Raw genomic sequence first — 60903 nt, forward strand, 5'->3', positions numbered from 1 at the left:
AGACTTTTGTGGGACAGGCAAGGGAATCAAAACACTTTTTGGCCTCAAATCAGTGATCTCCACAGCTGCGCTCTCCATGAACTGCTTCCTGCAGATTTTTATTAAATCAAACCATGTTTTTGATACTATTTATGCTCTGCATTCAGCAACAGCCATTCAATATATTTACATTCTATAATTATCTCTGTATATAGTGTGCTTATTGTTAGTGACGGAGTGAGCCATTGCCGTGCTGGATTCAGATTGCCTACCTATGCATGAGGTATTCATAGGAAACAATCTAGCATTAGTGTTTTCAATTTCACTTCATTAATATCATTGTTTACTGTTCACTTTCCCACAGCCATATCAGAGCTGTATTAAGTTATTGCTAATGCAAACACAAGATTTCCTGCTGCTGCTGGTTCACATTCAGAGCAACTGAAGAAACACAGGGTGGTTTTTATTGTGAAGTAGCTGCAGGAAACACAGTGAATCTGTCACTGCAGTTAGCGCTAACCCGTGATTGGTCGTTAAAAAGTATCCAAAACAATATAACAGTTATTTTCAGCATTTTTTTTTTTGGGTCAGCGGATCATTTTTAATCTTTGCGAGGAAGAGTCATCGGCTTATCAGCGAGGTTACCAGCTCCTTACCTTCTCCTTGCTGCTGTGTGGAAAACTACTTGCAGCAGAAAATCAGATCACGGGTAGGATTATTCTTGGCGTACTCCTTTTATTAAAACAACGTGAGTTTGTTTTGCAGCTCTGTAAACACATACATCTGTTGTTTTCCTGACAAAGTAGCTGCTCAATGACTTTTTGCCGTAGTATTAAACCGCACATGCTGTTATCACCAGTTACCATGAGTGCTGCCAAATCAACCAGGACTAAAATAAAACCATGCTGATCAATTCTTGGCCTCTAATTTTGAAGTGTTTTCAAAGTTTCCCTTTCAGAGTTACATGTGTCTTAGATTATATGATACTATAGACAACAGTAATAGGGTCGCTGGAAGGGATCAGGAGTGATTTTTATCTATAAAACACACTGCATAGTTCTCTGTTGTTTCCTTTTTGAGGGACATTTTGGTGACAGGTAACAGGGCAAACAAGGACATGGGTTTTTTAAGAGGAATAATTCACAACCAAGGCTTTTTTTTTTTACAAGGTCAACTGGAGAACTGTTGGCTTGCTTCTTCTCATATCCAAAGGGGAGTGCTGCTCTGCTGTTGCTTTTGGCATCTCAGTCAGTGGAAACCTACTGTCTGCATGCTGACTGAATATTTGCCCTTTGAGGAATCAACCCCCCTTCAAGTTCAAAAGGCCTGCTTCATTCCTTCCCCAGGTTTTGGTTGGCAAGCTAAGAATCAAAGCCACTCCTTTCTAATGGGTGGCTGCTTTGAGTAAAGCAATTCATATACGTTTGTGTCTGGTTCCCTCTGTGCAGTACCATGTAAGCCAAGATGAGATTACGTACGATATAATATGATAGTATCATTCACAGGAGGGGGCGTAGCTTACTGTAAATTGATTTTATTACGTTTTTGATGGGATTCCACATAACTGTCCATAATAATAAATTATTCTACTGCATTTTACTGGAAAGTTGGAGAGTCACAAACGCAAAACGCTCTTTCAGAGTCTTGTCCACCTTGCCAAAAGTACAATTCAGAGGGGAAATTTTTCAAATATAAAAAAAGAAATCAGAACAGAAGATTGGCTTATTGCAAAGGCCATCTAATAAAGAGCTTTATTATGATTACTGGTCTTCAAGAACTCACACTCTCATTATCCCGTGAGTGTCCTTGAGTAAAACTTTGGGTTCTTTGTTCTCTTATTCACTTTGCTTTCTTGCCAAGAGTTGGATGAGAAGGTTGACACCACTCTAACATCTGAATGCTAAATATTCCACACAAAAAAAAAAAGTTGAACTATTCCTTTTAATGAGGCATCTTGAACCAGATTGTCCACACTGCAAATGATAAATGTTTTGGTATTGACACGTTAGAGCAATATACATTTATATTTGCCTTCCCTTCAGGAGGATGTTTCATGACTGGGTTCTCTATCTCCATGTAAGGTTTGCATCGTAACGATTAATGTACTGTTCAGCAGGTTACATTATGAGCAGAGCTATAACATGTTTTCATGAAAATATGAAAACTTTCCACGTTTCTACGTTCCACTGCATGTGATCTCCATCATTTCAACTGTCCTCCCACCACTTCTCATGCTAGTGCTTTCATAGCGCTCCTAAAAGTCCAAATAAAATTTTACTTTGCAGCCACTTATGATGACTTTTCAGTAAAAGGCTGATTTGTCTCATGTACTGCCCAGTGCCCATGCATAGTGTCATTCTCTTGTGGCCTTAAATGCTTATAAAATGCTATGCAAGAATTCACCGTAAATCACCCTGCCCGATTAACAATATGTAATGAATTGTAAATTATTAAACAAAGATACAAGAAAAATGTTCTTTTAAACTTTTACTTATATAGGCAGCTCTTTAGTAAATCAAAAACAGGTGAATTGCAGAGGTTGAGTTTTGCTTTCTTTGAACCTCAGGCGGCATTTTAATGTGCCAATGCTGATATCACGTCACACGGCTGATATGAATCTGCAGCAGTTTAGAGAGGCTGAGAATCCCTGACTTTCTATAACAGTACATCAAAGAATAACAAGCAAAACATGAGCTGATGTAATTTAATGTTCAATCATCCTGTTCCACATTCATGTCATTTATTGACCATATGGTAAGAGTCTGACATTGTTCTCACTCCTGGCTTCTTGACTGGTGACCAACTTTATCTTCCATTTGCAAACTGTATTAATACCCTTCTCATATCAGCAGCCAGTTAGCTTAGCTTAGCATAAAGACTGTAAACAGAGGGAAACAACTAGCCTAGCTCTGTCAGCACCTCTAATGCTAATTGTTACCAGTTATGACGAAACACATAAAACCACTTTTTATTTTTGTACAGATTAAACAAATGAGATACACCATGGTACTTAATGACCTTTTAGAGGTGCTGATAGGTGGATTTTGGTACCTTTGTACTAAGCTAAGCTAGCAGTTTTATAATAAGCCAAACATTTTACATTTACATTAAGACTAGCTATAAGTTTCCCCTTTTTCCAGTTGTTATGCTAAGCTAAGATAACCGTCTGCTAGCTTTATTGTACAGACATGACAGTGGTATTGATCTTCTAATCTAACTCTCAGGAGGAAAGCACATAATGTTCACTTTTCCTTAAAGTCTTAATATGGGAATTAAATTCTAGATAAGACCACAAATCGTCCTACCCACTGCTGCGGAAGAGACACTGTCTGATGTTTGCACTGGAGATATAAAACAGGAGTTATTTAAAATCTGTAATAACCACAGACTCCGGAGCAGCCCACTTGAAACTCTTGCCACAAAGTGAACACAGATGCACGCTGGATTGTCAACAAACTCAAAGAAATCAGCAGACAGAATGCAGACAGGGTTACATTGAGGATGGTATCAGGCATCACTGAAGACAGTTTTCTATGAGTTTGGAGGGAAACCGGGTTTGATTGGTTGTTGTGGAAAAAAAGGGGGACTTAAAGGCTTCAGTGTTGTCTTGGACAATGTCACAGAATGACATCAAAACAAAAATTAGAGCCTGATGTTGAGATATAGTATGAACAGCGTATCACTTATAACAGGTATGAACATATTTCAACAAGGCCAGTATGTCTCAGCGAATGTTCTGCTCTGAGGTACATATTGTAAATGAAAAGAAGCTTTATAGAAAAGCCACACTGTAAAATGTGCACGGGGACCAAAGCTGTGGGTGTTGTTACGTTCTACTATATATGACAATGCGCTGTTAAAAGGAGATTTACATGGCAGCATTTGTTCTCGTGTAAGCTCTTTTCTGTGAAGTGCTTTCACAGACTTGCCTCCGCTTCCTTTATGATTAACATCAACCAGCTGTTCAGACACTCATACTGTACTTCACCTGTACGAATTCCCAGCTCTCATGAAATATAAACATCTATAAACTCTATTAAAGCTCCCCTGGCTTTCCAAAAGTGCCTCATAGTTCGCTTGCACACATCAGTAAATAAGAATAAGAAATTAAAGGGTTTTCCCCACCCCCTCAAGTTGATCTCTGGCATTTGTGCAGAGCTTCTCAGACATGCTTTCATTATATCATGATAAAGAGAAATGGCGTCATTTGTTCCTTACCTCATACATCTCTTATTTCATCATTAGATATGTTTAATGGGTGGAAAGCTGTGAATTTTTCCAGGTCTGCTATCTGCCCAGTCACATTTGCATTGTTTCCTCACGGAAATCCAAGTATATTCATTACAACCTGATAGGATTAGAGCCAAATGGGTGCATATAAAACACTGCAAAGTGGTTCCCAAGTTGGGAAAAGTTAGGTATTGTGGGCTGTTTGTTTTCACACTCCCTCCTCTTCTTGTTGCCCTGACACGAACAGACATTCTGGACGGCTCAAAATATCTTTAGCTGTCAAAATAAATAAAGGCTCAAACTTCAAAGTGTACTCCTCAAGGCCTAATGTTGGGAAGAAGAAGGTTTAGAGAAAATGAGATCTCTTCCGTCTAGAGGAATTTGGTAGAAAAATGCAGATGCTGCATTAGACAACAGCCTTAGATCTAACCTTTGTTTTTTTTTTTTAAGGTAATGATTCTGCAAAAAGTGGTTTTGGCTGTAGACACAATGTTCTGTTCAGATATTGTGATTAGCAAAAGACAAAAATAAGTGAAAACAACTGCAACATTTTCAGTAGTTTTATTGAAAAATGCCTCTTCTGTTTCAGAAATAAATAAGAAAATAAGGCTGTGTGGAATTCACAAAATGTGCAGTTAAAACATGAGAAAAGCAATTCTATGTCCATAGTCTTGCAACCAATTCCAAACTGCATTGATAGAAAACAACAACTATATTCTGACTTAGAAATCCTCAGTAAATATACAACACAAACATGCAATTCCACCTTTGGTAACAAAAAACCCAAAACAAAAAACAAACAAAAAAAAAAGTTTGGTTTGTTACAATAAGTCAGATTATCATTCGGTTTACAGGCCGTACAAGACATCACAATGCACAAATCTTTGGGGATCAAATTCATCATCTTTTTTTTTTTTTCTTTTTTTTTTTTACCAATGGAGTATCTGAAACAGCTTTACATACTGAAACTGGACAAAAACAACATGGGTAGCGTGAAAGTGTTCAGAAACACACATATTGTACTTCCTTCGACAAACTTTCTGCTGGTTTTCACATGATTAGTTCATTACACATTGGAGTCCAATAAACACTTGCAGTTATTTTACAAGCAGACACTTAAAGGGAAACACTTAGCAAGCACACAGGTTTGTAATGAGCGAACATGTAGGTTTGTAGTCATCTTGCTAAACTTTCTCATGTCAAAAAAATATATGTTCAATATAACCAGGGGTATCAAACCCATATAAGTACTAGTTTTGTTCTGAATAGCACTTCATCCTCACATTACGTGATCATGGAAGTCATTTCAATATTACACTTTCTGAGAACTCTTGATCATAGCTATGATGTGTCTGTATTCCCTCTTGGTAGTGATCTCTTTTCTCGTTGGTTTCGTGAGTAACCGGGTGACTGTATTGTCTCAAACTCTCCAGCTGGCTCCACAGGTATAGACACTACATCAGGTTCAGGCTGGTAGCGGTTGTCTAGAAAAGTATTTGGGACGGCCAATCAAAAAAAAGGTTGTTTTTTTTTTTTCTACAACTTTTTACATGCACAATTTAAATTATATTGCACTATGGACTTCCAGAAAATGCCCTGTGTCAAACTATTGCTTCCTAAAGTACCAAAAAAAAAAGCTAAACAAAAAACTGTTGTGATGACATTTACAATAAAATCCATCAAGCTATTGGATAATAAGATGTAGTAAAATAACCAGCTCATACTACAAAAGACTCATGGAAATGGCAGGGGAGCAACATTTAGCACTGATATGGCCAACGTACACAAAGGACATGATGATTAAACGTACAAATGAAACATGCTTCAGTCTGGACCAGAGCTGGTGAAGTCACTTAAGGCATTGTAAACAGAGGTTATGCTGGTGGTAAGTAAGCAGAGGGTTATGAGGCACAAGCTCAATACAGATGTTAACTTGATTTTTAGTGAAATGTCCGGGTTCATACAATCATTTACAAGGCAAAAAAATTAGTTTTATTTACACATATCACCTCCACATTAACGTTGCTTTCAGTTATGAAATCCTCTTTGTTAGTAGTTGTTTTGGGTGGTATTTGTACATGCTCCTTCCTTCGTAGAAATGCTCAGGCTCTGTTTTTTTATTTCCCAACGGTTTGTGGTTCATGATGCAAACAGGCCAGCAGGTTGCCATCACTGTAGCTTGTAGCTGTGAGATGATGTTAGTGCCAGTCCGCTTCGTTCTGTTTTTCTTTTTTTTTTATTTCTTTTTTGGCTTTTGTAATGTTTGTTTTAATGTTCAATAATTATGTCCATGGTGATTATCCTTACATGCCCCATAGCAAATGGGCAAACATCTCAGAAACAGGGCTTCAAAGTGTAAGCGGCACAGGTGACTTAACGTTTACTATGCCAAACCTGAAAATAGTTCAAAGAGGGTGTGAGTTTTCACTGTGGAACAAAGTTATTAGCATATTATTTGATTTAATGTAAGTAATCATACACAACTAGCTAGAATGCTTTACATGCCAGTTTTAAAATTGTACATCAAATGTATGGAGGTATTGGAATATGGTAGCTCCGAATTGACCGTTCACTAACCCCCTCCTCGTTTCTGACTGGTGACTATTAAAACCCCTTTAGCAACTTTTTTTCTTTGTTTTTTTTTTTGTTTTTGTTTTTTTTTTAATAAAACTGTGACAAATCTAGCTACTTTTTGGGTGGACTTTAACTCCTTTCCCTGGAGGAGAGATGCCAATATCTCTCAGTGAATGTGCTGTTATGAGGCTGTGGCTCTCTGGACTGACCTTGTTCATCAAGTAGGGAGTCACTAATTTGCCTGATCACCATTGTTTGTGCGGGTAAATGACTTCTTTGTTTTTATTAAAGTTAAACTAAAGTGGAATTTAAATTGGCTATTTAAGTTTTATGTTTTTCCTTTAGCTATGTTCCACTGAACATTTTAAAACAGGTCAGCTAGAAACAGTAAAAGGCCGGCTTCCAAGCAGTTTCCAAACAACTCATGGAGCTAATGTTAGCTCAATTCACGAGCTAGCTACAGCTGATAAAATCTGCCAGTGACAGTTGTTATTTGTTGTTGGCTAGAAATGAGAAACCTTGTCTACCTCTGCATGAAATCTGTCTGAATTTAGATGATAAATCTGCCAGATTATCATTTTCAACTGCATTATGTGCCATGTGAGAATGAAAAGCATGAGGGGCATGGCAATTGTAACTAAGGAGGCGGGGCTTAGTGAACAAAACTTTTATGGAAATAAGTTATAACAGCTTTCTGTACAATATCACGACTGCGGAACACTTACATCCATACCTCCATACATTATCAAAGAAAGAGGTAGTGCACCATCTTGCAAATGTCATTAGTACATACACCTACTGCATACACATCTTTTATCTAATGTAGTACCATGCAGGACCTAGACAGTTCTGAGTGTACCTGTGTATCCTTGTCCATTGTAAGGAATGCCAACACACTGAGAGGAGTCGCAGTATCCAGTGGGTCCTGGAGGTCCCCTCACCCCAGGAGTACCCTGGCGACCTGGAGGGCCACGAGGCCCAGCGGAACCAGAAGGACCTGGGGGTCCCGTTCGTGACTCGCCTGGTGGCCCTGCAAAGGGAAGAGAGAAGGTGAGTGGGGCCAGTTTTGAAAAGGGAGTTTCTGAAGCTCAACGCAGAAACCCACTGACATCACCCGTAAATCTTCACTGGAAATGGTGGGGGTAACACAGGGCTGTAATTTAAATTTTTCAATGGCTCAATTAAAAAGCCGGACCCAAAAAAAAAAAGAAAAGTGTGGGGCTGTGTGGAGTTACCCCCTGGCCCCGTGTGTCTAGACGGTAAAAACTCAGGATGGAATTTTCCCCCTCTCTCTTTTTCTCTTCCTTAAGTGAGCCCATGTGTTGTCAATGAAGCCACCAAAGAAAGCTCATTGTACAACAATCCAATTCTCTCTCCAACCCCCCGCCCCCCTTCCACGCACATGCACACACGCACGTACACACACACACAAACACACACACAAAAGTGAGTCATCAGTGTGGACTTCCTCCCTCTGGTCCTCAGTTTGTTTCTCACTTCATTCACAGAAACAGACATGTCAGTGTTTTGGTGTTGTGGGGTTGACATCAATAGAAGGTTTCTGTTGTTTTTCAATAGCTTCCCTTGGGAAAGGAAATCTTGTGAAGTGGTGAGCGTTTTATATTGGATATCAATTGCAACTGAGGAGAGGCTATGACCTATTTCAAACTGACAAATCACTCCAATAACATTTTTTAACAATTGTTTCTGAAACTGCATCATGGCTTTCACTGAAGACTAAATTCTAGACACAGAAATTCTCTCCTCAGTGATGAATGTAAATACCTTCCATTTAACGTATAATATTTCAAATGAGCACAGTGTTTGGAGAAGCTCAATATACACAGACAAGATCCTCAAGAAAGGAAAGAATTAGGAATATGTTTGGGGTCTCTCCAAAGAATTTATGTGGTGCAGCTGCCAAAACAAAGATGCCCAAGTCACATATAGGTAAATTTCATCCTCTGGTTGGAGTGTATCATTTTAATTGGACTAACGGGAGTACTCTGTGTCCTAGAATGGGCCACAGAGGTGTGAAGATAAAGTTGTAAGAGAACAGTGGGACACCAGCAAACTGTCTGCAGCTGCTGAGAACAATGTTCAACACAACATTTGGTCACTTGTGGGTTCCTGGCTCATTTGGTGGCAGATTCAATTAAAAACAGGCTAAAAAGGCAAACTGTGTTACCTGGTGGCCCATTTGCACCTCTTTGTCCTCTGATACCAGTTCCTGGAGATCCTCTCTCTCCCTTCTCTCCTGGCAAACCTACATAAACAGGAGAAAAGAGGAAACATCACTTTCACACCAAAAAAGTTTTCCCAAAAATCACAAGTATCCTGAAACGGGTATGAAGCTACACAACGTGTATGAAACACAGGAGCAGAAATCCATGATTCAATAATATTGAATCATGTGTAGACACAAGGGTAATGCAGTTATGTTGTTTTTGCTTTCATGTTGAACTGACACTACAGTCTACAGAGTCAGTGTCTCCATGACCCTAATTATTTAGTTGCTCACCAGTTGCTTATTATTTCTCTGCCTGCTGCTTTGTAGCATGACCTAACCTTCAGAAAAAGAGGAGAGATAAAGTACCTCTTTCTCCTTGATTTCCAGGTAAACCTGGGCTTCCAGGGAAACCAGCTCGGCCCTGCTGCCCAGGCTCTCCGCGGGATCCCTGGTTGCCAGGAGGGCCAGGAGGACCAGCTGGCCCGGGACTGTTGCTACGATATCCAGAAGGAATCTGGTTGAGCATCATATCAATTCTGCTCATTTGACCTGTAAAAGAAGAATGAAATTAGTTGGATTTGGACAAGATACACATTTTAACAACTGTAAAATTCCCGTAGGATTAAGAAAAGCTTTGCTCACTGTTCACAAGCTGCTCACAAACTTGTCTGGCAATGGAGCGCATCATGTTCTGGGATGCAAAGTCTCCCTGGAAAACAAAGACATTTTCATGCAGAGACGGCATTGCTATCCGGACTGATGATGGATGACAACAGGTGGATGAGGTGTTCAATAAAAAGGATACATACCCTCTCTCCTTTCTCTCCTTTAAGGCCAACAGGTCCCTGATGACAAAAAGAACAACGTTAGACCAAGCGATGACAATGTCCTCAATCTTAATCTCCTTCCCTAAACTCTGTCATGTGACCATCAGTTCGTGCCTTGTATAATTAATACATACTGGGTTTCCTGTGTCTCCTGGTTTCCCTGGTTTCCCAGTAATTCCTGGTACACCTGGATTTCCAGGGGTTCCCTGAAAAAAAGAAAAAAAACACAAAGTGTCGTGTTTATTTTAAATTACTGCACAGTAAACATAATTGCATCGTTTAACTCCTGCTCCCTATTAATGGTTGTGTAACAAGCTTTAAGTTGGGACCTATGCTTTGACATCTGCAGTGGGGTTTGGGGGCGGGGGTGTGTGTGGCACAAGCTGCCAAGAACACTAAAGAGGAGATGGAAATACACACATCTTGCTAATGGCCCTTAGAGCACTCAGGATGGTATAGTGCATGTGAATTCTATGCTGGCATGTTGCCTGTTGGCATGATGGCTGGATTAAGTAGATTCAGACCTCCACCAAACCACAGAAGAAGAAAATGAGATGCGTGCACCCACCATCCTCGTAACAGTGGAGGGGCCTAGAGACTACTGTCTGCTTTTTTTATGTGCTGTTCCAGCAGAGTGCAACTGTGGAGCCAGAGGAGTAATTGTTGTAGATATGTCAGGAAGTAAAGCACGCTCTAAGGAATATTTATTTGGCTCTCTTCTGCACAACATAAAGACACAAACACATGCACGCACGCACTCACCATGGGCCCCGGTGGGCCTCTAGGTCCAGATGGTCCCTCCTTTCCTGGTGGCCCCTATGTAGAAACAACACACAGTCACTCGTGGGTTACAACACACTGGGGACCCTGTTCATGCAATACATCAGTGTCATGACTTTATATTGGTTTCGGCCTCGAGTCTGTCATTTGAAATTACATTTATAAGTATTATTTTGGCTGACGCAAGTGAGAACATGCAGTGTGACAACAGTAATTCTGTACACGCCGAGCTAAGTGGGTGATCACATGCAGAACATGAGCTTAAGTAAGTGTTGGATCCATTTAGTACGCTTTGAACACAAGTGTGTTCACTCAGCAGGCCTGGAGGTGGATCTTACCCGTGCTCCGCTTGGTCCAACGGGGCCCAGAGGACCACGTGGCCCAGGAGAACCCTGGGAAAAAAGCAGACACACTTAATCAAATGCTAATCATCAGGAACAACATATTTATACAGCTCTCTAATGCCTCTGTTTGACTTGAATTTACAGAAAAAAATCCTGCAGTTTCCTAGTCATTTAGCCAAAGATAATATATCAGCCCGATACTCGAAACTGGAACAATCTCTCTCTTGTCAGTTGACACATGTCTACTTGAATTGTGTGTAGACAGTGTTGTTCTTGTTAGCTCTATTGTGTGAAGTAACCAACACAATGCTGCCAATAGGCTCTCAAGATCATAGAGTGGGACTTTTTTTTACCAAGTCTGAATTCGCTTATTCAGAGGCCAGAATATCCAGTGCTGATGTTCCCTCCAGTTGAATGGTGGGAGTTGGCTGGATGACCTTAGCTGAATGAATGAGCGGCTCCTTGGCTAAGAGATGGCTATGTCATGCCAGCCCACTCCAAAATGCACTCCCACCAAAAAGTTCCCATGTAATGTAAAATGGGTTTGAGATTGAATTTAAATCTGTCTCCGACTTGATGGAGCAGTGATGTCAATTATCCGAAGGAGCTAAAAGTTAAAGACTTTGAACTGTAAACCAAGTCCCCAAAATGACATCTACTGTGAGTCAAAGATGTTCAAACTTCAGACCGACTTCAAGTCTTCACAAAGTCACAGTCATCTTCAATTATGAGGCTGGAGAAGAACATGTTCCATTCCCTATTTCCCCTTCGGTAACATGAGTCTACACTTCATAATAATTTAACTGCATCACTGGCCTTCTACTGTTTGTCAATCAATGGGCTGATTTGAGAGTGTGGGTCTCCCTGAGGATGGCATGGTAAACCTCCCACTCCGAGTGTGGTTTCAATCTCGCCATGTGGCCTGAATCCAGGCTCCAGTAGCAGCACTGCTCTCTATGGATAGTCTCCTGTTTCCTGTTCATAAACCACAAAATGAGAGGGGAGTACTTACTTGCAGACCAGCCAGGCCCGGGTCTCCAGGATCTCCCTTTGGTCCAGGGCGACCCTGAAGGCGGAGGAGGAGGAGGAGGAGGAGGAGGAAGAAGAGGAGGAGGAGGAGGCGGAGGAGGAGGAAGAAGAAAAAAAAAAGAGGTTTTCAAGATGCTTTAGTCTTTGTTTTATCCTTTTTTAGCCTGTGATTGTGATTGATTTCATGTTTTGAAAAGAACATCTGTAGGTAAGAAAATAAAGAAGCAGTCTGAGCTGCCTGGGGAGAAGAAGGGATGAGTGTGGTGTGTTTTGACTGTAGCTGTGAATCCCACTCGCTGGTGGATCTGAGACAGAGAATATTTCATCTGTTCTTTCACACTTTCACACAAACTGCTCATTCACATCAGCACGTATGAGCCATGATCATACATGATAGTGTCTGTCATATACGTTAAAATCTTTCACTTTTCCTTCTCTTCGTAGTGTATTCATAATGTCATATATGAACGCTTTGTAGAGTAGATAAACTTACAGGTTCTCCAGGTAGAGACAGTCCGTTAGGGCCTTGTGGACCCGGTGGTCCCATTGCGCCTGGGAGTCCTGACTCACCACGAGGACCCATGGAACCCTACAGCATTACCCAGACATAAAACAATGCTGTTAAATAGCCACGGTAAGAGAAAAGAACCCCCAAGACAACCCTAATCAGTTTTTTAATTGCATAGATACAGAAAATTAATGTTAACAGTGTTGGGAAGTGGCCCTTTAAGGTACTTGACATAGGCTCCCTTTAAATCAAGTTGAGGAAAAATATACAACAGTGTTCGATAACTGGATTCAGATGTGCGCAATTTCCTTGCAGAGCAGTAATAGCTTCTGAAATACCATGGCAATGAGAAGGTGACGTTTATTATGTGTGAATTTAGCATTACTGATAATGTCGGCAAGCTTCATTGGCTATGAACAGAGTCGGGTTATTTGCTTAACACTTAACTTACAGTAAAAAAAAAAAAAAGCCTGTAAAAAAACACCCACTGATAATAATTTATAACATGCTTTAAGGGATGTAAAGTTTAACTCACAGCGTTGCCGGGTTCTCCTCTATCTCCTCGTGGTCCCTTAGAACCTGGGCTGCCCTGGAAAGGCAAAGAGCCAGAAACACAGGGTGAGTGTAACAACAGGAGCAGATTCCAAAAGCCTTAAAACCCCAAACCCTACGAAACCCTCACTGGGGCTTAGTGAGGTTATCAAGCACACATATTCCAGACTTCTCCTCAGGACGTTTTTACTGTTGTTTTTCCCAACAGGCATTTATCTTATGACACTTCTCTCTACGACCATATTTCTTTGCATGCCACTGTCTCATCATCTACTGGTTGTACCAGAAGTAAAAGAAAATACCACTCCTGATTCGGGGGACATCCTCAGTCTACTGAAGGTCAAACTATATAGCAGGCAAATATCAAGGAGGTCTTTATAGCTGTACGGTTCTAACACTATGACAACCACTATGACTTCCTCTGTGCATCAGCAGAGGAAATAGGTTGTAACATCATCATCGTTATCAAAACATATATGACTTCCACATTTGATCAGGTGAAGACAGACAGAAGAAGAAGAGGTGAAGATAGACAAGAAAGTAGTGGAATGTGTCTGGATAGAGTCTTTACCGAGGGTCCAGGGGGCCCCTGAGGGCCGATGCTGTCCTGTGTGCATGTGCATGAGTGGGGAAGGGCTGGGCACTTGGCCTCATCTCTCTGAAAATGGAAGACAGAAGATACAGAAATTAGAAAAAAAACATAAATGTGCACTTAAGAGGAGTATTGTAACTTTCCCTTTCACAGCCATTAATAATTGAGACCATGTCTTGGCAATCTGCACAATACAAGGGGGTAAAACTGAAAGTAGTTGTTGTAATTTTGTGGCAGTCTCCTGGCTGCGGCTTTGACTTTGTTTTTAATTTAAAAAGAAGAGACAGTTTAGAAACCAAGCAAAGGTCATGGTGGAACAGTGGCTCAGGCCTAAATGTGACTGGAATCAGCAAAGTCAGTGAGGGGGGGGGCTTTAAGACCAAATACTCAGAGACAGCTGCAAACCTTGTCCACATTTTTGGAAATGAGTCTCTGACATAATGAGTTATATAACACTGCAATCATTGATGTGATGTATTAATATCTGATGTAAATTACAGAGGAATTACTTATAATTGGATAAATGTTCCTGCATCCGGTGTTTAACATAGTGTATCCAAATAAATATGATTTACTGTCTTGCTCTGTGATCTAAAGGACTGCTTGTTTTCGTGTAACTAGGAGGTTATGCTGGCAGCAGTCCAATTAGCACAATTACACAGGATACAAGGATCTATTCAGTTCAGCTGAGGGACTTTTCTTTTGAAAGAGCAATCTAGTTATCAGCAATGCATCAACCCCAATCACCAAACACCAGTTTAAAGATAACCTAGATTGTAAGCCCCCGAGACGGCATAACATGCACGCAGCATATACAATCATAATGGTCCTCTTACTATGAATTTTTAACAGCTAACTCAATATTAATGGTGGTAGTGCACCTGTAAATGACCTTTTGACTCGTATGATCCTACAATGACACTTGTTCTTACCATGCTGGGCAGGTCGCAGCATCTGTCTCGGCTGATCCAGCTCAAGCTGCAGATAATATCGAACATCTGGAGCTGGAACTACACAACAGAAGAGGTCGGGGAAAACATCGAGGGGTGTTACAAATGGCTCCCATTCACAATGAAAATGCACATTGTTGAAAACAGACAAACAATGAGCCCCTCAGAGAAACAGAGAGATGGAGGGTTTCATCCTTCCAGCAGTCACTGGGAGCAGTTAAAACTTAATTGTGCATCTACGCACAAGAGGTTTTGGATATTCATTCTTTGGAAAGTTGTGAGATGCTCTTCCAAACGTGTTTTTCCGAGCCCTTTTTTTGCTTTTTTTTTTTTTTTAAGAAGTTTGAGTTTTTTTTTTTTTTTTTTTTTTTGCTTACTGTTGCAGACTGCCTCCTTCCACCTCCAGACTTGACCAACTTGCCAAGCACTTCATAGCCGTCCAGTGTGATGTTGTTGGCCTCCTTGATGGGCTTCTCTGCCACCTCTTGGCAGTCCACGTTGAGCTTGACTTTCTCGGGAGAGATGCTGATGTGGAGCTGCAGGAGCGAGAGAGAGGATGGAGAGAGGGCATTATTACCAAAACATTCTTGTTTTCTCAATACTGCATAGTTGCCAACTTTGATGCAACACAATTACTTGGCAAAGACTACTAAGAACATTGGAGCTTTTGAAAAGCTGGGTTTGGCATTTGTTTCTATTTGGAAGGGTCATGATTGCCCTTTAAAAGAGCAGAGGAATTCTTTAAGAAAGTGCAACCATCAGGCTAGAGGCAGCCTCACTGAACCTTTTTAAACCAAGTTGTCTGTAGCTCATAAAGATGCTGATAATGTATTCCGCATAATTGCAAGATTTCAAGTGTTTAGTCTGTGCAGAACCATGTTAATTATAGATTCTGATATTACCCCAGAATGGTTACTGATTTGGCATACGACTGCTGTTTGATCCCTCTACAGATGAATGGACCATAAAAAAAGGAAATATACAACAGTTGGCATTTTGGTGTCACATTAAAGCTGCAGTCAGTGATTGTATAACAACACAGAATGACAAAGTGCCAGATTTTGTAGTTTCCTGTCCAGAGAACCCGGCTCCACATCTTGAAACGATATCATTTGCGGTGTGCCATCAAAAGTCCTACACTTTCCATACTTTTCCCTTCACAGTTGCAAATTTTCCCCTGCTCACAAGCTTTCTTTACGTCAGGAAAAGCAAGCTAAGCTACCATCTCTTTCTACAAAGCCATACCAACCACAGACGAGGCCATACTTCTCGGCAGCCGATCAGAAAATTACAGTTGACTTCCTTGGCAACAGAACAAACTATCTGGTGGACCGCAAAGAGAGAGGGGTGTCGTTTATCCAAGGGTCCATACATGGCGTGTATACATTACCTCACTGACCAATAAGTAAACACAATAAAAACACTTCAGTCAGTGGAAAATAAGACTTCAGGAAAACTAGCTTTTGAGTGACCACTGCTCCCTCAGGTTATGGTACTCGCTGCGAAGTGATCTGATCCCTCAGCAGTGAAGTGTGAAGATTTCCCCGTGCTGCGCTGTGTCAACACTCCACATACAGTACATATGGTAAGATTTCAGGCTGACACATTTCCATGATTTCTATCAGATTAGATTTTATTATTCTTGCCTCTGTCATGACTGTTCCTCCATTTTCATAATCCTGAACCTTGAACGTCTCACTGCCTTAATTTCATGCATGCACTCACAAACTGGGGTGAGTCCTCGCTATAAAAACATGCAGCTAAGATTGAGTTAGCTTTTGTTGAGAATAAAAAGAAATAAATGTTCAGTGTAGAATCTCCATTACATTGGTGTTTTAACGCAAACAGTTCCAAGACATGGGTAGCTCCCATGTCAGATCTGGCTCATGCAAACAGACAAGGCAACTTCCTGTTCATTTGTTTAGAGAAGTTAATTCATAATTTCCTGTATTTCAAGTGTCAGTAATTCTACTTGTCCAGGTCACAGAGAGAAGACGTCTTCCTGTCTAAAAGAGAGTTGTGACACATGAAGAGCACAAAGAGTGCAGTCAGAGGGCATTTTGGCAAACTATCCATCAGGTCAACAAAGACATGAGAGCCAGCATCAAGTAGTGCTTTGGCTTTGTGGAGATCTCCACTCACCCCCACCATCCGTCTTAATTAGTGTATGCATATATTGGCACCGCTTTCCCAGCAGAGCCCCTGAAGGGAAAGTTTGAAAGACTGAGTTCAAGACTTCTCACGGAACAGCGAGGGTGGAAGCAAACTACAGTGCACTGATCAGTGACTACAACAACCTACACTCTCAAACTTCCACCATTGTAACTCTGAACACATGACTAGTCACTATGACTTATGGAAAATATCTTCTTCACGCCAGTTAACAGGAAAGTTCCCAATACAGACACCCACCCTTCCAGTGTAGGAGGGGATTCCCCAGTGGGGTAGTGAGTGGCTAGCATCTGCTTAAGTCATCTCTGAGAGCTTTCCCACATGTTCATTTAGCGGTAGACCACGACCTCTCCAGCCTCAGTTACTCTTTATTAACTAGCCTGAGGAAAGAAGCCAAATCTGCCACAGTAGTGGCCAACACTGTTAATGAGACTCCTTATCTTAAAATTACAAGTTGACATTGAGCAAGCATCAGAAAAATGTTGTTGATGTTAGTATAAAAAAGCTGACCTGTATATTGATCAGTTGAGGCGACTGATGGCAACAATTCTGATTAATTCTTGAAGTAATATTTTGAGGAAAATGGCAAAATATCACTTATCACTCAAATGTCAATATTTTCTAGTTTTCTTCAACTTCTGTGATAATCTCCTTTTGATTTTGGACTGTTGGTTGGACAAAACATGACTTTTTTATAGACTATAGTTAATCGAGTTATTTGAGAAAATAATTTGTAGATTATTCAGTAATGAAAATAATCCTTTTCTTGGTTAACCTAAAAACTAAAGGTCAACATGTGTTTTATGGCGTTTTATTTTGTTTTTCTTCACACATAGAGAAAAAGCCCAACTGCCATTTATGACAAGCCTCGTCATTGGTCACTCTGGTTTCAGCAGAGACCCACACACACACACACACACACACACACACACACACATACTGAGGTCACTCTGTAATAGTCACGGACAAAGTGTTGGGAAACCTCTGACAACATGTAAACACACACCACCACAGCAGTCATCAGTGGCACTCACTCAGCAGACCAGCAAATAAGCAGCTAGGTAGACCGCTGCAGACTCGCCAGCTCACGGAGCAGCAACTACTGCACCACAAACTAGCCACCCAGTGTACATTCAGACTGCAGTCTCCACCATGGCCACAGACTGAGAAAACACACACACGCAAACACACACAGATCAGGCTGCTGTCCAACTAGACCAGCAGTGATGTCATTTGCATCCAGCCCTGACCCAACATTTTCCAGGGTCTCATTCATTCATGAAGTTACCCTACAATTAGTTGTGTAGATGCTAAATGGTCAAATGGAAAAGCCATTTACAGGACTCTCTGATCTAGGAGCCAATGTATCGCTCTCATTGGTCCCTCAACTCAAAAAAAAACTGTAATTTGTAATATCAGGAAGTGGGCGAACTTTGATGTCGGATAAGACCCGGCTACATGAAAAGGGTCATTCATTTTCATTACTTTAGAATTAGGGGGAAAGGGAACCTCTGCACTAAGTAAAGGGACACACTGTCCTTGGGAACAAACCGAAATGCAACTGGACGTGACTTGGATTCATGCATCTTTAGCCGATCCAGGTCGGTGTGAAAATATAATGTCCCTTATTGTTTTACTCTCTACACTTTCTGTTGTGGTGGACATAACAGAGGATGTTTTATATTCACAGCAGCCTTGAGTTGCACTTAAAAGTTACTTGATGTCGCTTTTTACCTCAAGAGAGTCTATACTTTACAAATGCAGTTGTAAGCTTGTATGCCGAATGTAGTGGTTCGAAGGATGTAAGATGTTTACCAGGCAGGGAAAGCATAATGGAAGATGCTATTGAGTTTCATTTTGGCAAATGTAGCAGTGTTTTTTGGAGACTGAACGATACTCGTAACTAAAAGTTAGAATATGTTGGCCTCAGTTGCATCGATTTTGGAAATTTTCAAGGATCTAGTCTTGAAACGCTTGATGACATTCGTGAACCCAACTCAGCTCGAATAAAAATCAGTTCAGTTAGAAGCAGACTGGTTTGGAATTCACTTAACAACTACCAGGATAGTCTCCTGTCTTGATGTGGTGAGACCTCCATGGTTAACGGTAACAATTTGCACATTACGCTGCATCACTGAGGTATCACGATTTCCCTCCAACCTCTATTTCAACTTATTTATAGCCTCCACAATGCATTTATCAAATTAACTGCCTGTGGTCTAAAAAAATACAGAGCTTAATGTCAAATCATAAAAAAAATGGCCCAAAAACCATTTTGACAGCAGCCCGGCACTCTGAGCTGGATAGCAGGGAACTTTTGACAGGTAACATGATACAGCCACATGGCGTTGGCTGTTCTTCCCATTAAAAAGTAATTCAGCCAAACCAAATGGGGCGTAAAAGTCACACAGAGAAATATGAAAGGATTTTAAAAACAATATACTTAAAATGGAGTGAAAAGAATGAAAACAATATGCAGTACGTAAAAAGATCTTAAAAAGATCGTTAGGATTCTCAGTCTGTCCTATTCAAGCAAAGCTTTAATAATATCACTGCGTGATTCTCTTTAAGAATTGTGCATTGTGTTTACCTTGTGGAAGCTCCCATGGAAAACCCGCTTCACTTGCTCCTCATTAAACGTGGCTCTCTGGACCTCTCCTCGGGTGTCCTTGTTGTAGAACGTGATTGTTTTGCTGGAAGCTGAAAAGAGAAGAGTCTTTGATGAATCCCTGACAGTGTGTTACGATGCGGTGGCACGCAAAGCACAGACAGGACTACAGAGAACACATGGTTGCAAGGAGAGAGGATAAAGAGAAGGCTAGGAGGGATTAGGTCCATGCCCGTAATTATTTGCATGTATTTACCACGTGTGGAAGCGCACATTTGTAAAAGATACTTACTTAAAAATGAAGGCTTTTTATTGAAGTAAAAAAAAAAAGGTCAACCCAAAGCCAAAATCAGAATCAAAATCAGAATAGCGGACTGAAGTCATTCATACAGTACTTATTTCAATATGCTTCCACTGCCTTCTTTGTGCTGCCTATCATATCTGACAGATCAGTTAACTTTAACTTTCTGCAAATAAGAGTTGGAGAGAGAAAGACAGCGGCTTAAGTTGTTAAATAAAGAGTGTACAGCTGTGTATATGTTGGGTCGGCTACAGCAGCTTCCCCCTCCAGCTGAGCAGCAAAACACGATGAGAGGCTTACGGTTGACGGTGATCCCGACTTCGGGGTTGTTGTTTTTGTCTGCAATCTGCCAGATATCAAAAGGCTCGGAGGTTGTGTCGGGCAGGAGGCGGAAGAGCAGGATAATGGTGTAAGATGGGGGAAGACCCTCCGGATGAATCTCCCTGCGAGTGTTAAAAAAAAAAAAAAAAAAAACAAAAAAACATAATCGTGATGAGTCACGAGTCAAAGCTATGCCCTCATCACACCAGCAGTCAGAAAGTCACGTTGGAAATTAATACCAAGACTATTAAACCTCGCTACACTGATTCAGCATCCAGTGTGTCACACAGGCTGCAGAACCTGTAAATGATTGCCAAGTTTCCCCGTGGCCTTGAAGAAATTGTCCACATATTGAAAGTATTTTCTGTCCCCTCTCCTTTGCAAGTGTTTCCATTTGTGCGCATTAAGTCAACAGCTGCGCCCATGCACACAAAATACGTATCATTATAAGCATATTAACAAAGTATGCTGAAGAGGTTTGGATACTCAACAGTTCTCCGGTTGCCTAACACTACTTAATAAAAAGACAAATCTCTTGACCCAGGGGTGATTTGTTTGCTCCCAGCATGACATAGGTGGGAGGAGGGCCTGGTCCGGGGCCTTTTTAATTCTACGACCAAATTTTTTTTTTTTTTGCTCCTAGCACCTCATATTCCTCAAGCTGCAACAACAAAATAGCTATGGGCTTAGTGCCAAAGGGCACTAGGGAAACCCCTCTGACTAGAGATCTATTGAACATCATTATGAATAATGACCGTGGGCTGGGCAGGATTATGGTGCACAGGAGATAAAGCCAATAGGCTGGGAACACGCACAAAGTGAAGCTCACACTCCCTCTGTTTGCCAGACACACATATTATCTAGCCTCAGGTCTTACTTGGTGGGCTGGTTCAGGAAGGAATCCTTATGCAGCCTGTAGGCGATGTAACTGTTAAAGGAACCCGGCTCCATGGACACGCCATTCATGCCAGCGAAAGTCCGGTCTGTGATGTTGAAAGCCTCCAGCATCCTGAAGCCTGGAAGGGATAAAAAAACAAAAAAAACATGAGCCATGTTGAGAGCATGGAAAAAGAAATAGTGAAACCCTGTATGGCATGGTATAATTGTATGTAGTACAGCAAACTCTGTACGGGATGAGTTACGTGTATGTTTGATGGTGCTGTTGTATGCTTACCAGGCGTGGTGAATCCATTGATGTAGATCAGAGGACAAGCTAAAACACGACAAGATGTTATTAGCAGTTGGAAAAACAGATTATGGTTTAAAGAATGTGACTCATCTCTTTATACATTTCCTCTGGCAGTAGACCAGTTGAATGCACATCGGTGGCTGCAGATGCACTAATCAACCTAAAGCTAAAAAAATCTATGTCAATGTTTTTGTCTTGGAATGTAGAGAAATTAAACTTTAATAGTAGTGTTTTAATGATGATGTTAGCCTCTGTCTTACTGGAAGTGGCCGTTTCACAGATAAAGGTGATCAGGTTGTCCTGGATCTTGGCAAAGGCGTCATAGTCGTCAACCACGAACACATGTCTCTCACTGGGCTTGCTGCCGATATTTCTCAACTCCGTCATGTCGACATCGGCCACTCCAACCACAAACACACTATAGCCTGTGGAGGCAAAACACAAAGACCATTGTTAAACTTCCAGTAACCGCTGGCAGTTTCAACCCTGTAGGGATTATTACAAGAGTTTATTAAATCAGCCACAAAGTTTGGCTCTGATGAAGGAAAGAGTTCCACTTCTACACTGTACATATGTACAGTAAATACAGCACAACCCCCCCCCCCCCCCCCCGCCCCACCCCCCCTGCCCCCACCCCCCCCCCCCCCCCCCCCCCCCCCCCCCCCCCCCCCCCCCCCAAAAAAAAAAACACACAAACCAGAGTGCTGCAGTTTTTCTGCGCTCTTCTTGACATCGTCCTGGGAGCGTCCATCTGTGACCACCACCAGCACCTTCGGGACGTTCCTCCTCATGCCGCTGTCTGAGGTGAACACCTTCTCGTAGACATGCTTCAAAGAAATGCCTGGATGACGGTGAAGGAGGAGATCGGGGAACAGTTACCAACAACTCATTTCTAATAACGGACTCCGGTTCGTTTAACACCAATCAAGATAGAAATGTTGTTGAGCCTGAGGTTGAGGATGAACACTTTTGATGTACCTGTCTTGGTGTTTCCGCCTCTGTAGCGGACAGTCTGCAAAGCTGACAGCACTATGCCCTTGTCATGGTAGGTGTTGAGTTTGAACTCGGTCTTGGCGTCATCACTGTACTGCACAAAGGAGACCTGTTTAAAAAGAACAAAACAAAAAAAGATAAGAATAGGACGTTCACTTACACTGAAAAACACCTCTACAGTCAACTCTTTCGGTCCAAATCTGTAGAGAGACAAGCATCACTGAAAACAAACCACCAAGATTTATACTGACCTGCATGCCACTGGGGCTGATGACATCAAAGGCTCCAGTCATGCTGGTGACAAACTGGATGACCTTGTTGAAGCTCTCGTCTCCAATACTCCAGGAACCATCAATGAGGAAGACCAGGTCAGCCTTAGCACCTTTGCACACTGTGGCGCAGGTACAGTGGTGTTAATATGAAGAATAATCTCAGCTAAACTATAAGAATTTTTTTTTTTTTTTTTTAAAGCACACAGATGTAAAAGTTCAAAAGTTCAACTCACCGTCCAGTGCAGGGGGGACTGTTGCTGGAGCAGGGGGGGTGGGAGGCTCGGTTGGCACCTCTGTGGGTTTGACCACTGCGAGACAAAACAGAGACAAATGCACGAAATTGAAAAAGAGACGAACCACACTATTCCACTAGCTCCCCCCTCCTCTCATACATTAACATTTCACTGACATAGAAAATGCTATCTTACATGTCCTCTCCTTGACGCTCACTCCAGGTCCCTCCAGGTTGGGGGTTTGGGTGTAGACGGTGGTATTGTAGAGAGTGTCAGGGGTCAAGCCGTCAAAGCAGTAGCTGCTCTCTGAGCCTCTGACGGTGATCTCCTGAGCTCCTCTCTTGGAGGCTAGAGAGGAGAGGAAAGACAGAAAGTTCAGATGAGATGAATTGATCTTGCAGGACACATTCAGAGTCGAATTCAACGATTCTCTGCGTTGCAACTGAGTGAAACACTTACTGTCAAAAGGATTGACTTTGACCCTGTAGGAGGTAGCCGCTCTGTGAGGCGCCCATCGGACACAGAAGTTGTCATAGCCGACATTGTAGGTGGTCAGGTCTGTCACATTCAGGTACACTAAAGGGAAGCAAGGAAGGGTTCCATTAGTGCATATTTCTCCTGTGCCCAGTTAAACAGGCAGAGCTTGTAGCATCTACCACTCAACGCTGGAATCATGTATTTAATTGTATGCCCTCATCAGCTTACATGTGGTGCCTTGTCCGATCAAAGGTTCACTGAAGCCGGTGTTGTACTGTGCCAGCACCTTCAGGTCATAGGTGGTTCCAGGTTTCAGGTTATGCAGTTGATAGGAGGTCACGTCTCCAACAAACACCTCCAAGGACTCATCAGAGCCTGAAAGGAGACATACATTTTACAAAAGTGCTTGTAAGCGATGCAGCGTGCTGTGTACTAACAGCTTGCAAACTATTCTTGTCCTTAAGTATGTACTTTATCCACATATAAAAACATTGTCCATACCCTCAGGCGTGTAGATAAGCTTGTATCCGTTAACCCTGGAGGGGGCGGGGTCCCAGGCCACCCTGAAGCGGGTGTACCATTCATCAGAAACACGGAGATTCCTGGGGCCGAGCATACCCACTATGGGAAATGAGAGCACAGTAAACAAAGGCTTCAGTTCATTGCAATGGGATTCAGATCCTTTGAATTTCAGTTTGCTCCTTGTTAGGGAGCTGTCAGCAGGGTAATTACTATATTATAGCTTATTATGGCCTTTGAATTATGAGTAGACTATCTCAATGTGCAATCAAGGGCATGATAAATTCAACCACATCAGAACAATTATGAAAAAAAAAAAAGAAGCTGCCTCAGGGAGCAGAGTGGTATTACGATATTTAATAGGATTTCTTTTGTTTGAAAGGCACAATTGGGCAAGACGCTGGCCAACTCTGAAAGTATGAGTTCTCCGTGACTGGAGTACAGCCAGTTCATAATTCTCTGGCAAACGCTCTTGGTCCTTTTGGCTTTCAGGAAAAGTCAAGAATTTCACTTATTCCACTTTTGCTACAATGATTCAGGATCCTAATCAATGGATCAGTCTATTCAGATTTTCTGCACTCTGGTGAGTGCATGTGCGTGTGCAGTAGAGTATAATATCCATGTCTGTCCAAGGTCTCTGCATCACTTAAAAAGGTACACATTGGGTGCAGCACAGCGATGTGCACTGGTGTGGTAGTGAGGATGGAACAGTTTGTACCTGTGCGTCCATCTCCCTCCAGCTGTCCTCCTGGCCCGTCGGCATAGATCGCGGTCACTTTGATAATATAAGGTGTGTCTGGATCCAGGTTCTGCAGGATCACATTGTTTCTGTTTCCAGGTACTGTAGTCTACAAGAGAAAAGACATACCACATTTATAAGAGAAAAAAATCAAGAGCATATCAGGACTGTGGTGAAAAATTGAGAGGAAATTAAACTGTAAATGTGGAGCTGTACACATGCTTACATATTCCTCGATGGGATCTCCTGTGGTTTGGGCATATGTGATGCGGTATTGCATGACAGGACCTTCAGCATGTTCCCAGCTCACAGAGAGAGTGGTGGTGGTGGGGTCGTACACGCGCATGTTCCTTGGGCCACTACGGGGCACTGAGCGTGGAAAAAAATAAAAAATTTACTGAAATGTCTATAATAGATCTACATTTATATTCTAAGGAGCATGATATATGGAGTCCTTTGATTGTTTTTCACACTCAAGGATGTACTAGCCCAGGTTCTTACATGTCTTTCCAGCATCACTGATAGTGGGTCCTTCACCATCGCTGTACAGGGCAACCACTCCAACGTTGTATTGAGTGTCTGGGAGCAGCTGCTGCAGCAAGGCTGTGGTGGTGGTCCCTGGTACCAAAACCTGCAGAGACACCAAACATGTCAGGGATCAACACTGACCGCACTAAAACTGTGCTCAGCTCAGTAAAATCAGACAAATATAATGTGAATAAATGTGTTTATTTTCTAAAAAAAAAAAAAAAAAAAAAACCTATGCAGTGTGTAGGGGTTCACAGACATGACGCAGGTCCCCCAGCAAACACACACTCAAACAAAGACCTTTCCCCTCCCGTCTGACAGCTGCTTGTGTTGTACACTCCCTCTAACATCTCCCTTTTACTCAACAGCCTCTTGCTGTCAGCACCAAGTGAAAAGAGGAGCCAAATATTCCTTTGATGTTTGGAGGTGTGGTGGTGGAGGCAGTAGAGGGGGGTCGGGTCAAGTGTTTGACAGCCGGCACCGCTGTTTAACCCAGTCTGACAGTGAAGACAGCTGATTACATAAGTGCCACCTCCTCCTCAGCCTCTCTGTGTCTGAGAGTTAAGAGTAAGGTCAGAGGGCTCTGGCCTGGCTGATAACCTCTGGGGGAGGGATGAATACTTGTGTTGGATGTTTCGACAGAAAGGGAGAACCTGTGGGTTGAATGGGGGTTGTGTGTGAGGGACTGCACCATGTGCGAGCGCTAGAGCAGCAGCTCGGTGGGAAAATCTCTTTACTATGTTTTGATGTACATGAAACAACGCCTTGCTGTCTACCTTAGTTCTCTTTCAATTGCAACACCTGCAGTCTGCTCCCATCTCTCCTGGTCAAAAACTTACCGAGGTGCTTGAGAGTCAGAATAAGAATAATGTCACAGGTGACACCGGTGAAGCTGGTAATTCATGCTACAAATCTCCAGCTGGTGTTAAATTTGATGGTGCTGGCTGAGAAAGGCCACATTGCCACTGACGCACATCACTGGCTCCGGCCATGGAAAAGGCTTGAGCCTGCCATAAATGTGCTAACAAATAGGGATAAAGGCAGAGTGCACCTCTCTATCAATAAACGAGAATATGCCTCACTCTTCAAAGCCCATGTTATTAGGCTCCCAGTGTAGAAACAGCTCTTAATGGTGCAGTCTTTCTGGCAGATGCTGAGGAAAGCTAATGGTGCGAAGTTAAGTTAACACTTCAAAAGTTGTTTGTGGGTTGTTTAACCCTGAAATCCTTTGCACGTGAAGATGTGGGCACGCTGGTGCCAGATGCCACATACCGGAGTTGCAATTAGAGAATTGCGGCTTTAATGAACATGTCTTGGTTTAAAACTGAAAAAAATTCAACTGGCAGTAGCTGCACACATGCACCATTTGGTGAGCAGACTAATGTCTTGCTTTTAATAGCTACAGGATGAGGCTCTCTCATTCTTAGTGACACATGGTGTACTGTAAATGCTGGTAAAAATCAGTTGCTGCTTGGGTAAAATATGCCTCCACTCAGATGTTTCCTAAGTCCCCTCTTTCTTAAAGGACCCCTCAGTGTTTGTGTGTGTATAATGTAGGGAATAAGATGTTTGCTTGCAAGTGAATAAAATGGTAGTTTTAGTTATGGGTACTGCTGCACACCTACTGTACATGTGTTTTCTTTATATGCATATATGCGAAACTAAATTTCTTACCACACAGCGGATGGATACTCACCGACTCAGAGGGCCTGGAGCCCGTCAGAGGTGCATAGACCACCCGGTACTGCTGGACTGGACCTGTGGCAGCCTCCCAGCGAACGTTCAGACTGTTGGTAGAGGGGTTGAAAACCTGGATGTTCCTGACGGGGCTACGCTCCACTGCCGAGCCAGGAATGTTGGGTGGTTAGAGGTACAGGCAAAGATAAGGACGTAAAAGGTTAGGGTGAGGGTCAAGGTGAGGTAAAGCAAAAAGAGGGTGCAAAGTGGTAAGAGGAGGTTGATGAGAGGAAGGTTGGACAGAGAAGGAAAGAGTGGTGACAGGGTGAGGTTAAAGGTTGGCAACGTAAGTGGTTTGTACAGAGTGGGTTGACAGATGGAGGGACAGGATGAGATAAGACAGAGGAGACAAAAACAGAGAGATTGTTTAGGTCATGTACTCGTAAGTGGAGAATGGACAGAGGTCATTTAATAAGAGGTTAAAAACCAACAATTACACAAGAACATAGCTCATAATACAGCTATACAATGCACTTTTCTCCCCTCTTCTTGTGTTTTAGTATTGTTAGGTTTACCTTATGAAGCTTCTTGGCAGATTTTTACAAGTGTCTACATGTCATCTTTGTGAAACTCTTGCCATTCTTTGTCTCAGTTCACAAAACATGGTCTAGACTAGTTTTTCAGACAGCCAGAATGGCCCAATGACTACATGAGACTGTTTCAATAAAATGGGAACAATACGCTCCATTACCCAAAAGGGACGAGTTAAAGACATTATCCAACAATACCGCTATCAACAGGACACTTCCTGTCAGTGCCCTAAAGGTTAATGAAAAGGATATACAAGGCATATGTGGAGCCCTGTGTGAAGCTTGTCCTCTAAAGAACCAAAGCAGATGTTTAGAGGCTTTGTGCAGCTCCCCATTATAACCCCATAAATGCAGGGGAAAAAAACATAGCGGGCAAAGCACAGTGAGCAAGCTTCCGTACTTTTAAAGTTTCACAGACTAAAGCCTGTGGCCCAGGAAGCTGCTTTGAATTTGATGGCACAATTAACAGTCAGCGACTACCAATGCTAGCTCAAGTGGCGAGAGCAGATCCCTCCTTAAAGTGAATGTCATGAGCATAAATTGAAGCAGTATATTCTACAATGTTACAAGACTAGTAGTAGATTAGTAGTAGCAGTATGATCTGATACGCTGTACATACTGTATAGAAGTTTGGTTAACATGACCACGAAAAAAGCCACTAAACATGAGGTACCATTGCTACAGAAGGGAAAATGGGGGTAACAGTAGCAGGCATGGAGCATGACCTTAGCCAAGTGAGTTGAGAGCCATAAAACATATAATGCTCTCTATTCATTTCCAACCCCCCTTCCGTTTCTTTTTCCCAAAGGAGAGCCAATTACTCAATATATCCCCCCATTCCCCAGCCCCACCATTATCCTGACCACTACCATCCATTCCAACCTATAAATGGACAATATTACGGTAAAGAGAGAGGAGACACCATTATAATGCTGCCAACCCGGAGGAATTCCTTCCTACGCAATCACCCCGCAAAATGCTGACTCATGCCCAGCAGAGATTGGTGGTTTGAAACTGAGGGAGAAAATGGAAAAATGCTGTTCTTCGAAAAAGTTCAAACTTAGCTGACTGAGCTTAATACTGTCATTTTATGTTATGTTCTATGTTACATTTTACATGTAAGGTGTGGATTGAGTGTGCATTAATGGCATTTGATCACTTTAACTTGGCTTACAGAATTAAACGGCCTTGGATGATATTTTGAAATAAATCAGATATGACTGGCTGCTTTATTGAAGGTTTCTGACATACAGGAACAGCAAGCCAGCGAATAAGGCCAGTAAGTTCATTCTGGACAGACATGAATGGATTCCTGACTTAGGGAGAAAAAAAAATCCCACTGCTGTCATGCAGTATGTCATTCTCAGAGGTCATCCTCCCAGTCTGCATGAGCTATTCTAAACCCTGAAATCTGTCTGTCACCACTGCATCTAAACTTTCCTGGACGGACCACCATTGCAGCTTGTTACCTACAACACTGACTATATGCATGCAGTGCTTACATGTTTTGCCATTCTCAGACATGCGTTGTCCCTCTCCAGCGGAGTAGATGGGAACCACAGTTACAGTGTAGACAGTGTCAGACTGCAGGTTCTTCAGCACAGTGTTGTAGGTGCTGCCTGAGACCTGAACCTAGATAGAAGTACAACAAGGCATACATCAGTTTGTGCTATGGCCAGAGGAGGTATGCCGAGCATTTTACCCAGCATTCACTTTCTGGTTAATCAAATAGTCTATCTACGGTGTAGAGCTGTTCTCCTGTTTACCATCTCTTCTTCTCCTCCAGCCTCAGGAACATAGAAGACCCTGTACTGGCGCACGTTGCCCTCAGCAGCCTCCCACAGGACATTCAGGGAGCTGGTGGTGGGGTCAGTAACCCGCAGGTTCCTAACACCACCCAAAGGCCCTGGGATAAAGATAAAGATATGATATACTTAATGCTGTACACATACCATAATAGCAACATTATTACAGTTTTGTCTATAAGCTCTGATACTAAAATGGACAAATGGATAAATGGTCCAACACTAGGAATGTAAAAAGTGTAGACATTTATTATAGAAATTGTTATAATCAATTGTCACTTGGGGAGCGCCCTAAGTGGAAGACAACTTACTGGTCTTTCCAACGCCATTAAGATCTCGGCTGACTCCTTGGGCATAGACAGCCACCACGCTGATGGAGTACTCAGTGTCAGGGGTCAGCTTAGGAAGCAGGACAGTATTCTTCTTCCCTCCAACCTGGGTCTAGTTGGTGAAGAATAAATGTTAGCTTCATTGGCTTCTGTCTTGTTTAAAAAGAAAAACATTTATTAGTATCACTCTTAAATCAGTCGCTGATGCTGTCAAATGTATGTGAATCCTAGGTGATCATATTGCATATAGACATAAAGAATTTAGCTGCTCAAACAATGGTTTACTACTTTACTTGGTAAAAGTGTACTTGGCTATCCGTTCTCCAAGAAAGCTTTTGTATTTCCTTCATGAATAGACTACAAAATACATGCTATAGCTCTCAAAACCGCCATTTGTAATTCTAGTATCTGCTCAGGGAGAAGATATTTGATCTGTTTTTGAAGGGATAAAGAGTTTAACAACTCTCCATGGGTTCCTTAAATTGATTTCAATAACCTGACGGAAAGAATTCTACCTGAAAACTACTAGACCGTCAACATATCAGAGGAGGAATGTTTTGAGTGTTTTTGGACATGGTTAGTGCACAGCGCACTGGCCAAGGTAAATCTCTATGCTGATGGCTGAAACAGTCGGATGTGTTGTCATAACAGTCATGACTGGTGATGAATTTACTACATTGCTTTTGGCTTAGATAATTGGGATTGGGATATATAACTCTAACAGAGCTTTGAGAGCGTGTTTGCATGTGGATTGGTTTGGTCATTGTACAGCTCTCTCAAGCTTTCTCAGCCATTTCTTGTACACAAGTGCAAAATGTGTGTCAGGCATGTGCAAAAACAGACAAAATAATGCAAAATTCCCTGGGCTGGCTGTCCGTGTTGAAATCCTGACAGTGAACCAGGATGACTTGGCAAACGTTAGCTTGTTCACTTCCAGTTTTCCATCAGCCTTTCAGTGTGATATCACCCAGGCAATCAGCGCAACTACATTTCATCAAGTACTTAAGTGGAAAACTTTCCTGCTTTTGTTTAAAGGGAAACTAACGGTCAACAAGTGACCTCCGTAATACCAGCTGAGTTTTGTACAAAACTTCAGACGGGGTAAATTATAAGGAAAGAAAATTAGCTTAAACCTTTAGCTGCCTTCTCCGGTATGACAAATGTTTGATGCTATCTGGGCTTTATTGAAATAGCTGAAAAAACTGTGAGCTAATAGCCAGGTTTGTGAGCATAGAGGCTTTGTGCAGCACGTTAAATACAATCTGCTGTATAATATATGACACTCGTGGCCCAGTACTCTCTCATTACACATGCACTGACCTGACTGAGCAAAGCACATTCCATTTTCCATGTACACAAGCACACACAACTGATCAAACAGCACACACTGCAACTACATGTGAACCATCACAGCGCAGTGCAGATGAATGTTTAATCTCATAAGTATCTGTTCAGTGTCTCCCTTAAGAGCTATTAAATTAACAGCCATCAAAATATGTCATGTGAACTTTTTATGACATTTAAATTTTATCTCCATTGAGCAACTCCAAACAGCTCATAAATGACACGCAGTGGGGATGAAATATTTTCACTAAAGTTGGTTGGAACATGCAACATCGATTTAAGATGTTGTTTAACAGCTTATTAGTGTGGTTATCAGTCTGTAATCTTGTGCATGAGCATGTGCGTAAGCACCATTTAGCACTCCTCTGTCCTGCTTTCAAGTCTTGCTTGTGGGAGCAATGAAAAAATGTCTGACAGCAAATTGAAACCAAAAATTCAGCTGTAATCCAAAGAGACTTGTGCATATTAAGTAAGGCTGCCAAAAATGCATGACTAGCAGGTGACAGTCTGCAGTGTCAGGAAAAACTGAGAAAAAAACTAGGAAGGGTTTTGTCCACATTAATGCTGCTATATCCAAACAACAGATTAAGAGATTTGACTTAGAATAAACTAAAATAATGCAATACCAGTGGCAGATGTTTAGCTATACACTTATATTGCTTGGAGGTAAAGCTGCTCTGGAGGAGGAAACAAATTCACTAATTGAGTTACCACAGTTTGTCTGGCCATGTAATGCTAGACTGTGAAGTCCAGTGAAAAAGACAAGGACTAAGAGTGAGGAGTAAGTAGCAAGTATTTAGTGCTGCTGCTAATAACTAAATGGAATCTAGATATATCAACATTACCACATTAGCCTTGTTGACCTTCCAAATTAAGCTAGGCACACTACCCTTTCATTGATATTTTTTGACACTCACCCTCCTCCTCCAGCTGTAGCCTAATCTAAATTCCTTTTATAGATCCTAAACTTTAACTTCTAACTTGTGATAATTGTGCTTTCAAGATCACCAGTTAGCTCATTTGGTAACTGTAGCTAATTTGGTAGTAGCTCTTTAACAAAACCAAAGAGATTACATCAACTACAGTACATGAAAAGTAAAAGTATGTTACACTGTACTATTCAGAGTATGAACACACTGTGTACAGGTGACTGTTGGTCTGACTTACTGTCTGGCTCCTGCCTCCAGCTGTGGGGACATAGGTGATCCTGTAGTTCTGGACGCGACCTGTAGGTGGGTTCCACCTGGCGTTCAGGCTAGTGATGGTTTCATTGAACACAACCAGGTTGGTGGGAGGTGCATTAGGTGCTGTAAAACGCACGCAGACACACATATCACAATTACCACCATGTTGACATGTTTATCTGTCATATATAGTAAGAGCACTCTTCCCATGGATTTTCTTAAAAATATCTTTTAAAGACACAGTCCTTGTTATTTTGGTCTGCCTATGTTAAGATGTCTATTCTTAGTCCTGCTTTACTCACTTGTCATCAATATATAAGTTCATTTACTTCTAGATAATGTCCTTTCTGTACTTTATGGTAAAAGAAGCAGGTCTACCACTCATTTGTGTCAAGGACTGCAGCTTTAAAGAAGAAAAGACAATCCACCTCTGGGATTGCGTCTTTTCTGAAGCAGGGATGGATTCTCTTGAACAGCCATGGATTGATGGAAAGATGACAATGGATGGACTGATAAATGCATGGATGAATGCAATGAATAGAGGGATGGATGGATGGACAGATGATGGATGATGGAATGGGTTTCAAAAACAGGGATTCAAATCAATCCCCGTTTTGCAGGGCATGCATTGTTGAAATTTACCCATTTGATTTGACTGAGTAAGAACATACTCATGAACAGCCTTGGGATGGATGGCATGGACAATGGGACAAACAGACGAGGACAGACAAACACATAAAAAACCACGTGTCAGCTGTAGCACCATTGGAGCGGTGGATGGGTTAAGGGCCTTGCTTGATGATGAAATGATGGTTGTCCAGTGAACAACAGCGCTAATGACTTGTTGAAGTAACAAAACATGCTTTCATCACTTGAAAGAAAAAGCATCCTCTTGCTTTACCACATATATACTTACTTGGTTTACGATCATTCTTGGACACTATAGAGGCAGAAATAGAAAGGTATAATGGGCATACCCCTCACTGAACATTTCACTCAGCATATTTCCAGAAGATAAAATCAAAAGGTCAATCACTGGGTGTAGCCTTTGGTCAAGATCCAACACATATTCTGTCAAGTAACTGAGCAAAACAGTGTTTCATGGCGTGATTGTTAAGTTGTCATCATAGAGCTGCTGGAATGTGTATCTTACATGTCCTCTCAGTGCCCAGCAGATCCTCGCTCTCTGATTCATCTGGATAGATGGCGGTGACAGACACATCGTAGGGCGTGTCTGGCTCCAAGTTCTCCAGGACATAGGTTGTCTCATCACTGTTCAGAATGGCCTGATGAGGAAAACACAAACACAGCATGAGGGAAGCTTGCTTGACAAAAATTTTTAGCCAATACAAACTAAAGACAAGGAAGACAAGCTCTACATTAGAGTTATTACGATAGGATTAGTGCAGCTGTCTGTTTTTTAGATGTTCCTCTGGAGGTCTTCTCCAAAGCATCGCCAAAGACCTTTCTGTGCGACTCATCAAGAAATACCTGTGTGATTTATTAGAAATGTAAACATCTTGGACAGCTGGTTTTCTCTTACATATTGGAAGTTGGGATCTCCCTGCTTAGTCCAGCCAATACGGTACAGAGCGACATCAGGGGCTCCATGCTCCCAGGTGGCTCTGAAGCTGGTCTGGGTAACTTCCGAGAATCGCAGGTTCTTCGGTGCAGGAACCACATCTATAGAATAGAGGCAAAGAAGTTAGTTGTGATCTCTACATCTGTGAGAATCCACATCCACATTGTCATCATAATAATAATTTTCATTCTTACCAGTGGTTGCCTCTCCGAGCATTGTCTGTCCAGGTCCCTCGTCGTAGATTGGAGTAACAGCTAAAGCATACTCAGTCTGTGAGATCAGGTTGTCCAGTTGTCTGGTGGTCACACTTCCTCCCACTTCCAGCTGTAGAGCAATCAAACACACTTGTTAAATATTATTATATGAAATTCATTAAGCAAATATATAGAGCGTTGCCATTTCAAAGTTGAAAAGAACTTCAGATGTTTTCCTCTTCAGACATGTTTTGCCAAGTCTTGTGAAACCTTAATTCCGTTCTCAGCGTGTGTTTCCATGAACATTGGCGACAGCGGTAATATGCACCTAATAAGACTGGTTGGAAATTTGACCAGAAGATATAAAACTGTGCTTGTTTCCAGAGGAAAATGGGAACAAATAAGGCACTTAACAAACAACAACAGGCTACAAAATGTGACCATACACCTGGAATACTTAAAGGAAATACCATACTGGTTTTACTGCTCTGGATTCCATTAAGTTTCAACAGCTGAACCTCAAGAAATTGAACTTAAGGGATTCATTCTCAATACCATTAACAGCTGCTGTGTGTTTGTCTGATTGTTCACATTTTCGTTTGAGTTGTAAATACAGACAGACACCTCATTTGTCTCTCGGGACCATAAAACCCTGCAAAAGGCTTCACCTGGAGGGAACATGTCCTGCAATCTGTTTTCTGAGTGGTATACTGTCACTTATTGGTCTCCCTCACATAATAATAAGGTCAGACATGACATTCTGCTACTTTCTGGGCAATAGGCCCTTCCTTCCCACCTCTGACAATCACATCCTAAGCCCATGAGTCACTTTCACATGTGTGTTTCCACCAAAGGAGCTTTGAGGATCACCTCCACCTGATTTATGGCTGAGGAAATAGCAAATGGCAGACCACAGAGTTCGCTGCTGAAGCCCAAGAACTCCCAAAAGGGGACATGCAAGTGTAAAGTATTCATCCAATCCCTACCACCATAACCGCCCTTTAACCCCCACAAAACCATGTTCTGATAGTTTCATAATCTTTTCACTGGACTCCAAAACATTCCCTGATGTCCACCCAACCAGCTGCAGTCTCCATTATGTGGTCTAAGCCAGTACTTTGAAGGATCAGTCAGAAAATATCTATATAAATTCATCACCATCAAACCTAATGTCTCGAACAGACAACAATCTCAATGTAGGTTATGTAGGAAAGAGCAAGAAGAACAGAACTGGTGAAAACATGGGCTGTTAACACCCTGTTCACACATATATATAAAGCATATACAAAAGGCTAAACAGGACTGTAACTAAACTGACCTCTTTAGCCTCTCCCTCCTCAGGCTTATAGGAGACAAGGTACTTGCGAACGGCACCAGGAGCAGCATCCCAGTTAAGCATCATGGTGCTGTGGGTGACATCACGAACCCTCAGTTCGCCCGCAGGTGGTAGGGGCACTGAACGAGAAACAGAAGGTCAATGAATGAGTTCACAGTGGCCCCAGTACAACAGATATCAACAATAAACATTAGGTCATGTCAGCTTCATTAAATACATGCTACATTAATGAAATTAATTTATGATTCAGTGACTACATACAGGTGACTCCCTGCTTGGTCAGTGGTTCACTTGCTGATTCTCCATGCAGAGCGAAAAGGGACAGCGTGTAGGCCGTGTTGGGGTGCAGCCTCCCCAGCTGGACATCAGTTGTATCTCCTCCCACTCTGATCTTCAAGGGAACCAGACCAAACAAACAACATAAGGTCAGAGGGGAAGTGGATGACAGGGAATCCTCAGTGACATTTGGATGAGAACATTGAGAGAAATTTTTTTTGCGGCGCATCAGCTGGATCCGGTTTTGACCCACTGGGTTTGACACCTCATGAACAAATAATGATGTTCCCTTGGCAGAGTGAGCTCATGGTTCACCCACCCCTTTGTGACTAACAATGTTCCTCTGTATTTTCCCCTTCTGCTTTGCCTGCTGAATGGTGAGGCAAACACTGGTGGCTTTGTAAAATGGTATTTCAGTGTGTGACATCTGTATTTTGTCAAAAAACTGCTGACAGTAGGTTGTACGTGTTTACGTGTGTTCAGTGAATATGAATGCCTGCAAGCAAGTGTGTTTTCATCCACCCGTAAACACATGATCATGTGCTCATTTTTTACCTTGTCCAAATCTGTCCTATCCACAGCTGATTGGCTGCATGCCCCGTTCACTCACTCACTCACTCACTCACTCACTCACTCACTCACACTGTGTTCTCAATGCTCTCACAACGGCTCTTACCTCCTGCTCCAGGGACGGCTCAGTGGCATTGATAGCGCTGTAGAGCAGCATGTAGCCCGTAGCACCCACCGCCTCCTCCCACCTCACCCGCATGGTGGTGGTCTTTTCATCATATATGTCCATCCTCCTCACGGCACTCAGGGGCACTGGATAACCAGGCAATGACGTTAAAGGCAGCAATTAGCAAGCATACACATATGTTCACAGGAATACATAGATATTCACAATTTTCTCTGTGAGTTTTTTTGATTTCAGGGAGCTTCCTCTGGCTTATTTTGTACGTCATTTAAACTGCATGACCTCAACAATCAGTGTGGTTTTATATGTGGTTTTATAGATACTAAATAACACTATTAAATCTTTGTGCTATGTTTGTATCAGCATAATAGGGTTACATCTAAGACAGGGATCAAAGATCAGTCAGCCAGTTATTGTTCAGATAGTTTACATTACCGTAGACAAATTCCATCGTACATGGATCTTGATCTTTTTAAATCAAATGATACGACCCTAGAGGTAAGACATAAACATAGAAAGAGAGGACATACATGTGGTCTCGGTTCCTTTAAGAGGCTCACTGCTCTCCTCTCCCACCACGGAGTAGACGTTGACCAGGTACTCAGTCAGAGGGTTGAGTTTCTGGAGAACCACCGTGGTCTCAGTACCATCCACATACACCTAATAACAGAGACAATAGTTAGATGACTGCAGCTGAAGTAGTAATCTGTAGGATTCCTCTGTAATGTCTTTGGCACAAAACTTTCATTTATGAGTCAAATCTTTAATGAAGTCTGAGTGTCTGCAGATACTTTCTCTAAATAAACAATGGCATTTTTGTTGAGGGAGCGATAATCAATTAAGGAGCAAAACAATCAAAAGCTCCATCTATTTACTGGATAGACTTGTGCACTTTGGAAAGCCTTCCAATTTAAACCAGAAAACCCCCTGACAGATTTTCACTGGCCTGAAACTCAACATGTGCTTCAATTCCAGATCCATAAACAATAATAAAACCTCACTCCACTTTGTTCACTATTAAACAAAACCATGGGAGCTGCTGGACAAAAACAAACATCTCCTACACGTAATTAGATTCAGACACCAAAAATGCATCTAATCCGCACATTGTGAAGCCAAGACCCTGCTGGCCGGTAGAGCTATCACTCGTGACGTCACTATTTGCTCTCTAATCTTCTAAACTGAGAGCTGTGTGTTTTTTTTTCCTTGCCCTGTGTCAGATCCTAATGTAATGAGACACCCACGCAGCCAGACGCCAACACAAACAGGAGGCTGGAAATAGAAGCTTGAGTTGGAGTTTCCCATTAGGATCAGAAACAGTGGGTCGGGACACCATTAAGCCGACATCCGTTCAATACCCACACAGGGAGACACGCTTCACTCGCTGCTAATTTTTGTGTGATTGAATTAGTGGCAGTCAAGACTGAGAATCTGGCAGATATACCTGCAGTGGGCGTCCAGACAGAGTCATGTACTCCACACGGTATTGCTCCACTGGGCCTTCAGGAGCAGTCCAGGTGGCTCTGAAGGACTGGTGAGTCACATCTGATGTCACCAGATCAGTGGGAGCATCCAGTGTGCCTCCTATTTAGGTGTAAGCATTGAAAGATAGAAACTGCAAATGCTGCCATCACAGTGAAGATTATACATTGTCATACTAGAATATGTGATTCATTTAGCTAATTACGACACAACCTTTGAGATTCTCATAAATTAGCTTAGCATATAGCTTATCACTAAATGTGGAAACAGATAAAAACATGTCTATTTGGTAACAAGTCCTGATATTGCCTTGTTCACACCATAGTAGTGTTGAGACTCTAACCACATCCTCTCCAAGTTCCCCAGTACCCGCTTTTTCATTTAATTAAGGAGCAGACAGTTCTCCTTCCTCCTTTCCAAGTAGGAAATAATATCTGCAATGATTTTCAAGAGCTTGGCTGGTTCTTAGCTTCTAGAGTTGCTTTCCATGGTGGGCCAGACATGTAACTGTCTGTGGGTACACTATGTTTATACTGCCCATCAAATGTCTGGGAACAGAGCAGTTGGCTCTGACAATGCAGTAAGTAATTATTATTAGTATTTGTAAAGTAGAAGACTTGCAAATCTGTCGTTGCTTCCTTCATTTTGAGCAGTGAAGGATCTGAATACTCTAATGTGATCTTGCACATACCTGGTCCCTTGACACTGTTACAGAGGTTGTCAGTAAGATTGTCCACAATGTCCAACAGGAAGGAGAAGTCAGCCACGTTGTACATGTGAATATCATCCGGATCAGAGGCAATGGACCTCAACTCATTCTCGTCAGCATTCTTCACACCTAAACAACAATGACTGAGTCAATAGTCATCGGTAGTTTGATACATATGGGAGTTTTACTTCACACAATCAATCTATGCAAGTCCAGAGAAGTGAGTTCCCCTTACCGATGGCATACAGCTCAATGCCCTGATCGCGCAAGCTCTGAGAGAAGATATTGACGTCATCCTGGGATTTGCCGTCAGTGACCAACACACCGATCTTCCGAGAGTTGGGTCGCATCCCGACATTTTCTTTGAAATTGTTCTGGAGGATGTACTTCAAAGCCAGACCTGCAATGAATACAATGTGCATTTATCACCCTGATTGCAACCTAAGCTGATTCATGAGGAATCAGAGGAGAACACAAATGGACAATTTAGTACCAGTCAAGGTGTTTCCGCCTTTGTAGGGCAGGTTAGCCACAGCTTCCAGGAGTGAGTCCCGGGTTCTATGAGCGTCCAAATGCCATTCAGTCTTGGGGTCTCCACTGTACTGAGCAAGACCTGTAGACAGCACACCTGTTAGACCAACTCAAAAAGTCAATAGTTGTATTATTACTAATAATTAGTTAACGGATAGACCCACCAATTTGGACCCTTTCGGGGCCAATGTCAAAGACTCCCACCATACGGGCGATGAAGGCGCGAATGGTCTTGAAGTTGAGACGTCCAATACTCCATGAGCCGTCCACCAGCAGCACAATGTCAGCCTGCGCAGTGGTCTTACACATCACATCTGAGAGGGAGGGCAGAAGTTCATGTGTCATAACTCGACGAAAGGGACAGTTTCAAATGAGATGTACTTCAACTGTCATGTACCCACAATGGTGTGCTCTGAATTACAATGATGTAGGTGTTCAAAGAAATATGAGAGTAAAAGGAAAGAAGGAAAGGAAAGTTCATGACATAAAATTTCATTTTGAGAAAAGGACAACAAAACAATTTCCACAATGCTACACAAGCATCTCCACAAACAAGCAGTAAAGCATTATGTCTACTTTCTTCCTTTACTGGGAAAGTTTTATCAGAGAACTTTGATTTTCCAGGTGTTATAATTATCATCTTCTTGTCTGGTGGCATGTCGAGGCAGCATTTCTCTCAGTTGTTCTTTTATGGATCCGTGAGTCAGTCCCAGAGGGCATATCAGGAGAATGCATCCTTGATGGCCCTTGGCATATCAAAGGTCTCCACTGGAGAGAGTACTGAGCAGCAAGGTAATATTCACATCCTGTTTTCCATACAGCTGTGTGATGACAAGGAACGCATCTGATCCTCGGCACCTAAAAGGAGGCTGCAGATGTGCAACGGGGGATAGGCAGATGTTGCACTAACTGCTACTGTCTGCAACTGAAAACAGGTTATATATTTGATTTACAGATTGGTTTGCTCACACACAAAACCCGAACCCAACCCCTTTGACAGACAACCAGCTGCCAGGCTTACAGAGAGAGAGAAAGTGAAGAGGTACTAAAACATATCTGCCAACATATCTCCAACAGGTAGGTCTGTTACAGGTATAGATATGTAAACAATAGAATCTGAGATTTCATAAGACCATTGGCTATCAATTGGCTAGGATGAGATGAAAAAAGGGAAAATTATACAAAGGTACATTCTAATGTAATTTAAAATATCTCTTAATGAATTAGGACAAGGAGAATGTTACTTCAGATTTTTGCCACACCTACAACTTTATTTCCCCTTGGAGCTCCAGAGGTTTGCTGAGAAGCGACCTGTAGCCAATAGAAGGTACAAGGGAGACTGGGATTTGGAGCTTGGAGCTGTCAGTGGATCTGTATCTGCCTCCCTATTAGGACCGGGCCTGCAGCTGAGCGGTCAAGCTGACCTTTTCCAGTTCCTTCCAGCAAACACAACAATTTTCCTCTTCTCACACTTACTGCCTGCCTCGCTCACTGTGACTCAAAAGGTAGTAAAATGTTTTATAACTGCAAACAGATTATACGCGTATGGGTTGAGTCTAGCCTGGCTGTACTTGGACTGGAAATAAAAAGCGGAAGCCCAAAGTGACACAATGAAGAAAGAAAAGGGCAGACAGATGGAATTGCCATTACATCTGTTATTTCATGAGACAATTAGCTTTGAGGAAAGGTATTTAGAGAAACTCTTCAGCTTTTATTGGGCATGGGTTTGGGGTGTATTTTCCTCCAGTGTTTGACTGTTGCTGCCCAGAGACATAACATACTGGAGATACTGCTTTAAGGTGATGACAGGCATAGTAATAGACTGACTAAAACCATTTTGGTTGTTTGTGTTCTAGTTAGTTTTAGCATACAACATGTTTTCTCTGTTATTCCTTTGATGATATAGTATATTTTCATCATAGAACTGTAGGTTTTATCATTTTACCTGGTGGCGTAACAGGTGAAGGCTCAGGTATGTCGATGAGAGTGGTTTTCTCCTCTCCAGCCAATGGCATACTCTCTCCTCCATCAAACATACCAAACACATTCACATTGTATTTGGTACCAGCTCTGTAGAACAAAAAAACAAAACAAAACAATGATTCTCAGTTTGTACATAATCTACTGGGGAATATTGTTCAAAGCTGAAGATGAAAATGAGAAATCAGCCCGAAGACACACCTGAGCTCCTCCAGCACCACAGTATTGTCATAGGGGCCAACCTGAAGTTCCCCCAGGTCAATATCATCCCCTACAGGGTGGAAAGTGACTTTGTAGCCCCTAACATCACCAGGAGCATGGTCCCAGGTAACACGGAAGCTGGTCTTGGTAGGCTCTGAAGTTTGGAGGTTCCTAGGACCTTTGAAAGGCGACACTGGAGAGAGGAGACAAGCATAGTGTAGATTGACTAAACAGGACAGTCCTGCATGGTTAAAATACTGTATAATGAAGATAAAGAACAAATACGTACATTTACTGCAATATTATCTTTTAGTGTGAGTTGGTTATGATTGTGATGAGGATGTAGTTGAGTTTGTAAATGACAATCAAACTTTTCCTAAACTTGGCAACAGACAGAGTAACATTTGTGGTGTGGTGAATGATAGACGTAACGTACGTGTTGTTCCTACTCCTTGCCTTGCTTTGCCTTCTCCGGAACGGTACACTGGCAGGACGGTGATGTCGTAGGTGGTGAGGGGAGTAAGGCGTCTCAGCACAGTGGTAGTCGTGCCACCGGGCACCTTGGCTGCTAGCTGGCGCCCTCCAGCCTGGGGTTTGTATGTAACACGGTAGTTCAGCACATTTCCAGGTGCCGCCTTCCATGTCACCTTCATGGTCTTCTCTGTCTCCTCTGAGACAACAATTGCTCTGCCGGCGGCTGAGACTGCAAGGAAGGAAAAAAAGGAACAAAGGTATAAGGAGCAGGAATGATGAATGGATGGTCTGAGGGAAAATGTAGACTTTGGGCCTTGTTCAGATGGGAATCTGTACTAAATGTGTGCTTAACCGCCTATGTTTCCAACATACCTTCGGAAATATAAGCAGCGTGGCTTTCCTGCTGGTAAGTAAACTAAACAGTAACATGCTTGGCTACCTCACAGTCTTTCATCTGGATATCTGTTCAGTTTCCACATGCGTGTGAATACAAAACCACCCAAATATTTCTGATTTTCAGAAGTATACATTGAACAGGCCCAGATTTACATGATTGATTGTGTTTAGTTGGTGGGTTTGGGAGCCAGGCTTAGAATTTGAGCAAACCCATAGTTTTCATTTTTCCATTGTGTGTCCATAGAGTGTTTCTTATTTTTTTAGAACAGGAAGGGCAAGTGTGAATTGTCAGAGGCCTCGAAACGAGCTGAGGAAAATATTCAGGACGCTCACTTTTATTAACGGAAAAACGCAGGACATCCAAGTTTGCCGTATGTGGCTCAGCCCACTGAGACCTGTGATTTGTGTAGAGCGCAAGAAAAGAGAGCGACAGATAGTGGGTGCTAAGTGAGGGAAGGGAAAAGCAGAGTGAACATTTAAGTCTACAAAGCCATCTCATGGTTGTGTTTGCTGTGCATGCCACCTCTCACGACTTGGAATTTTTTTCTTCCTTGCCCATTTCACTAAACTGATGGACAAATTCCCTCCCAAACGAGTTTCCGCTCAATGTACTTTTTCTCATCCAAGCATGAGTGTAGTCTAACAAGGGAGAGGCCATTGTTATATCTGTCCTGCATCTCTCATGAAAACAGGGTCCAGGTGCGCTGGCCATTACATCACCTCGTACGTCCATATAACACACGTGCACAGTCTTAAAGATGTGCACGCAAAGTCTCAATAGTCTTGATGTCTCAAGCGAATGCCAACAGTTATGACGTTATCTCATGGCTCCACAGAAGAACAGAACAGAAGAAGTGTCGCTGACAGATCCCCATTTCTACATAAAACCCAGAAATGGTGCTTGCAGCTAAACTTTATTTGGTGGATAATATTTTAGCCTGCGTCACTGCCCCAGATTTTTCAGCGATCATCTTCCGTAACTTAAGAGGCAAATGAAACTTTAAGGCAAACGAAGTGTTTATGACATGAAAGTTTAGAGCTGCATTCTTGGCTTTTAAAACGATCATCGTGACAGTTTCACATGAAAAAACTGTTTAGCTGTCCCATTGTGGTCATAGAGCTTTAATGGCTTTTATGATGGCAGAGTTAAATCCCAATTTCACACTTTCTAGGTAACCTCAAGCCGAGACATCCAGAAACTCATAAAAAAAATATAGCGCAGAGGAGGGAAACAGGAGCGGTGGAGCTTCAAAAAGAGACAAAGAAAGAGAGAGAAATAAGGGATGTAGCAAGCAAAAAAATAAGAAAAGTAAAGAATATATAGAGTAAATGGAGGATTTATGGGAGTTAAAGCAGCTAGGGTAACTTACTATCTGTGGTTTCCTCTCCGACCAGCGGCTGGCCCTCTCCATGGCCGTAGCCAGCAAACACAGAGACCTGATAGCGTGTCTCTGGGGTGAGACCATCCAGAACTGTGGCAGTGGTGTCTCCTGTTATTGTCTTTTCCCCAGCCTCTTCAGTGAACAGAGACTTCCACCTGATCCGGTACTGACGAACATTACCAGGGGCTGCGGTCCAAGACACAGCGAAACTGGTGTCAGTGACGTCCCTGGTCACCAAGTCTCTGGGTGAACCAAGCTCTGTGGATAGATGGAAAGGAAAAAAAACATTAGTAACAGAGGTTGGAGTATTACATCTGCCTTTGCATAATGGATATGGAAATAGAAAAGCAAGCAGTGTTTACTCTACAAATTTCTCAGGATTTTCTTTGTTTTGATTTGCTCCGATGAATATTAACTGAACTAAGACGGTGGCGTTAAAATGCTTCAGCTCACTCCAGCCCAGCGATGGCTTTGTCCAGGTGGTGTTGATTTTTAATGCAGATATATGGAGGTTTGAGGAAGTGAGCGAGACACGAAATGGACAAAACGAACAACCCCCGTGATACACCACCAACAATCACTCATCTGTCTCCGCTTTAACCCCTCAGGATCTGTTTGAACAACCTGATTTTCTCCCTTCTTAATCAGAGACTGCTGGAAAAATCTCTGCAAAACTAATCACAAATCACATATCCTCAGTGCCTCTCCCAGCAACGCTTTAATTTTCCATCGAAACAGAGGAAACCAGATCCACAAAAGTGTGTTTGCTACAATTGCAGATGTTGCGCTCCCCCCTTTCTCTCCTTCACTCTCTTTTCCTGAGAGACCACCATTAAAGGAGGCAGGCGCAGAAACAGAGTGGAGGGAATTTTGTGTTGGTGTTTTCGTGATGAGCAGCCAGCACACACTTGGCTGAGAGGGATGCCCATGTTGAGATGGACTCTCAACACTCTGGGCCTGGCTGCCATATAGAGGATATGTATCCACCACAGGAGGATAGGCCGCCATGCATAGCCTCCCACACAACCTCTGGAATCATAATCCTCAGTCAAGCCCCTAACCCACTACATGCCAGCACCTAATGACAATATAATCGCAGGCAGAGCAGAGATGCTGGGTGGTCTCTCTTAAACCTTATTCATCAAACCTCACCAAATGAGTTGTAATAAAAAAAAAACCCCATTGCAAAGAATGAGACGCAACACAAAACTACAAGTCCAATGCATAATCATTTGGAAATCTAAAGAGAGCGTAGAGCACAAAAGGCTGTCAGCCTGCGAGTCCCTCTCAGCATCAATCCATTACAGATGAATTGGACACCGATCTGAACAGGATTAACTGCAGCAGCCATGTTGGCCAAGCAGAGCAATCTGCACTTTGAGAGCAAAGATATGAAGAGTAACGGCCGCGACCACAAATTAATGGAGAGTTCCAGATTTTGACCGTGGACCATGAAAACAGTAAGGACCACTAATAAATACCCAGATCATTCCATCAAAAGGGTAATCTTTGCCAGCAGAAAAGGAAGAACTTGACTGACTTTTACAGCTGTGTGTGAACCGAGGGCAATAGAATCAGAAGGAAATGAGTTCTGCAGACAGTGGCTCCCTTTTCATCAATACTTGCAGACAAGCTAAAGAGAAGGAGCCGCTCCAAGAAGCAAAGCACACATACACGAAACACATGGTCCACAGACCTAGCAAAAGTTTTGGTCTGATTGAAATATGTGAATTTACAATCTGTCAATATATTAATTGTCAGTTTTTAAATTTATATTGGTTACATAACAGTATGTTTATATGTAACTACATTGCTGCAGGGAATTACAGTTGTATTTATATATATATAAGAGAGATATGTATACAAGCACACACGTGTAACTTCATAATAATAATTTAAAAAAATCTGCATCTCCTTATCTTAGTATTTTTCTCAAACCCCCAAAACTGCTTCCCACCCTTCAAGGAGAAGGCTACTCTCAAATTAAGACCTGAACAAGACCAGATCATACATTCACATTAAAGCCTCACCCATGTTTCTAGAAAACCACATATGACACAACTGAAAATCATCTAGAGAGATTTGCTGCAGGGGCATGTGCTGACATAACCTTCACATCTGCAGCCAAAGATGTCTAAAGCTTGAAAATATAAATGACTGCACTTATGGAAAAAAAACCCATCAATGCCAGCAGGCATGGAAAATGCACAGAAAGAGTCTATCAGCACTGTTTTACATGGATTGATAGACTCAGTGTCTTTATGCACAACCTTTGTATTGGATAGTAGTTATTTGGATCACAGACACTGAGTTAAAAGACCCAGCTTAGCTGTGTTTTACTCTTACTCAGGCTCATTCTGGAAATTTCTCCAAAATCACCGCAGGAAATACATAGCTCCCTCAAACTGCCATCTCAGCGCTGGCACCCCCACTTTAAACTTCCCTCACTGTACTGCTCTTGGTTGACTAAGACATACTGTATGTCTGAGCCACAAAGATGAAGCCTTCAGTGTCTGTGCGCCAAGGTTTGTCCGTCTCTGGCCTTTTACCTCAAAGGACCTTCAGAGCAGTGGAGAAAAACAGTCTGGCAGAACCACTGAAAGAGCCTGGCACTGCCTAAAAGTTCCCAAAGGCATTGGTTTAAGAGGAAATCAAACCAAGATGCCACAGTTTCACCTGCTGTTGTGCTGCTCTGCGAGTTAAAGATAGTAAAAAGAATCTAAGTCCCTCTGGCACATGGCAAAACATTTGCGGTGCCATGTAAGTAATTAGTAATTGGTTACTTCAGAGATGGGTACAATGGTTCCTTCAGGGGTTGATCATATGGCCTTATGGGCTGAGTTTTTTATACACCAGGTCACCCTGAGGCGTCCTGCTTCACATTTTAAAGTATTTATTTCTCTACTCGTCCTCGCCCTCTCTCTGCCTCTGCCTGTCCTTTGCCCCACCCTGGAGGAAGATGAACAGACAGTTCTTCAGACCAGACAGACAACTCACACAGCTTTCAAGCTCCTCTTAGGTAACATCTTCCACATGTAGAATAAAACTCCCTCTTCTTAAGTAAATAATTTTGCCATGTTTGTGTATAATATCCACAGTTGGGATATTCATCCAAGCATTCCCTTTGACACCTTCTCTGTCCTCCTTCTGAGTCATTTCAGGATGTTATAATTCTGTCCTACTCAAGGCTCCTGTATTGGCTACCATCCACTGTTAGCCACAAGGGATGTCTTTGTGCGAGCCACTCTCTTCCAGTTCTCGCCTACATGGACTTCACAGAGAGGGTCACTCAAAATGAGTGGCACTCAAGACAATGAGATCAGTGTTGAAGTATGCTGACGTCATGACAGCTTAATAGCGCTGGCTAAACAAAGTGCTTTGTCATGGGTCTTTTTCCTGTGGGGGTGTGTGGCTGATGACAGCACAGATTTGACCAGTGGAAACTAACTCTATAATCAAAACCAAGCCCTTTGCTCAATGTGGGAACAGAGAAAAAAAAGAGGAAAACACAGCAAAGAAAAACCCTTTCTTTCAAATTCTTGCAGTCACCAAAACGTAAACAAAGATCCACTATTCTAGTTGTGAATTCAAAGTTGAAGGTTTGTTCATTTTTCTAAAGAACACCTTCTGAGCCAAAGTCCTCTTATGCAACCTACTGACAGGTTCATGTGGTCTGCAATAAATATTCCTGTTGAATAAGAACACACCGGGCACTGAGGACCTCACCACTGCCAGGAGTGTAAGGAAGCAACATTAATGAACAAGAGGTCCGCTCTTGCTATTGTGATGAATAGAATAGCTTGGATGTGTCTGTGTGTTCAAACTGTTTTCAGAGAGGAGTTCACTTCAGGTTGAGCTAAACATGGACGCAATTAAAGACTGTGACTGTGCTGTTTTCATCTTGTTTTCATCAAAAGGTTGAAAAACAGTGACTTTCTGAATTAGACACCAAAAATAAATAAATAAATAAAACAATGCCTAGTTTGTCCTCTCTGTCTTTTCATTGATAGTTTAAGCACAACAACTATATGCCTTATCAGACAACAATCATCATCTTTAAACCAAGCAAATGATCCCCATTTTAATGGATAGTCCAACTATAAACCATTATATCCAGTATAGCATATTGGGGCAAACTTCCCACTATAATTTAATGTCCAACCGGGGGAAGTCTTCTGATTTCATGCATAGTTTACTAGTTTTGCAGCCACAAGTGGAGCTGACTAAAAACCAGAGACATTCCCCTCTGTGGGATACAGTACCTTGGTTGTTGTTTTGCCCTCCCATAGCTAAGACCTCCCTCCTTCTCTCAAAACAGATCTCTTTGACTTCCTTTCCTGTGGTGTGACACTACAACAATTCCTCCTCCCACTCTGTGAGAAATCAAAAGAGGACCTCTCACCCCCAAAGCCTCCATCCCCTCCCCACTATGTGCCCCCTTCATTGTCTATAAACTATCCTCTATATATACAAAAATGCTCAACCACAGATTGCATCCAGCTTACCAGTAACTAAAATGTGGTAGTGACCTTTGTCAGATGAGCTAAACTGACAGGTAAAGTGCAGGTGGAGTAATACAGTATCTGAAATTCGTTATAAAATATTCCCCATATGTCTTATAAACCACTGTAAAACAATAAATCATACATCCCTGACAGGCTGAGATGTAAAGCTATTACCAGGCAAGCATAGGGCTGTCAAAGTCTGTTCCAAGCCATTTCATTAGTTTTCTAGGTTTACAAGCATCCCCCACCCATTTCCACCTCACTGCCTTCATGGGCGGCAAAGCCACCCTAACCCTCAGTCCATGCCAAAAAAATTACATCAAGAGCCACATTCCTGTCTTTTCCCCTCTAACCACAGCCCGTATACTCAACCAACCTTGCAAAGTCAGAGCACAACTTCCTTAAATCTGATGTAGTTGCCTGTGAGAAATATGAGATGCTACATTATTGAAGGGACTTCTAGAGAGACAAATGACCTAATTTCAGTTTTACACCACGCAGGACTTTGAAAAACTATAAATACTAATGAACAACAAAATTTCCCTAAGTGTGCATGCCTAAATCTCTGAGGTTTCTTTCCTCTGGAAAAGAAGCTGAGCACAATAATACATTTGTCTATTCAGCAGTACCCACTTGCTGAGCCCACAGCCACAAAGCGTGCTTCACATTTCTGTCACACATTGGCTACAGAAATAATCCTACCATGCTTCAAAGATTTCAAATTAGACATTAGCAATGTGACTTTCTCTCTTACCTTCTAAAGTGGTTCCTGTGCCCAGAAGAGGATCACCCAAACCGGAGGAATAGCGAGCACTAACAAACAGCTCATATTCAGTGCTTGGTTTTAAGTTCTTCAGCAGAGCCTGGGTGTTATCTCCTTTGACCGATATCTCCTTCCTCTCACCGCCGTCAGCAGGTTTGAAGGCGATACGATATTGAAGGACATTTCCTGGAGCAGCCTGCCATGCCAGTTTCATTGTAGATATGGTCTCGTCAAAGACACGAAGGTCACGAGGAGAGCCACGGACTGAAAGGAAACAAAAACGGATCAGACACTAATTCATTCCAGGTTTCGCACAAGTGTTTGCCACTTGCTCTTAAGAAATTACTTCCTAATGACCAGTAGCTTTTCTGACTCACCTTCCTTAGTGGTACCATCGATCTGCATCTCATTCCCTAGGCCAGTAGCATACTCAGCAGACACAGACACACGGTAGGTGGTAATGGGGAAAAGCTCCTGGAGGACCATGGTGGTTTCAGTTCCAACTGTCTGTGCCTCCAGTGTCTCCCCAGCACCATTCAGTGGAACGTAGGACAGGCGATACCTGATCACAGAGCCTGGAGCAGGTTGCCATGACACCCTAAAACTGTTTGTTGTCTCCTCTGTAACTCGTAAGTTTCGTACACTCCCTTGTTCTGAAAAGAAAAGAATTTACAGATGCTAAATATTCTCATTTTGATTACTTTAGCTGTATTGGGTCAAATCCAAGGAAATCTCTCTTACCTTCAAGAGTGGTCTCTTCACCGGTCAAAGGGAAACTGTCTCCTTTATCATACTGAGCAAAGACGTTGACTTCATAAGCAGTGAGGGGATAAAGGTGGGGCAGAACAGCTGTGGTGGTATCTTTAGGCACTGCCAAGGAAATGTAGTCTCCGGTGACATCTTCAGCCTTGCGGAAACGCACCAGGTAAGACAAGACAACGGCAGCAGGGGCTGTCCATGTGGTACGGAAGCTTCTGGAGGTAATTTCAGAGAACTGCAAGTCTCTGGGTGGAAGCAGACCTGGAAATCAAAGATTACTTGTTGAGAAAGTGTGTCATTGAAAGGCAGTGTATGGACCCTGATCATGTTAATGATCATATTTTGCTATAAATCTGTTAAGTTTAAGGAACTAATGAAGCTCTTTGTAATTCCTTTCTCCTCTCTGTCCATTGCCTTGGCCAGGGAAATTACCTTCAATTACCAGCAGCAATGAAAAGCAAAGCATTGATGTAACCTTGTTCAGCTGACAAGGTTAAAAAAATGTTAAAAAAAAATGTTTAAAAAAAAAACAGGCATGGAATGGTACACTCACTAATTGGTGTGTGTTTTGGGACTACAGGCTTCAGTATCAATAAGCATAGTGTGTGAAGTGATGTCATTTTTACACTGTGTGGAACAGCCACAGCTCTATTCTCTCTCTCTCAGAGGGGTAGCCATAATTATCAAGTCAAAATAGTACAGTTGTTCCAGTCGATGTAAGTGATAACAAATGGTGTGATAGAGCTCATTCAAGAAGCAAGCTGTATGGTTCTGTGGTATGTTTATTGGCAGGCTATGGTAGAGTGAGTTGATTAAATTTAGCTTGTACATTGTCTGACAGCAATTTACACAGTGTAATAATGCTGTGTTTTGCTTTTCCTTGATTTCACTGGCTCTTCTCCACCAGCAGACAGTCAGATGTTACAGTGTCTAATAAAGGGACCAACATGAAGTTGCTAACATACTTAGCAAATGGAAATGGTCCAAAACGGATGCCAAGAAGTCACGAGCATATTACGCGGCTACCCTTCAAGTAACAATTAGCATGTCATGATATTCTATCCTCCTACTTACTTCTCTTTTTGATGTTGAGTAGCTCCTGTTCAATCCTCAGACAGATGGACTGAGTCAGCTCCTTGGAAATCCTCTGGAAGGCATCAAAGTCCTCCACCTCATAGACGTGCGTGTCTGCTGGGGGATTAGCAATGGCCTCCAACTCAGACCTCACTGCATCCTTCACACCAACGGCAAAGATCTCCACATCGATATTCCTCAGGTTGGTGGCTGCGTCCTTAAAAGAGTCTGATGACTTTCCATCTGTGATCAGGACCATGACACGGGGGACATTCTGTCTTGCTCCACGGGAATTGATAAAGATCTTCTCCCTGACATAGGTCATGGCCTTGCCAGTGTTAGTGGAGCCTCCACGGTAGGGGAAGGTGCGCACAGCTTTGACAACAGCATTAATATCATGGTGGGTGTTGAGGGCAAACTCAGTGTGTGGGTCGCGACTGTACTGGACCAAGCTAATCTGGACCTTGCTGGGGCCGATGTCAAAGGAATTGACCAGAACCTCCAAGAAGGCACGGACTTTGGCAAAGTTTTGTAATCCAATACTGTACGAACCATCAACAAGAAGGACCACATCAGCCTGCACATCCACTCCCAGAGAGCACTCTTGAAAAAGACAAGAAATCACAGGTTAATTTAATGAAATGAAATTTAATGAAAACAATGTGATTAAGTAAAATCTAACCTGAAAATAGTCAAGAAAAGATGACATGTCACACACAATCAATTTATCTTACCTGTTGACACCTTGACAGGTTGGGTCTTCTCCATCGCCTGGATGGGTTCACTGGGAGTCAGACCTTTGAGGGCATACAAGGTGATCTCATACTCAGTCTCAGGGGAAAGGTCACGGACGTTGATGGATGTCTGAGTGGGTCCAATGTATAGCTCTTGGCGTTTCATTCCAGGTAACATGGGAATGAGCGTGAGCTTGTAGCCTGTGATTTCATCCATGGAGATATCCCATGTCACTCTCATTGACTTAGATGCAATTTCAGTGACCTGCAGGTTAGAGGGTGGCTCCACCACTGAGGAAAAAAAGTCAAAGGAAATGAGAAAATGTTGAGCTGGGCTTGTAAGATGTATCTTAAAAATGCTAAGCTAAGGGGCATTTCATGTCAAAACTATATTGTACCACATTTAATAAAGATCACTTGACTCACTTTCATCTCCGCTGACCAGAGAGCTGAGCTGGTCATCAACACCGGAGCACACCTCTGTGATGATCTTTTTCTGTACCTCTTGGATCAGGTCAAAGTTGGGAACATTGTACACATGTTTGTGATGAGGTGAGGAGGCAATTTCCCTTAGCTCATCCTCATCTGCTCCTTTGATACCTAAGTGGGAAAATGTGAGGTACAACAATGTTAACTCATGTTTTATCTCACTGTCTGCATTACAGATGTGGAAGACTGTTGACGGTTTTAGAGTATTGTGTGGGTCAGAAAAAAACATCAGTACCTGACTTTTACCAAGTCAAATATCTCACAAAGAACAATCAGTGGAAAATCTAATGGCTTCCAAGAACAGACAGACTTTCACATGGTAGAGCGCAATTCAATGAAACACTGAATAACAAACCATACCTAGGACAAATATTTCCACTCCAATGTTCCTAAGTCTTTTAGCATGCTCCTCCACTGGGTCCTGGGATTTTCCATCAGTGATGATCATGGCTACCTTTGGAAAACCTTTTCGGGATCCAGCTTCCTCCGTGAAGATGTTTCTCAGCAGGTAATCTATGGCATCACCTTGAGACAGAAATGTATCTACATGTGTATTTTTGAATACTTCTCTTGCATGCATAAGGTCACATCATTTATGATCACATATAAATGATTTTTCACATAAAAACAATGAATAAAATCACTAACAACCATACAAACCCATATTGGCTCACTTGCAGAAGCGTACAAATCTACTAAATTCTACCTTTCTGCGAATGAGCACCTTACCTGTCATAGTATTTCCTCCCTTGTATGGCAGGGAGTTGATGGCTTGGAGCAGGTCTCCTCTTCTGGTGTAACGGGTGAGAGGGAACTCTGTGCGGGTATCTGTGCTGTACTGAACCACGGCCACCCGTGTCTTGTCCTCGCCAATGTCGAAGGCCCCTGCCAGGGCTGCGATGAAACTGCGGATGTGCTTAAAGTTTTCTCTGCCCACGCTCCATGAGCCGTCCACCAGAAAAACCAAATCTGCTATTGCACTGACCGAGCACTCTGGAGACAGATATTGATATTGGAGAAATAAGAAAGTCAGTCTGGAATAGAAACATTCGGAAATTATGTAACACAATTTGACTGATCCAGATTAGGAAGAGTTTGGCATTTGTGGTTAATGATTTGTGTAAAAACTAAAAGCACATCCTTTATGTCTCAAGTGGCAAGCCAAAAATGTGCCAATTAAGGTATGGCCGCAAAAGCTTGGTCTTGGAACAATATTTTCAAACTGGCCCATTTCTTTTTCTGTCCGTCTAAATAAAATCAAACCCTTGACAGTTAGTTGGATAACTCAGAGAAATGCATTCTGACATCAAAGGAAATATCAACCAGTGCCAAGCAGAGGACTGGTATAGCCATTCCAGTAGACAGAGTTAAAAATGTAGCTTTATAGACTAAACATTCAGCAGAGGTTCCACCAGCAATGTTCACTTTTATACTTTCAAATCCTACGGAGCTTTAAATCATAAGAAATTCTCTGGAACATACAGGATGACTCTATTGAAATAATTGGCAGGGCTTATGTGGATGGACTTTAATCTTCGTTCCCCTAGGTCTCATTGACTCTAAATTCTGTTCCTCACATCTCATAAGCCTCATTTTTAAAAGGCCCATCTTTCTTCCTCAAAATTCCCTGACCTAATGTTGAAAATAATGGCATGAAAGTAGAGGTTTAGTCAAATAATTTTTGTGGCCGTGAAGGGCTTTCTGAGTGCTTAACCATGAGTAAGGGTTTAGGAGAATCTGGAAGTGTGGGTACAGTTTCCAGTCATCAGGTTGGGAGGGGGAGGGGGGCATGACATGTGAGCATGTCCTCCTGTCAGTGACCATAGACCAGGTCTCATGACATTAGCAGAGAACAGTTTGGAAAGGGAGACATCTGATTAATAACTGTGCCACATATTTTGACAGCTCAAGGGACAGCACTAGCCTCTAGGTTGCACAATGAATAGGTCATTGCTTGACAACCCCCTCCTGCTCCCCTCCTCTCCATGACGCATAACAGAAGCCCTGTCTCCTTTTTTTTTGATGTGCCGACTGGTTTCAATTAAAAGAGCCAATGTGCGCCTTCCCGGTCACTGTCAGAACTCCTTCTGCTTACCCTGTGACAACCCTGACAGAGGGTAAAATGTACGCCTGACCAGATTATTCCATGAGAGAAAAACACTGTGATGACAGCCATGAGGGGAAAAAATTCATTAAAAAAAAAATTGGAAAGTCGGCCCTGTTCAGATTTTGGTTGACACTACAGTAAACATACTCACTGATTGCATCTGACTGTGGCCTCCTGACTCGTCCACTGGTGTTACTGGACTGGACTGAAACACAGGAAACACTTGGTGAGTTAGGGCCGCACATTGCTGTATCACTGTGGGCTTTTTTCACAGCGGAAAAAGCCAAATTAACACTTCATAAAAGCTGGTCGAGAGGATCAAAACCACATGCACACAAACACATATCTTCTATTCTGCGTTAGCTATAAACAGTGAGCAATTCAAGATTTAGTAAACAGATGTGATTCCTCCCTACTTTTATGTGTCTCATGTGGCTAGATGAAAATGCGGAATAAGCTGTACTCTTATTAACAGGAGAATATCACTTTTAGAAGCACATCATATTATACAATTCAAGTGTACTCCATATATTGTGAGAGGAGATCATGTTTGGTATTAGTGATTTTGATGTCACACTAATGAACATCAGAATGTGTAATGAATGAGAAGACAACAGAAATGTTCATTGACCTTTACTGACCTTCTGGATACAACAGTACCTCATGCCTTTACACACTAGCAATACTATATCATTATAAAGATTTTTTTTAATTATCTAAATTATAAAGTTCACAAACAGCAGACGTTATAATAATCTCTAGCAAACTCTAGATACAAAAATAGGCTATTTTATTGACTTCAAAAGTGCTTGTGTGTTATGTGAAAAAAAGACCAAACAATCTATATCAACCCCATATGACCCTGTGTACTTACTGGTTAGTTGCCCAAAGATGGGAATGCTCTCCTCTGACCCATAATAGGAGTTTATGGACACTGAGTAGTCCAAGTCAGGGGTCAGGTTACTGATTGAGGTCGTAGTGGCGTAGGCATCAAGGGTAAAGTCTCTAACCGGTTCATCTAGGAGAGGAAATCAAGCAGTAAATCATCTGTTGGGGTGCTGTGTGTGTGTATATACTGGCAGGTTCTTATCACTGACACAGGCGCTGACTCCATACTGACCTGCATCTGACACAACTTGTATTCTGAAGCCATCTATCCTTGCCGAGGGCCTTGCCCATGACATTTCCACTGTGTTCTCATTTAGAATTTTAAATTTCAAGTCTGAGGGAGGTTCCACTGCAAATAAGAGATGAAACAGCGTTAAATCCCAACAAACACGAAGGTGTGTATAAAGATGGTTGTATTTGTGATCAAATCAAAGGAAGACATTTTTAATCAAGCATTCACACTGATCCCAACGACAAACACTTCATGACTGAAGCGGACTTGTTCGTTGTTGGGGACAGACACATATAGCACTGACGTCCATTTGTGAGGGTGACGAGTAAAAGAACACGACAACATTGAAAAAGTGTGAGAAGCCATTTTGGAGCAAAATGACATTTGTTTGAGTTGCCCGACCAAGATGGCCAGCAACTCAAGCACTGGCATACACGTGTGTGTGTGTATGCCAACATGTGCACGACTCCACACAAACGCTACCAAAGTGCAAACACTGAGTGAACCATCCAACGCATGCTGAGTGCAGTCATTACAACGCATGCCTCAACCACATACTAAACTGCTTTTATGATGGAGTTGATCTCAGCATTACAAAAATACAACAGTGACTTCATTCTCAAGTTACTGATTATACAATGGAATCAAGGTTGCCATATAGTTGTTGAAGTAACTCTTGACAAAATTGAACACCATATGTTATATATACGTTGTATATAAACATATTTCAAAGACAAGAAGTGGTTTGTTGTTTATTTGGTTAAGACTCTTTACACAAGTGAGTGGCACACATCCATTGCAAACCTTTTAAAAAGAATACACAATTCGTCGCCGGAGACTCTTGTGTACTTTTTCATTGGCAGCATAATGCATATGAAGGCATGAGAGAACAAGATTACTCGAGACACTCAAAAGAATGTTCAGATGTACTGCAACAGAGGAAGTGTGTACACTGAAATAAATACAGGAAAACATAAACAGTGTGACAAGACCACGCGCCTTTACATCGAGCTGACTCGATCACAGCGTCATGCATCATGTACATGAAAAAGTTGTTTGGTTCAACAACTTTGATTGACTGGACGGTAGTTTCCATGTACAGTTGGGACCACACAGACAGAGACGACAAACATATTTTAAAATGATATTCTTTCTTACAGCTTCGAGGCCACCAGCTGAGAGCTAATGTTCAGTAGCGGAAATGTGTTAACGTTTAGTACTTGTCGTTTACGTGCAAGAAATTCACATCAAAGCATTTTAAGAGTTGAATCTAAAAGTGCTACATTTCCTTTTTGTATCAAGTAAGTAGTTAGTTTTAATTTTCTTATCTTATTAGTAATCTCTATTAGTAATTAAACTAAACTCTTGATATGGTGCATAAGGCTCTGCTCAAGGAAGTTTGGTTAATGCAGAGATAATTGGTGTTTGGAGACAAAGATGCTTCAGAGTGACACAATCAACCATTGAAAAACAGTAGAGAAGAAACAAAAGAATAAAATTAATTTTGTGAGACCATTACAGACATTAATGAGTTTAGCATGATGTTATTTACACTGACTTCAAGTGCTAGGCCATTAATCCACAGTGGTACCAGTAGTACCAGTCCATGCAGAAGACTGTAAGATGTCAGCAAAGAGCGTTGCCATGTGAGTGCATGCTATAGCTGTAAAGTAGAATAAGAGTACCATGCGAGGCGAGAATATCATTGTAAAATACACTTTGGAGGAGGAAGCCATAGCTTGGGACACACTGAATGCACAGGCAGATGACAAACAGGAGCCCACTAAATGCTTAAACACTGGGATTGGAGGATCACCAACCTGGCATATCAACTCAAGGAGCCCCGATGGGCCGTGTTCCCCCTGATTTCTCCGCGAGTACTCATCTCCAACACCGAATGGTAAGGGGTATGGAAGTGTGTGTGTGTGTGTGTGTGTGTGTGTGTGTGTGTGGGTGTGGGTGTGGGTGTGGGTGTGGGTAGGGTGTGTATGAGTGGTGGGATGGGTAAGCAGCAAAGCGATGAATGGTGGATTGAAAAATTCGTAATAAAAAGATCTAAAACCAGTCTTCACCTGCATGACGCGTCCGCCACTCCCACTTTTGTTGATGGAAAGATGGTTTGAGCATGTGAATTCAATTTGTTACAATTTCTTTGACCATATGTCCATCTGGCTTTAAAATATGCTTAAGGAACAAAGATGGTTTTGTCAAAATAACAAGCTCTGGTATGTTATTTGGACCTTGTGGTTGCTATTGTTATATGAATGTCTGTCTCATCAGTTCCCAATAAAGGACACTCCTGGCTCCCAGGGGCCAGAGTCTGGCTACTGTTCTGTTAGTAACCTCTGTGTTCAGCCAGCCAGCCAGCTATCCTGGCCTGAGCTGCTGCCAGGAGGAGAGACCAAGAAGGGGAGGAAAGAACACCGACTCTCCCAGAGAGGCAGGACAGATGCCAAAGTAATTCCACAACATGTGCTGACATTAAACATTACTGCATATTAACTTTCCATATGTATTGCAACTCAGCGTTTTTGTGAATGCCCGCAAAGAAGCCCGAGAAAGGTTCTTTGTCTTTGTGCTGTCTGAGGATTAATTTGCTATTCTCGTATTTCATCTTTCCATTCGGTTAGCGGAGATATGTGAGAATAGACGTTCGACTCCTCTCACCACGCCAGAGAGCTTTCAAAGGGAAAAAATCTGAAGGTTTCCATACCATATTTCCATATTTCCCATTATTTGGACTGAAATGTTTGCATATGAAATTACTTTGAGTCATATTCTGTCAAACCTACTGACATGTCGTTAACAGACTGTTGTTGGCCTTTGTGACACATACAGCAACAAGTATTTAATTACTACTGAAACAGTCATATATAAGCGCAAATCAGAGTTGGAAAGTAACAAAGTTATTCACGTATGGCTCTTAAAGATCATTTTTAACCACTCGCATGTTTCCATTTATTAAACTTTCTAACAACAAAACTACAGTACTGGCTCCATAATGTGACACTAAAAACTTTTGATACTGACAATAAAAAAAAATATGCTACGTTTTATACATTTTTAATGATGATTTAAATCACTTTAACTATTGTACTGTTAATGTACTCTAAAAAAAATTTACTGCTGCAACCACTCTAAAACCATTGCAGTGAGATTTAGACAGGTTTACAAGATCCTGCTACAACCTCATATGTGATCTAGCAGCATTTCAGTGACTAATTACCAAGGATTCTCAATCTTGCAAACTCTGCTTTAGTCAAAGTGCAGAGATAAACAAAAAAAAACGAAAGAGCTACAGGCCTGCTAAAACATTTCAGAGGAAACATTTAGCCATGAAATGAGTTTTGTTCTACTCTTAGTGTGTGTCCTGCTGTTTAATGCATTCAGTTAGAAATTGGACATGGAATAAGAGTGCTTTAGAGTGCTTGGTTTTTTATATGTGCCAAATTTGAATGAGAAAATTGTCCTTCAAGTGGTGGTTTAAACTATCTCAATTACAGCCTAAATACAAGTAAAGTGGTTCTGTAATGAGTCATGACAGATAAATCTGACAATACACGCTGCAAATGAGGGATGAAAGCATGACAATAATAAAACAATCAGTCACATGTCCGATATTCACATAGTCAAATAGCATACACATGAAATGAGAATAACTTTATTCAGTTTATCAATACAAATAGTTCAGAGTTTCCATGTGATGACTCTGACATTAAAATAAAAGACTAATAATTGTAGTATAAACAACCAGGGAAGATCATAGGTGAAAGAAGAGAAGGATAAAGAGATAAAGAGACAGAGTGATATAGTGTAAGTGAGTGGACTGAGGCCAGGTGGTTTCATTTACCTTGAGCATCTACGGAGGATAACAAGGCTGCAAGGAAGGCAGCCACGGCCAGTGACAGCCCTATCTTCATCTTTGGTCTTAGAGGGTCAGCAGCGCATCAATCAGTCTGAGGACAAAGAAATAAAATTAGTTTAAGCTGCAGATCTGCAGCTCATCTTGTCAGTGTGGTGCAACCAGGCAACACATCAAGGGAACATATTTAAGTCTGATTTACTGCTGCGCCCTGATACTCAGATTTAGACAGAGTATGAGCTGAAGAATGGCCAGTTTGCCTTTAACTAAGAGTGCATAGTGTTAATATGCAACATGCACAGTCGAGCCGAATCCCATCCTGAATTATGTTTTTTTAATTTTTTTATATGGAATCCAGATTGATAGCTCTTATTATTATTACACTGCTTTCCGTCATGATAACAAAAACTACATGCTCCATCTAGACTCGCTTACACAACAAGTGCCACACCTTGCTGCCTCCAGCTGACGCCCACACCCTGAGGTATAGACTAACTGCTGTAGGTATTCAGTAATGAGTGACTGAAAAAACATTTTAACACATGCTCATCTGGTTTGACTTTTATATAACATGTGGAAATCCGGGGCTTCGCAAGCAAGCTTGATCATTTTGGTGGTTCACTTTGCAGCTCACTACAACAGAATAGTCTTATCTATAGCTCATGTTCTCTTTAGCCCAGGGATGGAGTCTGGATGACCATATACAGTTACCAAAAACTGTGGTATCATAGTTTGCATAATGGTAATATTTTTTAAGTATTTGAATGTATAATGAGACATCTTCATAGCAGCATCTTTTGTAAAAAAGAAAAAAAAAAGAAAGAAAAAAAGGAAAAGAAAAAGAAAAAAAAGGGGGGGGAAAGAAAAATTGCACATTTTGTACCTTAAATCCTAAAATTGCTTCCCTAACTCCTCTCCTTCTCTTCAACAAGATAAATTCCTTTAGGACTTTGTCAAACACAGTTACAGAAATAGAATACTTCATCTTCGTGTGAGGGGGTTACTCCTTTTACCAAAGGATAAGTTGCCTGAACCCCAAACCCACAGCATAGTCTGAACTCAGCTTCTGTAAGTCTTTACCACAGGCTGTGCGCCCCTCCTGGTGCACAAGCCAGAAAACTGCAGCTATTCAGGGGCTGAGATGACTCTCCTGGCCCCTTGGACACAAGGATCTGATCTTATCAAAAAAAGACTGAATCACACATAAACTGCTACTGAAACACTACATGGCCATAACCTATAATGACTTTATGACTGCAATGGCTTCATTTTCAGATTGTATTTTTAAACCAATGGCTTGTCTATGAAATTTCATTCAGTTCAGTTCAGTAAAGTGACTGGGCGTCGTATCCTAAAAAGTTTGTTAAAAATGTTATTTAAAGTGATCTAACCTAGTTTATTTCCAAAGCGATCATCTTAAATCATGCATGTGAAAAACTCGGATAATACAGAAAAAAAACTGCGTCAAAAATGTCAAAACCTTCCCAAATATTGTAAAATTCAAAATGTGTTATTTCTATTCTTAAAAATGTTAAAATAAGTCATTTGCAATAAATAAAAGTCAGTCTACTCACCTATTCAACCCCCTAAAAAATGAAGCGACCAATGTTCAGAGCAGCCTGCTTGAAGCCTCCTCCTCTGCAGAGTAAGAGAGAAGTGTCAGGAGCTGCGGCTGGACCCCTCTCTCCTCTCTCTGGCTACTGGAAGCTCCGCCAGCAGATGTCCAAGGAGGAAAAGCCTCTTTCCAAGTGGGAAGAATCTTTCCACCATCGGCTACTTAATAGAGGGGCAGTTCCCAACTCTCAATTTACCATCGTATGGGTTTCTTACGAAACCTCTGCCTGTCAGTTGATGTATGTCCCCCGCAAAGACCGATCCACTGTTTGGAAATTACTTTTTTTTTCACTTGCATTCCTTTGGTCTGTCGATTTAATGAGTTTCCACTGCCGATGTGACTTCACAGCAGGGGCACACTTTGCCAGACAACAGTTAGAGGGGGGAAGCGTTTCATATGCGCAACAGGCAGCTTTAACTCATTTCTTATCTCAAATTCCAACTGAAATAAAAGTTGATTATTTGGTTTTGTAACCACAAATCTCTTGGTGTTATATCACGGCTATTCTCTCTTGATGTGCTCAAGATACATAAAGAAACAAAAACATGAGCCCATTTATTTATTTATTATTATTATTAAGTGTATTTATAGCTAATATGGGTAAATGAACTTTTGTTGGGACTGGAGATGTATTTCAGCAACAGCCCATCCTGCTACACACTGTAACAGTCTGAGCTACTGACCGCTTGGTTTTTGTTGCCCTCTAGTGTTCAAATCAAAGTACTACACTACATGTTAGGATTGATGAGAGAAATCTAATAT

The 60903-nt window shown here is 41.9% G+C and overlaps 1 protein-coding gene across 1 annotated transcript; it reads right to left on the bottom strand.

Annotated features, from left to right (window-relative positions):
* Nucleotides 1–4754: 4754 nt before the first annotated feature.
* On the bottom strand, nt 4755–60256 carry col12a1 (collagen type XII alpha 1 chain). The gene is made up of 65 exons (XM_022751084.1): nt 60101–60256; nt 58515–58620; nt 54665–54781; nt 54419–54562; nt 53696–53749; nt 52167–52430; nt 51798–51962; nt 51375–51548; nt 50949–51239; nt 50215–50817; nt 49123–49401; nt 48759–49034; nt 48373–48645; nt 43102–43371; nt 41298–41564; nt 40862–41054; nt 40626–40750; nt 38845–38994; nt 38643–38762; nt 38385–38549; nt 38132–38278; nt 37403–37539; nt 36489–36618; nt 35941–36086; nt 35250–35379; nt 34971–35107; nt 33653–33782; nt 33420–33559; nt 33021–33162; nt 31860–32011; nt 29331–29460; nt 28981–29120; nt 28717–28846; nt 26644–26786; nt 24921–25050; nt 24646–24788; nt 24399–24528; nt 23663–23782; nt 23390–23536; nt 23140–23260; nt 22880–23022; nt 22685–22759; nt 22431–22570; nt 22165–22288; nt 21884–22027; nt 21447–21611; nt 21172–21210; nt 20875–21013; nt 19977–20119; nt 19358–19467; nt 14973–15131; nt 14578–14655; nt 13625–13711; nt 13037–13090; nt 12487–12582; nt 11977–12030; nt 10959–11012; nt 10603–10656; nt 9975–10046; nt 9823–9858; nt 9656–9722; nt 9380–9562; nt 8972–9049; nt 7643–7813; nt 4755–6603 (listed from the first exon to the last, which is right to left on the bottom strand). Exons 2-65 carry the CDS (start codon nt 58582–58584, stop codon nt 6593–6595), a joined length of 9201 nt encoding a protein of 3066 aa, XP_022606805.1. The 5' UTR covers nt 58585–58620; nt 60101–60256; the 3' UTR covers nt 4755–6592.
* Nucleotides 60257–60903: the final 647 nt, after the last annotated feature.

Source organism: Seriola dumerili, unplaced genomic scaffold (assembly GCF_002260705.1).
Source record: "Seriola dumerili isolate Sdu_G_001 unplaced genomic scaffold, Sdu_1.0 BDQW01000149.1, whole genome shotgun sequence".
In the NCBI taxonomy this organism is placed as follows: domain Eukaryota; kingdom Metazoa; phylum Chordata; class Actinopteri; order Carangiformes; family Carangidae; genus Seriola; species Seriola dumerili.

Coding starts and splice junctions, on each gene's coding strand:
- col12a1 (XM_022751084.1), bottom strand. CDS start 58,584: ATGAAGATAGGGCTGTCACTGGCCGTGGCTGCCTTCCTTGCAGCCTTG. Junction 37,540..38,131: donor TAACAGTGTCAAGGGACCAG/GTATGTGCAAGA, acceptor CCTAAATAGGAG/GCACACTGGATGCTCCCACT. Junction 32,012..33,020: donor TGAGAGGACATGTAAGATAC/ACATTCCAGCAG, acceptor TGTGTGTCTGCG/TGCGTTTTACAGCACCTAAT.